Consider the following 72,089-nt stretch of genomic DNA (forward strand, 5'->3'; position numbering starts at 1 on the left):
CGCTGGTAGCGTGAACGAAACTTTTTATTAATTTAAATATTTAAAAAAATAAAAATATGATATAATATTAAAATTTCTATAATCAATAAATTTAAAATTTGATCTTTGTTATTTAAAAAAAAGGTATACAACAAATAAAAAAAGTCTATATATATAAAAATTTAAAAAAATAAAAAAATTATTTTATAAAATATATTAAAAATATAATCATTTATATATTTTTTATTGATTTAAATTAAAAAAATATCATAATAAAATAAAACATCACTTAAGAAAACGTAAAAGCGTATTAAGACAAACTCGAATCATCCATCCTTTAATTTTATTTTCTTCTTCATCTGTACTTTCACTTTTTTTTTTTTTAATAATCAAATTGAGATAGTAGAGATTTAACATTGGAAGGAGCATGTGGCGTTCTACCCTGTGAACATGTTCAGTTTTTTTATGTATATTAAAGCAAGATATAAAATAGTGTTGATCAATGACCATGTTCATCTTAATTAGACACTATATATATATATATCTGTTTTTTTGTGCAATGACCTAGGCTTCCGAATTTCCGCAGGGTGTCTCCCAATTTCAGATAAAATATATCTTAATTATTGATTAATCTTCATAGTACTTTAAGATGCTCCCATTATGGCATTATGGGTATAATAAAACATTTTAGCACCCCTAATAATACTCTGAAATGACAGGTTATTAAATCCATACACACCAACATCAAGAAAGATTATATATATATATACACGCCACTCTTACAGGGTACGGTGGCGGTATTATTTATGACCTTTAATTATATAAGGTCACCATCTAGATCCTAACCCTAGAAAAATTTTAAAAAATATAACTTAGGTTAGTTGTACTGGCTAGATTTTTTTTTTTTTTTTTTGACAAGCACACGTGAATTTCGATCTTGTAAGCATAAATCAATTAATCGAAATTAATTAAAAATAAAATTGATCATCATGCATGATACCTCTTGGTTTCTTAGGTACATGAACTACGATTTTATAATTAAGGTTCATTAGTTAGTTCTGTGCCGCCCTTTAATATATTGTGGTTTGGATAGGAAAATGCACCTCAAAGCATGAAGTGGTAGGACAAAACCTAACAATATAATAAAGGGCATTGATTGGGAAACTCAAGTTTGTCTTTGAATGTTAAGGTTTTTGGGGACTTTCATAGATTGATGCGAGTTTTATATAATAAAAGTCTATAAACCGAAAAAACTGGTCAAATTGCTTAGAGAAATCATATGCTTGCTTTGCAGAGAAATACTGACAACTGTTTTTAATATATATGATGAAAAGGCATGCTGCTTGTTTTTTTTTTTTTACAATATATAAGACCCTCGTCCAGTTAATTATTTTTTATATGATGAATGGAACGGTGTAATACGTTGGTATAAGTTGAAATGGGTGTATTTCACAAGTCTGATGTATAATACAAATCGTTACTTACGATTTGCATAACAAAAGAAATTGTTATTCACGATTTCATAAATCACATTTTTTTTAAATTAAAAATTTAAAATCGTGACTCATAATTTTTTATTTTTTTTTGTCTTATCTAAAATCGTACTTCACAATTTTTATTAACTTCTTTTAATTTTTTGTCTTATTTAAAATCGTTACTCACGATTTCTGTTTATCCCCATATCACTGTATTACACCAAAACATCATAATATTAATGAAAAACACCAATAACAACTCAATATAAAAAAAATAGTCTAAAAATTCTGATACTATGTCATAAAAATATTTTTCTTAAAAATTTAAATTAATAATTTGTATTTTTAATCACAATAACAACAACAACATTATGAAGGTTCTGATCCATCATATAGCAGAATGACGCGACTCTAAGGCTGGACACATCGTCCACCATTACTCTTCCTCTACCAACTGAATCCTTCTCCGCAATAGGATTGCCCACTGACCACAATCCTAACATCTCCGCCTACTACCAAACAAGGGCTGCCGCCGCCGTTGCCCACGCGCCCCTCAATCCACCTTCACCACTGATCCCAACAAACCTTTCAACGTTATCGACGTGTTCAACAACTGGCGCAGACAACCCGATTTGGCTGAGGCCGACGTTGCTATTCGCGCCCTGGCCGCCATCATCAGATCCAGCCAGGCTTCCACCATGATGCAGTTCAAAATCGAGCTCAAGAAGGCCTTTGACTCTCTCAAAGTAATTTCAATTCACTTTCTTTCTTTCAAGAATTGTTGGATTTCTTGAATGAATGTTTCCTTATTAAGTTGCCTTTACTTTACAAGCTTGGGATACGACTTCAATCTCGTTGACTGCTGGCTATGATTTGTTTATGCGTATGTTACGAGGACCTCTGTTTTGTAGTATGAAGATTTTTATTTTCTTTTTTTATCTATTCAATTATTCTATTATAATACGTTGATTTGTTACTGTTGTTATATGATTGTGGTAAATTGAACTACTATTTTTATGTTGATTTGTGAAGGAAATGAAAAAAAAAAAAAGAGAAAAAGAGAAGGGATAATAAAAGAAGGGGATGGAGGCGGGCTTTGGCGGTGGTGGCTCAGGGTGGTAATGGAAGAAGAAGAATAAAAATGTTGAAGAGAGGAGGAGGAGGAGGAAAAGGGAGAAGAGGAAGAATAGGACATTATAGTAAATGTGCGATTTTTTTTACTGTAAACGTCATTGAGGACCTAATTACAAAATTATGATTTATACAGGGATCTAATTACAAACTTTAAAGTGTAGGGACCAATTTACAATTTCAGTAAAAATATAGGGACCAACTGTATAATTTAACCTAAATCTAAAGATGATAAAGTTGCTAAAATAGAGAATTAAGAATTTTTGGAATGGTGTAAAATGATCAATTTATAGTCTCTTGGTTCTTCGCTTTAGTTGGATTCACAAGGTAGCCAGCAAAATGTAAGAATGTGGGTGAGATTTGGTGCAAATTGGAAGAGTACTTTGCCAAAAGAATGACATCTAAGGTGAAGCAACTAAATACCATGACATATCAAATTCATCAAACTACAAAATTTGATGGTTGAATAGATTACTAGAATGAAAATATAACAGATGCTCCCGTTGTTTTCGTTGCACGTTTTCGTTGCATCACTATGCAGTGAAGAAGTTGTAAAAGTTATAACACAAGGGTTAAATGAAGATTATAATACTTTTATTATAGAAAGATCTAATATTAGGTAGTCCATGAAAAGACATTTATAAAGACAAACTCCGTGTTTTCAAACATCACAAAGTAAGGCATAATATATAGGCAACGGTGAAAAAATCCTATTTTGGAAAAACACTCGAATTGATTCTTTGCCTGTCAAATAGAATTTACATTATTATTTAATCTATTGTGTCAACAAAATGGTTGCCTTATTGATATGGGGTGGTGGAATATGTATAAGTGGGAGTAGTCATTGCAGTGGAATAAGTTCCTACTAAATCTGGAGAAAGAACAAATTGAAGATTTAACGAATATTGTTAATCATAAGGCTTTAACTTGTGGGAAGGAAGATAGTTTTAGTGCACTCTTTTTTCTTGGAAGCATAGAAGATGATTTTGGAAATGAAAGATCCCATTTTTAAAGAAATAACAAAATTATGAAAATGAGTTATCTTATAGAGGGGAGTTGATCCTTTCAATTTTTTTGTCAATTGTTTGGTAAAGTATGATATTTTACCATTCAATATATTCTCACATTTTTTTTAGTCCACTTAAAGAATCTAAGGTGAGAAATCACACTTTACTAAACAATTGAGAAAAAATTGAGAGGATCCATTCCCCTTTATAGAGCATAGATGATTAAGCAAAATTATAGAATAGGCTTGTCCACAGTTAATGAAGCAGAAATGGTTATTTGGTATGTACATATTTAAAAATTAAATATCTAAAAAATACTTTATAAATTTAATATCTTAAAGCTAATTAAGATAATATACTCTTTTTTTGCTATTATGACGTGAAAATCATTAAAAAAAATTATGTCAAAAATCACAAGAATTGTGAATAGATTTGCTAAATTTGTGGAATTTTAAAAAACTATGTATGCATAATAACAAAAATAAAGAAGGTGGAGAACTTTGAAGCAAAAATTATAAAATTGTATTTCTCATTCTTTGCTGTATGAATACCTAAGATATATACATGCTAACCTGTACTATAATAAACTTAGCTCATCAAATCTTAACAAATCTTCAAAAATGATTCTAATACTAACAGAATGCTGACTCACCAAACTAACAAATTCTAGAGAAAGTAAAAGAAGAAGATATCAAGACAACCAAAAAAAAGGGATGAAAGAAACATCATTTTATTTGTTGTAATTTGTTGATAGTAGACTGATTGGTAACAATTTTGTTTCCTTCTTTGGTTAATTGTTGCTTGTATTCTGATATGCCCCTACAAGCTAGAGAATAGAATGTGTCAAGAATTCCTAATTTGGACAAATTAAGATGAAAAGATTTTGGAGATAGCAGCTTGGTGAGGATATTGGCCAATTGATTTGAAGAATTGATAGAAAGAAGTTTCATGATGCTAGCTTGTGATTTTTGTCAGACAACGTGACAATCAACCTCGAAGTGTTTAGTATGTTCATGAAAGACAAGATTCGCAATAATATGAAGAGCTCTCCTATTGTCATAATAAAGTACTAGAGGGCGATCACAACAGATGTGAAGATCATGTGGTAAGTTGAGAACCATTGGAGTTCACATGTGGTACTTGCTAAAGCATGTTATTCCGCCTCTGTGGATGAACGAGCAACTGTGGTTTGTGTTTTGGTTTTTCAACTAATCAAGGAATTTTCCAAAAAGAAACAATAGCCGATTAAAAATTAGCGGGTATCTGGACAACCGTCCCAGTCAGAATCACTAAAGTCACAAATTTGTAGTGTAGAATTTCTGGGAAAGAAAAGTCCTTTTCCTGGTTTTCCTTTAAAATAACGAAGAACTCTAAGAGATGCTCTGTGATGATTTTGAGTAGACAATGCCATAAATTGACTGAGTCATTGAGTGACATAGGTGATATCTGATCTTATGGTGGTAAGATATATGAGTCGATCAACCAGACATCAATAAATGAAAGGGTCATGAAGAGGAGGACTATCATCTTAGTACAACTTAGTTACACTAACCATTGGAATAGAGGCAAGTTTGGCCCCTAACAAACTAGTATCATCTAAAAGGTCTAAGCAGTATTTGTGTTGAGACAGAGAAATACCTATCGTGAAATGAGTAACCTCAATTTTCAAAAAATATTTTAATATTCCCAAATTCTTGATTCTGAAATTTTTGTCCAAAATTCGTTTAACATTGGCTATCTCAGTTAAATATTTTTCAGTGAAAACAATATCATTCACATATACTAATCAGAGGTAGACTTCAGTGCCCACAATTTTAATAAAAAGACTATAATCAAATACCGTCTGCTGATATCCATGATAAATTAAGAGGCTAGATAGCTTAATATACCACGTTTTACTTGACTAATGCAAACCATAAATAGATTTGAGAAGCTTACATCATTGGTTGGTACGGATAGAGCTTGACCCAGGTGGTAGAGACATGTACACATCCTTAGTTAAATCACCAAGGAGAAATGTGCTGTTTACGTCCAGTTGTTGTATCGGCTAGTGTTTGAGAGAAGCCAAAGCTAAAACTATTCTAATTATTAGTGATTTGACAACAAGAGAAAACGTTTCTAGAAAAGTCACGCCTTCAATATGAAAGAACCCTTGTGCTACAAGTTTGGCCTTGTAGCGCTCAATAGAGCCATTCGGACGCCTCTTTATCCGGTAGACCATTTTACAGCCAATCGACTTAATGTGGGAAGGACAATCCAATAGAGACCATGTTTGATTTAAATTCAGTGCAGCTAGTTCCTCTTTCAAAGCAATACGCCACTGAGCTTGAGTATTGTCTTTCTTAAATGATCCGAGCTCAGGTTCAATATGCATTGATAATATAAATTTTTTATAAAAAGGAAAAAGAGAAGAGATAAAAAGAACAGATGACAGAGGATATATACAAATTGAAAATGAAGACTTTAAGGAGGTGAGAAAGGAGCAAACGTAATCTGATAGATGGTGGAGAGGATGAGATTGCCGCTGACTTCGGCAGAGAGGAGGGACAGTCAGTGACACTAGTTCAGGATGTGTGGAAGGTTGGGTGATTGGAGGTGATGAAGATGAGTCTGGCTCTAAGGTAAAGGTGTAATTAGTTATGATTGAGAAGAATTAGAGGATGTGGTTTCGAGTTGCATGGGTTGAGAAGATGGTAATGTGAATGATGGAGGTATGGTTGAAGTTAGGATCGGGTCAGTAGGTAGGGATGATGGCTCGATTGGGGGAGAGAGAGATTGCTTGTATTATTTGGCCTGTGAGAAATGGAATTGGACTCACGTGTGTGAGATTCAATTGGTAGAGGAATTATGTATGTTGGTTGGGCTAAAAGAAAGAATGGAGTTGGCAGTTTTTTGCATAAGAAAAGACATTTTCTTGAAATAAAATATTTCTAGAAACATTAATATTTTTGTTTTCTAAAATGTAAACAATGAAATCTTTCATCCCATTTTTGTAGCCAAGAAAAATATCTTTTTGGGCTCGTAGATCAAATTTTGATATGTAGGCTAGCAAAGTAGAAACATAACTCAAACAACCAAAAATTTTGAGATCCTCATAATTTGGGTGCCATTTTAAACAAAGTTTCAATGGTATTTTAAAATTTCAAATATAAGAAGGCACTCTATTAATTAAATATATTGCATGATTTACAACATATGACCAAAAATGAAGTGGAAGATTCGATTGAAACATGAGGGCACGAGCAATATTCAAAATATATTGATGTTTACATTCAATTTGATCATTTTGTTGGGGTGTTTTGACACAACTACTTTAATGAATAATGCCTTTGGAATTAAAGGAATTGTGCATCATAAATTCAAGCCCATTGTCCGAGCATATACTTTTAATTTTGGAGTCAAATTGAGTTTTAATCATGGCAATAAAATTCTTAATATGTTGAGGAACTTCACTCTTAACTTTTAATTAAATCATCCAAGTAAAACGACTAAAATCGTCAACAATAGTTAAAAAATATTTATGATTGTAGATTAAACTTTGTTTAAAAGGCCCTAAATATCCATATGCAATAAATCAAAAATAAAAGTTGCTCTATTAAAACTTGGAGAAAAAGATAATTTTTTTCTTTGAAATATGAACTACATCGCGAGATTCATCATGATGTGTTGGAATAAAAGAAAATTGTTTGTGTTAAATATTAAGACATTGTTCAGAAAGATGCCCTAATCTAAAATGTCATAAGTTGGATGGGATGATTTCAGTGACGGACTCAGAAAATTTATGGTGGGGGGCAAAAATAATACACATTATTATCAAAATATATATTAATTTAAATTTAAAAATATAAAAGTGCACATTAATTATTTGAATACAAAAAAAAACCAAAAATTACATTAGCTGCTAACTTTCTTCGCTTCAAATCTTGAAGGTACTTCTCTTCTTGTTTTCATATTTTGAAAATATTGAATAATTGTTTCATTATCAACTTGATTGAATGTCTCTCTTTCTATATATGTAACCAAACAATCATTCAACCACTCATCTCCCATTCGATTACGAAGTCGACTCTTTATGATATTCATAGCAGAAAATGTTCTCTCAACTGATGTTGTTGCCACAAGTAGAATCAAAGCTAATTTCAACAAAATAAATACCAATGGATAAACAATATGCTTTTTTGTCTCAACTAACTTTTGAGATAGTCCACTGATTCCATTTATATTTGAGAATTGATCATCAAGACGCATATCCAATATAAAATTCTCTAGTTGACTATCAAGTGCCAAAAGTTGAGTAGAAGAGAATTCATGTGGATAAAATTCAGCTAAACGAAGCAACTTCTCCTTATCAAATGCAAAAAATGAGTCACTTAGATTCAAACAAGCTATACAAAGAAGTAGCTCGGTATTTACCTCTGTAAAACGATTGTTAAGCTCTTGAAGTTGTCTATCAATCACTTGATAAAATAATTCAACTTGAAAATGATGCAAGTTTGAGACCTTTTGGATTTTGCGCCTTGATCTTCCTTGTGTTACAAATATATCATTCATATTTGGAGCAAGAATATTGTGACTATCACAAAAATAGTAAAACTTCGTTGAGCAAAGAGGACCAACCATCGTCTCTTATACTTTGCAATCGTTGCTTGGACACTTTAATCAATGTCATAGCATTTATAATGTCTTGATCACTTCTTTGTAGAGCTTGAGACAACTCATTAGTAACTCCTAATATACTTTTCATCAAATGTAAATTGAATACAAATTCAAAAGATTGAATATGATTCAATAATTGGCATGCTTCAGCTCTTTGTTCAGGATTATTTCCATCTTCCTCAATAACTTCAAGAACTTCTACCACGGAAGAAAAAATAGAAATCAAGCTAAGTATTGTACCATAATGTGAGCCCCATCGAGTATCACCTGCCCTTTTCAATGTTGTTTCTTGATTTAAGCCACGCCCACTAGAAACATCTCCATTTTGTAATGCAACAATTGTCTTTTGCATTTGACCTTCACAAAGCATGTCTTTACATTTACAAGAAGCTCCAACAATATTGCACAAACTAGCAAGCAAATTAAAAAGTAGTGCAATTTCAACCTGTTTCTTTGCAACAACCACAAGTGCTAATTGAAGTTGGTGAGCAAAACAATGAACATAAAAAGCACAAGCATTTTCTTTTAAGATCAAACTTTTTAAGCCATTAAATTCTCCCTGCATATTAGTAGCTCCATCGTAACCTTGTCCACGTATTCTTGCTAAACTTAAATTATGCTTTGTTAATAAAGATTCCAAAGCTACTTTTAACGACAACGCATTTGTGCTAGAAACATGGACAAGGCCAAGAAATCGCTCCATTACAATCCCTTCTTTGTTCACATACCGCAAACAAACAGCCATTTGCTCTTTAACAGAAATGTCTCGAGCTTCATCAACTAAAACAACAAATAAATCATCTCCAAGATCATCAATAATAACTTTAGTAGTTTCACTTGCAGCAGCTCTAACAATATCTTTTTGAATTTTAGGTGCTACTAGCTTAAGATTTTCACGAGCATTTTTGAAAACACGATCAATCTCTATATTATGTTGAGCAAGAAAGTCAAGAAGCTCCAAAAAATTACCTTGATTATTTGAATTGTGCGATTCGTCATCACCACGAAAGGCCAATCCTTGTCGCAATAAGAACCTGATGCACTCAATTGTTGCTGTTAAGTGAGTTCGGTAATCTCTTTTAGCTTGGTCTGAATGCTTTTGAAAAACAACTTCAATATGTTGCTTTTGCTTCATGAGTGCTTCGCATTTTCTTCGAGTTTGATTATGAGCACTATCATGATTTTCAACATGTGTTTGTAATCGCTCATTCTTTTTCCAATTTGAAAAGCCCTCTTTTACAAAAGCATCACCACTCGCACCATCAGGTTTCATAAGATAGCAATAGAGACAAAATACAGCATCTTTTGAAATACTATATTCCAACCAATTGCCAAATTCATCAAACCAATAAGCATTAAATCTACGGAGAGAAGTTCCAAAATATGTTTGTGGAAAATCATGTTCTCTTGGTTGACAAGGACCTTTTTGCAAATAAGCTCGTCTAACTTCATCTCTGTCATTTGGATCATAATTTGAAATTTTGGGTCGTTGTCCAGGATCAGCTACCAGACTTTCCACATTGAATTCTAAGAACTTCTTTTTATTAGAAGAGACTAATGGAGTGACTTCAGATTCTAGTGGTATCTTTCTTTTGAAATATTTTTCCATTACTATTTCTAAAAATAAAAATATATATTCTAAATTAGTAAATTGATCAATTCACTTTAAAAATTTATATGCAATCTAATTACATATAATAGAATAGAACGAAAGATAAACAAATAAATAATAAGGATCACTAAATTGAGAATAAAATAAAATATATAAATTCATGAAGAGAATAAAAAATAGATTAATACCTAAACTATAATTGTTTGAATTAAAATTTGCAATTGAAAATATCAAAAAGAGAAACAATAAAATTGAAAGATACATAGACTCATAGAGAGCTATATAAAATAAAATAGAGAATTTAAAATTTACCTTTTGATGAAGAGAAGATGACCACTAGACAAGGAATAGAAAAAGAATATTGAAAATATGAAATTAAGAAAAGGGTTTAAGAGAATAAATGAGTGACGGCTAAGATTTAAAAACAGAAGAAGACTAAATTTAATTAGGTTAACTAATAGTCAAAATCATAAAAAGATAAAATGGGTTTAGACTTTTAATAATTGGGCTTAATTTATTTGTAGTGGGGTCATTTAAAATTTAAAGTGGAGGCATATTTTATATATATATATATATATATATATATATATATATATATATATATTTTGGATTTAAAAATATCAAATGTCACTGGGGGCAAGTGCCCCCCATTCATGAAGGTGGGTCCGTGCCTGGATGATTTGTGTTGAGTGTATGAAATTTATTTGGCTTATGTGGGAAGAAGGTTGAATTTGGATGGCATTTTCAAGAACATCTAATCCATCTCTCATTCTACCTATACCAATCATCTTCAACCTGTTGAATTCTTGAAAGGTGCAAGATAGATGAGAGAAATTAAGTTCACAATTAAGCATTTGAGTGATTTTGGAGACGAAAATTAAATTAAAATAGAAATAATAAAAATAAAGAACATCATGAATAACTAAAGAAAAAAATTTTCAAAATGCCTTTATAATGAGCAATGACACTTGAACCATTAGACATATGAATATTTGACATAAACAAAATTGAGAGCATATGAATATTTCAAAATCCCTGTTTTAGAGCATAAACCTCCTCTTGAAGCTTAGCAATTTGAAGAAGATCAAATTAAGAAAATTGTTCTCTCAAATCTGACCAAACCAAACAAGCAGTGGATAAATATTTGACACTTTGTGTGATAGAATGAGATAAAGAGTAAAATAACCAAGAAAGAACGAGACTATTGTAACATTTCCAGTGCGGATATAGAGAATTATCAGTTGCAGGGAAAGAAATTGATCCAATAAAGATCCCATACTTGTTTTTGGAAATGGCAGCCATAGAGAAAGAGCGACTCCAAGAGTAGTAGCTAATTTCTATTAGGACATGGGTAACAAGAATAGAAGTTAGATTCTCACTGGGGGTGTATGTAGTAAGGGCTGGTGGTGTCAGCAGCAACATTGATGGGAGAGTTCGTCACTAGTGAGGAAGGGGAAGAAAGGAAGGAAGAAGACCACTTATTTGAGATAGATGTTTTGGGCATGAAAAAAGTTGGGTATTGGCAAAGCTTATGTTAAAGCTCTAATACCATAACAAAAATAAAGTAGGTGGAGAACTTTGAGGTAAAAGTTGTAAAATTGTATTTTCATTCTTTGATTTATGAATACCTAAGATATGTATACATGCTAACTTGTACTATAATATACACGGCTCATCAAATCTTATTAATAAATCTTCAAAAATGATTCTAATACTAATAGAATGATGACTCACTCAACTAGCAAATTCTAGAAGAAGTAAAAGAAGAAAATAGCAAGACGACAAAAAAAGAGAGATAAAAGAAACATCATTTCATTTGCTATGCTTTATTAATAGTGGGTTAATTGGTGACAATTTTTTTTTCTTCTTGGGTTGATTGTTGTTTATATTCTGATACATAATTTCTTTAAATTATATTTGATGAATAGAATGAAAGAGACAAAATTTTGAAAGGTTGGAGAAAAAACTGTGAATTACATAATATTTTTTAATTATTTAAAATATTTGAAAATTACATGAACATCTTTAAGGGATACAAACTAAATTGTTTATTTGAGAAGGCAACTCTAAATAGTTGTCTTGTATGGTAAATCAAAACATGGATGAAAGACTTTTCTTTCACAAGTAATATGTTAGATTTCAAATTTTAATCTATGTCAAAATTGATTAAAACATCAATATAAAAGAAATAGGAGATAGAGCATGGGACATGAGGTCCATGTATGTGTCTCCATACTGATCTCTTATGATGACAACGCCAAAGAGAGTGACTTAATACAATCATTTGACATATTTACACTTATTTTGTATGAGATTAAAGTAATAAAATAGAGATCTAGCATACGATTAGTGTTGAAAAACGGGCCAATCCGATCCATCTTGTATTTTTTCCGTCTCGTCCCACCAAAAGCCAGTCATATACCCGCCTAATGGCGGTTTTCCTACAAATAACCTTTTGTTACAAAGAAAAAAATGCAAAAAAATAAACAGAACTACAAACTTAAATTTCTTATGCAACAAAAAAACATAGCAGCGAGATTAAGAAAAAAAAATACAGAAAATATTTAACAACTTGAAAAACATAAAGAGCTTTGTTAAATATTTAACATTGCAGAATTCATGGGAGGCAGATGCAGCCACGGGAGATGGGCGCGGCAAGCATGGTGAGCACAGTAGCATGGTGAGGGCAGCGAGAAAAAGTGCAGATCTAATTTACTTTTAGTCGTCAACACATTATTTTAGTTCGAGGATTTTTATCTCTTTTTTTTCCTGATATGGGTATTAGATTTGGTTTAGGTGCGTTGTTGGGTTAAAAAAAAAAGAGGCGAACACCCATCGAATTTGCCTTTCTTCCGTAGCAAAGTCCATAGGCCGAAACAGCGCGGATTAGATAGGCATTTTTTTAATAGGTTCAAATATCTATACTACTACATTTTGAGGATTTAGTAACATTTTTTTTAACATTTTTTAAAGTGTTAGTAATGGTCATAAAATTAGATATTAAATAACATTTATTTATAAATGTTAGTAAATATATTTAATTTTTACAAAACTTCCTAAAAGTGTTACCTATTGTCAGTTAAAAATCACTACTAAATAAAACAAATCTGATGGGTAAATAGAAACCATTTGCAATCATTCTCACTCCTCCTCACGCTGTGAATACACTGTAAACCCCATCTCGCTCCTCCTCAGACCTTAATCATCTCTTGCTCTACCTTCAGATTCAAATTCTCGATTTCACTCTCCACTGCGCTAAGTATTTTCTCTCTTCATTAATCTTTTTCTATTCACGGAGTTCTTCAATTTCTCAACTATTGCTGATTTCGATCCAGATCTGAATTATCGATGCTCGTTGTTGCTGCCTCTGCTCGCCGCATTAGCTATCGTCATTGTCACCGTAGATGTGCAGTTAGGAAATCCGTTGCTCCTGACTTTGTAGTCATCGTAGAACCGCCTTCGATCTCGGTCACCACCTTCATGCATCGTCTCTGTCCCCGCAAACGCGAACATCGCTGCTGATGACCCCACGAGAAAAGTGGGTTTATTGGACTCGTCGAAAGATGTTCTGATTTCTCATTTATTGTTGCAATCTGCTACTTTCTTCGTAATTGTTTCTAAGAGTAAGTGATTTTCTAGATTTATAGTTAAATTTGATTGCAGTTCTAAAATTGGATACTGAAATCCTGCTTGATCTGACATTGCTGTTGATTCATGTTGTTATTGTTATGGTTGGAATTCAAATTTGAAATCTAAAATTCCTTTCATAGATCATATCTGTGTTACCATGGTAGTAATGTAAGTAATGCAAGAGTGTGATCTATAAACACTTCAGCTCATTTTTAACCTTTTTGCATCAAATTAAGAATAAAAAAACCAACATCATAAACATATAAATGTATTAATTAACAATTAATTAAGAGAGCACCAGTGCAGAGTTTTATTTTATTTTCTAAAAATCTATTTTGATACTTATATCATCATGCTTGTTCTTCTAAAAGCTTAATAGTTGGATAGAGGCATTTTAATGATTTTATAACTAACATGCAGTTTCACAAAGAGTCTATTGGAGTTGAAGCTTAAGCAATGCATATGTTCAGTTTATCTTCTTTGAAGTTTAATTTATATTTAATCTTTTTTCAAGAATGGTAGGCAACAATAATCGAGTTTAAGATTAATTGGTCAAAGAGACTTTGATACTATGTCATGAGTTATCTCTCGAAAAAGTTTATTGGTTTAAGCTGTAAGCTAAAGTCTCAAGAATGAATTTAGTGTGTAATGAAGTTAGTATTGTTTGCATTCAGCCAGTAAACTATCTCCTATTGCATTTGGATTTTCTTTTTTAGTTATTTCATGTCAGTAAAATTTTATATAAGTTATCTTCTTTTTCAAATAGTCCACTTGATATAAGTGCTGCTGAAAGATCACTTGACTTTATGTATGGATGGTAAGTACAAATATTAATATTAATACCCATGCTTTTAAATTATTGATTGGTTCTTAGAATCTAAGTAAAACAGTTATTTGTTATTTTATATAGGTTTATGGAACCTTTGACAACAGGAGATTATCCAGAAAGTATAAAATCTATAGTTGGAAGTAGATTTCCTAAGTTCTCTAAAGAGCAATCTAAGCAACTCATACATTCATATGATTTCATTGGATTGAACTATTATACCACCAACTATGCTTCCAATGCACCTAAGCTATTGCCTGCAAAACCAAATTATGCCACTGATTCTAATGTCAACTTTGCAAGTAATTAAAGACTATATATATATATATATATATATATATATATATATATATATATATATATATATATATATATATATATATATATATATATTAGATTTTATTAATGGTGTGTAAATTGTTTCTATAATAATGTCAGCCGAACACAATGGTGTTCTTATAGGTCCAAGGGTATGTATATGTGTAGCAAAATCAAATTTAATTTTGCATTTCAGTTTATGTGGTTTTTTTTGCAAGGTTACTGATTTATTTTTATATGAAGCTTCTTTGCGGTCGGGGACAAGAATCATTAGTGTTTATTTTTGGTGTGTCATAGTATTCTAACACTTATCAGCGTGAAGATTTGTGTTTCTTGTTGTCTATTACTAGTGTTTAGTTTTTGTCACCATATCTTACTTTGACTGGTGCCACCATATCAGCGGTTATTTGTGGTGTCACTTGGCACTTAATGACATAATACACTCCGTTGAATGAGCAAAATATATACTCAAAGGATCTGAACTTGTTCAAGCTTCTTCTGGTTACTCCCCTAGTCCCCTCCCCTTTATAATTTCATATTATCTTCTTTATTATTGTTATTATTATTAAAAAATCATTACTATATCAGCTAATTTTAGCCAATATTATAGTGAGTTGTTAATTTTAGTAAATATAAAGCCCATTGATCGTAAATTTTTGTTGAATTTAAGTTTTAAATATTTTTTAAATTGAATTTCAAATTTTTTATGATTGCATATGCCCTCCCACCATCATTTTCCATGCTTCAAAGTTTAATGTGGGTCAATTCTTAAGCATTTATTTCTGATTTCTGATTGACACTGCTTCTATATATGGCTCCGAACAGGCTCTGGGAGAAGCCATTGCTGAAACCATTAAACTTGGTCTCACAAGCTCCAGGGATGAACTTTTCATCACTTCTAAGTTATGGTTATCTGATAACCATCCCGATCTTGTTCTTCCTACTCTATGTAAATCACTTCAGTAAGACCTACTTAATTAGTTTAATTAAGTTCAATAATACGAATGAATAACTTATGGACTTGTGGTAATTCATATGCAAGAATCTTGGATTAGAATACTTAGATCTCTACTTAATTCATTGGCCAATGAATGCCAAGCCTGGATTATTTAAAGCCTCTTATCATGATCAAAATGACTTGGTGCCATTTGATTTAAAGGGAGTCTGGACTTCACTGGAACAATGTCACAAATTGGGGCTTGCAAAATCAATTGGAGTCAGCAATTTTTCTATCAACAAACTTCAACATTTCCTTTCTTTCGCTACAATTCTTCTTGCGGTTAGCCAAGTATATATTTTTTTCACAAAATTTTTAATTTATATGTATTCAGATTAACATATTTTGGATCACTATTAATAAATGGAAATACTAAAAACACATAACAGGTTGAGCTAGAGGATACAACATTGTTTATTTTACTAAAAACTTATATATAAATAGTCAATTCTTAATATCATTGGTGAGTTAGGGGATACTACATCAAACCCTTCACATATTTGATGGTAGGCTACCAGTTATAGTTGTGTCATTGAGAACTTTTATGGTAACACTGTTTACACTCACATATTTGGCTTTATTATATTAACATTCCAGAACTTGGAGTGCTTAGCTAGAGGTTAGATGCTGATAACTATAAAACAAATTCAGAGCTGAAAAAGATTCATGAAGAACACGGTTACTCCTATATGGTTTTGTTATGCCAATGTTTATTTTCACAATTTCATGTGCCACACTCTCATTTAGAACTAACTCCTAAACTCAAAACAAATAACTATATGCAAATAAGAATGAATAAAATGCAAAAATATGACTTTATGAAAATTCTTGCTGTATGTTAATGCGTGCCTCTTTTACAGATTGACTTGAAGCACATTTTCTGCAAGATGTTTGTGAGGTCTACCCAGAAAAATTGTCAAACTATGAAGAGAAGATCAAAAGCTTCTTTGAAGAGCATCTTCACACCGACGAAGAGATCCGCTATTGTGTTGCTGGAAGTGGTAGGTACAATTTTACTTTGTTTTTCATTGTTCTCCGTCAATACCTAGTGGTAGGTAAAGAAAGGAGGACTAATCATCTTATTTGCTGGAATTTTTCTGATTGTTAAACTTTTTGTTAGTTGTATTATTGTACATCTCTTAAGAATTAAGGTGATGATTTGCTATTTTTTTGTTTCATGCTTGTTCTGATTTATTTTTTATTTTGTTCCAAAAAATTGCTTGCAGAAGAGTAGCATTATCCTAATATGATCATAGGGTGCGTTTCAATGTTTTAAACTTGTTTATAATAATAAAGAACAAGAAATTCATTTTGTATAACTAAAATTTTCTCACTTATGTGTTTGAAATGTTTAGGGTCTTAGAGAGAAAGTGGCAACAGCACTTAGTGCTCCATCTGCTACAAAACACTGGGAACATCTTCAGTTGTGCTAGCTGAAGTTAAAGATGTACCACATTTAGCTTTTTCTCATCGTTCAGTGTATCTTTGATCTAATTCACAACAAAACTGATTTTTTATATGGAATGTTCATAAAGTTTAAGTGCTATAAGTATTTTTTTTCTCATTTTATTTGCATTACGAAGCAAACTTGTACAATAATTATTGATTAATGAAAGAGGTTATAAAAATTTTATTTTGTGAATTTGCGAATTTAATAAAATATTTTATGTTGTAGTAATTAATTTTAGTATATTTATATTGTGTATAATATAAAATAAAAAATAGTATAATATAACTAAAAAAATGTTACTAAAGATCTTTTGTAACATTTTTTAAGTGTTATAAAAAATACCTATAGTAATATTTTTTTAAGTGTTACATAAAATATCTATTGTAACATTTTTTTAAGTGTTACAGAAAGTTATCTATGGTAACATTTTTCTAAGTGTTACAAAATATATATCTATTGTAACATTTCTTTAAGTGTTACCAAGAAAAGTCTATATATTGAAACATTTCTCATAATATTACTATAGAAGTAATATTTTTACTAAATATTATTAAATCTTTAGAAAAATATTAGTAAAACTCTTTAGTAACATATGGTATATTTAACATTTGTTAAAATATTACTAATATATATAGGTAATATTTTAATATAATTTGATAATTTAAATGTTAGTAAAAGTCAATTATGTAGTAGTGTTAATTCGATTTATTATTATTATTATTGTTATTATTATTATTATTATTATTATTATTATTATTATTTGCAATTTTAGTGTGCCAATATATGGCGATTTGCGGCACATTTGTCACTCCTATATGTTATATAGGTGTGTTACGGCCTGGCCCAAACTCACGCGGGTCAACCCGACCCGAGTTCTAGCCGGCCCAGTACTCCACCCGACCCGGACACGCGTCCCGTACGGCTCGCCCGCAGCCGAAGGACAGCGCCCTTGAGGGTATGGGCCTGACCATTGAAGGGGGCCCACTACTGACATGTATATAAGGGGGAGACTGGCTCTCCCCCCAAGGTACGTCACATTCACACACCATTTCCTCTCCGCCTGCACATATTCTGACTAGGGCGTCGGAGTGTCTTTGCAGGTGGCACCCCCTCCATACGAAGTGCTCGGGACCTCGCTCCCCCAGGACCAGGAAATTACGACCAAACGAGTTTCTCCGCTAACCGAAGCGTTGACCTCAGGATCCTGATCCGAACCGTCCGGTACCCGACCTACCGAACAAGGTGTTTGGCTTGAATTTAAATGTATTTTTTACTTAGATAGATAATATTTGTAAGATTTTTAGTGTTATATTCCTCTTATTTTATTTGAACTTAATATATATTTATAAATAAAATAGGATTCGTATAAATAAAATTTGAATGGTTTTCTTATATATAAAACTCTAATTTCTTGTTGAATCCTTGAATAATTTATAATTATTTTGTTTTTTTGGGTCGAAAACGTCGTTCGAAATAATAATAATAATAATAATAATAATAATAATAATAATACATATATAACTATATACAGTTGAACCCGATTACTACATATGTGATCTGAATTCTTCAATCTTCAGTATCTAGATTCTAGAAGAAGATGGGAAAAATGTTCTCTTCATGATTATTATTATTATTATTATTATTATTATTATTATTATTATTATTATTATTATTATTATTATTATTATTATTATTATTATCATCGTTCTTTTACTTCCCGGCACTCATCTTTTTTCCCATGATTCCTGTCGTGTCTCTTTTCATATTCATAATATGTATTCGGCTTGCACATCATTTTCCATGCTTCTTTAATTTCCATACTGCTATGAAATTTCCACCTTGACCCAAGAAAATTGAAATATAATTAAATTAAATTCTTGAGTCCACCATTACAACTAACTTCTATCCTTTTAGCACTTAGCAGGTTACATCCTAATTGTCAAGAGGATATTATAATCAGGAGCGTGCTATTTCATCAAATTTGTGGTGAATATGCCAATCTCACAAAATAAATATCTTGACGATATCCAATAATCCTTAAAATTATTGGATAAACTAAGGGTATTTTTTTTGGCACCTTATTATCATACGTATACTAGGATAAATTAATAATATTATAGACTTTTATAACTATATAACTATGTATCTTTATCAGTTCACAGATAGATGGTTTATGATTGACATACATATCTGTGTAATATTAAATTAAATAATAAACTTATCAATTAAAATATTTTCTTATTAAAATGTGGTCATAATCAGAGCTTTGGAAGTCAGGATTACTTACATTTTTCCATACTTTAATTTATTTAAATATCTAATTAAAGTATAGGTAATTAATAAATAATATAAAATACTGATAATGATTATTTCCAGTTAAAATATTTAATAATTTTTAAATAAGTGAAATGTTTAGTATATTAATACCTATAGAGAATAATATAAACATATTTCCTTTAATTAAATATTACAAATAATGCATTAAAAGTCGCATTAACAAGTATTAAATAATTTGATAAAAATTATAATCATATCATGAAAATCTCAAGGAATTTAATAATCTACATATTTTATTATAATAATAATTATTTGTCACTTTATAGTAAAAATATTATTTAAGATGTTTTCTGCTTTTTACATATTATGATCGAAAATATAATTAAGAAATGTATAGAACATATTATATATTTATGAAAGCGAAAAATTTTTAGTGAGAAATATTGAAAAGAATAATAAATAAATAAATTCATCTATTAAATCATCAGTAGAAATATATTTCGCTTATTTCCTTATAATACAAAATTATTTTACTAAAATACTATTTTTCTTTATTTTTTCATATAGTTAAAAATTAGTTTAGTAACATCATAATAATATTCTATTAAAGAATATACTATCTTATAGAATTTCATACTTATACATTGTATAATATAAGAATACATATTTTTGAAATTTGGCTGTTTCTTTCCTTAAGAAAAAACATAGGTAACTCAAATATGTTAAACTGATTTTTGTAGTGATGATTTTTTTTTTTGGCTAAAAGATATTAATAAAAATCACTAATACTCTGACATATTAATATTTATATAATATATAATATTATTATATAAACAAAAAAATAAATGTATAACAGATTATTCAAACATAAAAATGATATCATTTATAATTTTTCAAGAAAAACCTGTCAAGAGAATAAATTATTTAGAAGAAGCAAATTAATGGGATAGAATTTATCAACCTATACTTGAATTCTATCCTATGATACATGAATATTGATATGGACACATAGGTACAGAATATATAGAGAATATATAGACACGTAAATTTAAAATTTTTATTAGATATATTGTAATAATATTTTGATATTTTATTAATATTAAAATATAAATTAAAATTTTAATTATTTTTAATATTTTTTATTTTTTTAAATATAATAATTAATAATAAATATTATTTTTAAACTCATTTTAAAAATATATGTTAAAAAATAAAATTAAATATACTGATATATGATGATATTTAAATATATTTAAACGTATTTAATTCTTTTTTATTTTTTAAATACAATTTAAATACAAAAAATACGTATTTTAAATAAATATCATATTTAAAATGGGTTCGTAACACAAATCAGATAATTGTCCATCTTTGATAGATTCTATCTAACTCGCAACGAAACATGTGATGTCAAGTGCTTCTTAGCTGCTCGGGTTTTAACTTGTAGATCATGTGGTAACAAATTAGGTATTCGAAAATAAAAAATTAGCAATGTCATCTTTAAATATAGATATAGCAAGATAAAGACAAATATTTTCAATTTTAAAAATATAAATTTTTTTTTATTTAAGTGGTATGTATATCTCAAGATACAGTATAAACTATTTTATACTTTAAAAATTTAGCCAATATATATTTGTATAGGTTCATAATTAAATTTTTATAAAGAATATATAAAATTTTTAAAATTTTAATATATTTATTAAAATAACTTTTATTAATTATAATTTTGAATATATGCTTTTATCTTTTATGGCACATATTACCTGCATTATGCATTAGCGGTACCTATATGTGGCCCTTTCCATGCCTTCAAAATCATGCAAAGGCAAAGCGCCACGCCTTCCCAGTTCCCACTAGTTCCATTCATCACCGTCGGTGCCTTAACCCTTCACGCATTCCCATCCACCATCTGATCCAACGGTGCTTACGCAAAAGGAACACTAACCCTTAAAATATGACAACACAAAACACTCCAAATCCATGTCCAACAATTCCCTTTATTTAATTTCTTCCCCACTTTCAATCTTTTATTAATTAAGTTCATATTATTTTTCTCCTTTTTTGAAATCTTCTAGGCATATTTCTCTCTCCTGCTCAAGTCTAGTCTAACAAACTGACTTTACAAAGTTGTTCTTTTTTTTTTTTCTCCCCCACAATTAAATTAATTATTCCCCACCTTTGCATTTCTTTTCCCCTTGTTTTGACCATTACTCTCTTATCTCTCTCCTATATAATGTTCTCAAATCCCCATCTCTCTCTCCTCATCCTCTGCTTCGTCCTCTTTCTTCCCTTTAACCTACGTTGCTTCTAAGCACTTCTTTCAATTGAAAAAAAAAAAAAAAAAACACTTGAAGTCTTGAATCATATTTGGTTCAATTTCATTCGCAAGTCGTCTTCTTTTTCTGTTTCTCTTGGCAAATTAAAATGGACAAAATTATTAGTGTGGTACAAAAGAGGCCTAGAGATGAATTAGAAGGGGAAGTAGATTTTGAAGAGTGCTCAAACACAAAGAGGAACAAACAATACAACCACATACTGACAATTCTTGAGTCCGAGGAAGAGGAATCTACACAAGATATCTCTCCTTTGATGACAACCCTCCAACAAGAAATCACTTGTACACCTTCCAACAACAGCCACCAATCTCAAGGAAATGACCAAAATACCCTCCACACAACTAACCCAAATGACCAAAATACCCTCACAAGTATTCATCAGGAGGAGGAGGAGGATGATAAGGAGAGGGTCATGAGACACCTTCTCCAAGCCTCTGATGATGAACTTGGGATTCCAAGTAGCGGTGATGAATATGGGTCAACCCTAGATTTTGGTGAATTTGGATTTAGTAGCAATAACAACGGAGAATATGGAGAGGGTGAAAATAATAATGGATTTTCTTCATTATGTGACAATTTGTGGGAGCTTGAAGATGAGGCAGCTAACTACTATACTTTGTTACAATCTGAACTCTTTCTTTGGGAACAATAGGAACTCAAATTTAGAAAGAGGGAGAAAGGAAAAAAAATTATACTAGTGGGCGGTTATTACATAGAAAATGGTAGCAATTTCTTTGGTTTTTTTTTTTTTTTTCATTTTTTTTAAGCTCTCTTTTGTAAAGATTATGGGATGCTTTTTATTATTATTATTATTATTATTATTATTATTATTATTATTATTATTAGCAATACTACATAATTAACAAATATTATTATTTTTTATCAATATTTAACCAGTAATAATTTATACTTATAAATATAAGAGATTTTACATATAAAAAATATATAATTTATATCTATATTTATTAAAATTTATACACATAAATCAATACAATTTTTATTTATATTTTTTAAAATTTTTATATATAAATTAATAAAATTTATTTATTAAAAATAATTTAATAATTATATAAATTAAATAATAACAAAATATACTAAAATTTGTTACTCTCTAAAAATTTTATTACTATTATTATTATTATTATTATTATTTCCTACCATTAGGTAGTGCCCCTTAAACTTAGCAAGTCAGAATTCTGAGTCTACTTCTTCCACACTTTCACAGTAACAAATTAATTAGTCCATCTCCAAACACGAATTTATCCTAATTTTTATTTATATCTCATTTGTCATAAAAAATAATTTTATATTAATTTTTGCGTCACAAACAATAAATAGGAATTTAAAGTATTTCTCTTCTCTATTAAAAGGAACTAACTTTAGTTTCTGTTGTAATTTTAATTAATTAATTAATTAATTAAAATACTTAAAATTAATATAATTATTTTTTAAAAAAATATTATTTAAATTTATAAAATTAAAAATAATTTACTATTAAAAGATATGAATATTAATAATTTACTATTAAAAGATATGAATTTACTATCCAGACGGCGCCAATGTACAAGATGTCTCTGGTACGGGTTGAGAGATGGATCGAGAACTTGCAGATTGAGGCAGATACCGGATCACTTGCCTAGAGCAATGGAGGGTGGTACCTGCAAAGACACTCCGACGCTCAAGTCAGAATGGATCTAAGAGGTAGAAGGTGTGAGGAATGAATGAATACCTGGAGGGACCTGGGTCCTCTATTTATAAGTGATGGTGAATATCTTATCTTATCTTATTTGGCTAAGATAAGGGAGACGTTTGAATTATCTTATCTTATCTTATCTTATTTGGCTAAGATAAGAGAGACGTTTGAATTCGAAAGTTGGTTAGGAGCTCTAGTGGGCTGGTTCCGGGCCTTCTGGAAGGGCGAAGGGGGTCGGACCCTAGTAACCGAGTTCGGGGACCGTTCTGGGTGTAGGATCCGTGGGCCGGATCTGTAACAATATATAATAATAATACACAATATATAATTTGGGATTACACTAATTTAGTGCAGGGACCCAATTAAAATGAAAAAAAATATAAAAATTTAATTAAAAATTTCGCAAAACTATAGATACCAACAGAATAATTAAACCTTTTAAATTTTAAAAATAAAAATAACCAACTCAACAAAAAATTATTTTGTAAGGTATAAAAGTTAAATTTATTTTTTAATGTAAATAAATTTAATTAATTATAATTTAATATAATAATATAAATAATATTCAATATTAATTATGATATAAATAATTAATATAAATCATTAATTAAATAAAAATTTAATTTTTTAATCTAATTAATTATTATAATTATTAATAAATTAATTATGATTTAATTATTTAATTAATTATTATTTAAATAATTAATATAAATTATTAATTAAATAAAAATATAATTATTTAATATAATTAATTATTATGATTATTATTAAATTAATTATTATTTAATTATTTATTTTTATAATAACTTGCCAAATGACAAGTTATTATGGAACATTATCAATCCTCATTCATCTCAAAAGTTGTGCAAAACTTTTCTCTACCTTCTCTCCAACGGTAAGTTCCTACTTCGGTAGAAATAGGCTTTAACTTGGCTTAGGATTCGGTGGTCCCAGAACCTTTGGACCACTTAATGATCCCATTAGAAAACATATTTTTAGAATTTTTTTAACAATTGTTACATAGTCCTTGAACTAATTTTAATTACAAATTAATCCCATATATTTTATTTAATTATAGAAACTTTTTTATTTTATAAATTATTATTTTATCAATTATCTATTATATTTATTAACAATCAAATACAAAAACAACAACCAATTACATCCTCCATTGATTCTAATAAAGCTTTTGGCCATTCCAATCGATTAAAATATTAAATTTGATCTCGTGACGTTCGTCCATGGCTTCCAAATCGTGTTTCCTTGAAATTCAATCAACAATCGATTGAATGATAACTCAATCGATTGGATTACAGTGTATCACAAAACAATCGATTGAAAGTTGTAAGGTAGAATGGTTTTCGCTTAAACCAATCGATTGTTTATACTTTCCAATCGAATGAATGCCTCAAAACAATCGATTGTTTTTGTTACTCAATCGATTGAATTCACGAAAACAACATGGATTTGCCAAATACAATCGATTGGAAAGTGATGACATTGAAGTTTTAGCCAAATTCAATCGATTGGTAATGTAATCCAATCGATTGGAAGGTGATGAAGTTGAATTTTTTGCCAACTTCAATCGATTGGTAATACTACCCAATCGATTGAAATGTGTCCTGCGCCTATTTCAATCTTGTTATCTTTTTAGAAATTATCTTATTATTCATCTATCTTATCTTTAAAATTCTATCTTCAATTTTTTATGTTTTATTTTGATGTAGATAAACTAATCTTATCTTTTCCTTAATATTAACATTATAAATTGGTGAATAATCCATCACTAATTATTCAATCCCACGTGTATCATTTTCTTTGATTATAAAAAATTTAATTGTTTTTCTTTGGAACATCCATCTACTCGATATCCAATTTTTTTTTTAATTTTTTATCCGTCTATTTAATATCCACTATTTCTTCATCGTTAATCACCGTTGCAGCAATCAGCAAAGGTCCAATCAAGTTTTTCATTGTAGTGTTCAAAAAATAAACCATCGTATGGTTGATCCGACTCCAGATATAAAGATAATAGCATAAGAAGTCACAGATTATAGCATCGGTCCAGGAGTTTTGGAATATGCACAGTTTTTATGAGATATAAAGATAATAGTAGTAATCTAGATAGATTATAATACTTTAGTTATTGCGTATTTATTTGTTAGAGTTAGTGGATGTACTTCTTGCGAATTTTTTCAATGACTTCTTAAATAGATATGTATTGCTTCGTTGCTTTCGCAATTTTGCTCTATTTTTATGCACCGTATAGAGATTTAATTTAAAAACTCATATTTTTATAATGAAGTAATGTCATTTTCATTTATTATTTCAACAACCATCCCATACAAATATTATTTCAAACCGTTCTAGTAAGTGGTTTACTGGTTCAGTGGTTCAACCGAAAAAAACCATCTTAGAATAGAATAATAAATAATCTATAAATAAAAATCCAAAAATATAATTATAGCCTAGTAATTCAAATCACAGATTTCCTTTTAATTCAAATCAGTTTTCCATTAATGATCTCACTTAGCATCCCATGGAGTTCATCTCTGGCTTCAAATATTCTTTCTCTGTCATAGCTATCTACCACAAAGATAAGCCCTTGTGTGTTCCGAAAATAATGCCTCGGTTGAGAACTATTCGATTTTTTTAATTAATTCAAACAAAAATAATGAACAATATGATCACACAGTGATACAAAATTATAATTAAAAAGCTAGATTAATCAAAAAATGATTACAATAGTTGATCACATAGTAGATGCAACTTCTATAAAAGAAGGAACAATCATAACAAATACTATTTATAATTAAAAAGCTAGATTAATCAAATTATGATTACAATATTACATAACATTTGTCCTCCACCTTCAGTTTCACTAATCTTATCCCTCATACTATGATCAAACTGCAAAAATATCACAGATACAACAGTAAATATCAACACTAACAGTGAATCAAAACCAAAAACAAAACAAGAATAAATCATTGAATCAGTAACAAGTGAGAAGCTAAAAATAGCAGCAGCCACCAATTTCTACTAAATATGATAGATTCCATGACAAATAGATCCTACTACGTGAACATGGAGAACCAAATAGATTCAATAAAATGACAAGCCTAACACATCATCTGTACTACGAAAGCATCTCATCACGAGTTCCCTGCTTCTTTTCAGTTCCATTGTCTGAAATCACTTCTTCCTGTACCTACTCCTCAATTTCCTGGCTATCCTCCATTGGACCAACTCTAAAACAAATAAATAGATGTTAACTTAAAGTACCCAAAATTATCTTACAGTTATAAGAAATCATATGCAAACAGCAACAAGAAAATAATCAAAAGCAAACTAATCATCGAAGTTAGAAAGGAAACAGTGAGGCTATACGCTATGCAACAAATTCTCAAAATTAGACAGGTAAACCAGGATCAACCAATGCCAAATTTTATTGAAATAATTTTAACAAGTTCAGCACAATGATTAATAGCAAATAAAAAGGCTAGCACTATCAACTCTCCAATTGCTCAATAACCTCCTTTCCTTCCCAACACATTCAAAGTAATCTCTAGCTCATCCCACAATAAGTTATATCAATTAGAAATTATCAAACCACATTCATTTTCTATGCAAAAACAGTTTTAACATGGAAAGCTTCATTGCAAGAATGCAAGTTGGTGTGCAGGTCCTTGGACAGCAAATCAATACAAATATTCAAGAAAAAGAAATATAATACAGCAACAACACAACAAAGAGTCAAAGAAACATTTAAAACACAGCAACAACACAACACCTATAGGAACATTTAAAACAAAGCAACAAAGAAAGAAATATCTAAGAACACCCAAACGAAGGAAACTTCAATCATAGCTTAAACCAAAATTCACAATCCCTTTAAATTGAAGCAGCAAGCAACTTGAGAACTAAAGCAAGGTTAACAACTAAATCAGTCTAAATTTAACAAAGATTAACTGAGCTAATTTAACTAAATATTCAATGATTCAATCCCAAACAAGAAAATAGTATAATACAGCGCAGGAGCAGAGCTAATCGATGATTTAAATTTCATTTTGAGTAGCACTAACAGAATCCAAAAAAAATTAATGTTCTAGCAGAATCACAAAAAAATCATTGAATCAATGTTCTGAGCAAAGATAATAAAAACAGATCAAAAATAAAAAAGAAAATGAAGCCATTGCCTTCGTGAGCTCGAGGAAGACGCACCAATTGTTGAATGAGGAAGAAGCGTGGAGCCGCAGACGACCGGACGAAGACACGATGGTGTCTGAGCGCAACGGCGGCGTTGAGTGAGACCCTTGCGGCAGTGGGGGAGTAACCTAGGGTTTCTGTTTTGGGGGTGGGGCGCTGTATACCTGTATCTGAATGAGGAAGAGGAGGAGAAGTGGGGAACCTGCGCGACAGAGGCTTCCACGTTTGCACGATGGCTGCGCGATGGAAGGGAAGGAAGGTAGCGATGGCTGCGGCATGATGGAGGGGAAGTGAGGGAGCATGTGGTGGCTAATCGAAGTTCCGACGGCGGCGGTAGCAGACGGTGGCTGGACGGACGACCAGGAGCTCGAAGAGAGGAGCCTGGACTGATTGTGAGAGAGGCACTGAGGGCTGAGGCAGATGCGCGTTCTGGATCTGGATTTGAGTTTGGAATCTCGAAGATGGAGTCTGGGTAGGGTTAATCAGTGTGCAGCACAATGAAACGCCAACGTTTTGTTCCTTTCTCAAATTACCGGCCGGTTCGACGATTTAATTGCGGTTTTGGAAATTGACGGTTTTAACATTTGTCCGAATCATTTTTTATAACGGTTCACAGTTCAACCGGTTCGACCCAACCAACCGGTTCTCATCCGATTTAACGGTTATCCAGCGGTTTTATCTCCAACGGTTATTACAGGAGGATCGGACCGCGTGCTTAACCTGTTCGTGGTTAAACCTGTTCGACCGGTCTGTCCAGGCCGATTTTCAGAACCCTGAAAATTAGGGATTTTGCTAGTGAGAGTGAGACTGAGAGTGAGCAAAAAGGGAGAGGGGCACTTTACCCGTTATCGCTAACCGGTATTTATTTGACAATTATTACATCTAGAAAGCATAAGCAGGACTATTGGAAGAATGTATAAAATCTCATTAATATAGTGAGAAAAAAAATACAAATACAGAACTGATTTTCTACCCAAAAATATTAAAGTTTATGGAGGTTGATAATTATCACTATCTAACTCAGCTGTCGCTTCGGTACACATGTCGCCATCGTCCGAACCGTTAGCTTCATTTTCTATAACGTTGTTGTCAATGTCCTTTTGCCAAGGACATGTTGTCTTCTTATGTCCTTCCATTTGACAAACACTACAATGTTGCCGCTTCTTCTTCTTAGATGGTTGTCCTGAGCCTCCAGTGGTTTGATGCACATACGGATTGCTACTTCTAGCTACACCTGACTGAGGTTGATTAGTGCCTTCGTCTGCAGCCTTGTAAGATGAGTACAATCTCATAATTATGTCACGTGTCTCTTCATATCTCTCTGGTACTTTAGCAGCAATAGCAGCCAATTGTTTAGAAAATTCCACCAAGGCACTTTGACAACTAATAACAATAGCATCCCTGGTGAACCCACTTGGATCATTGAGTGCTGATTTAACCTTTTTTGTCCATCTATCCAATACCAATGACCGGGGAATCTCACAGATGTCTCTGTCAACCAGAACTTTCACAATATGTTCGCAGGGAATACCAAATGACTCCATTCTTAAACAAGTACACATGAAGATAATTTCTTCTTGACGAAAATCAATGGTCCACATAAAATCGGGCCTCCCATGCTTACACACAATGTATTTTATGCAATCATCGGTATTATCTATGTTTAGCACCCGCATTGATCCAGCTCTAGAGAGAAATGGCCGAAAGAAAAGAAATATCTCATGAGTGTATAACTCAGCAGCATATCTCTCTAGCAGCTCTATACAAGTTTCCATGACGGGCACCCCACGTGTAGATTCATAATCAGCATTAAATTCTTTAAAGCGCATGTGTGCAACACACCTTTGAAAATGCTCTACAAAACTTGTCAAATCATACCGCGACCCCACATACCTTCCCACAACTGAGTGTAAACCTTCACATCTTGATGTAGTTCTAAAGCCAGTAAAGAATTTTCCTCTTAGATATGCAGTAGCCCACATATGACCAAATATCTGTGAGATGCTAATCCCTGACTTTAGCATGTTCATCATTTGCATAATATCTGCCTCTGACATTTTTCTGTGGGCAGGCAACATAGCACTGAATTGTGTATCCAATAGATCATTGTTGTGTTCGTCAGAGAAATAAAAGATATGCCACCTTCCACTTTCTGGTACAAATTTAACATCCATTCGGGCTTCACATCCGGTTCTTGTTTCCAATCTAGGCTCCTTCTTCCTTTTTTCCATCGTGTAATATTTCTCCATCCTGAATCCTTGCCTATGACATACAAACTTTTGTTTGTAAATCTCGCCAGTACTATTCTTGAAGGTCTTGCTCTTCCTTGCACTAAAACCCTTCTACTTTGAGTACTTCATATAAAAACCAAATGCAAGCTGCAAAGTAGAAAAGTGGTATTTGCCAATTTCCTCTGCAAAATTCTCACTAAATTTCAAAGTTGTAATGTCTTGCACGGAGTCAACCGCATAAGCGGCTTCAAGGATATCTTCTAACATATCAGATTCAGAAAAAAACACTCTCTCAGTAAATTCATCTCTGAAATCTTGTTCGAATTCATTCTGTTCATCCACCATATCTTAGTCACTTACTAGCTCTTCTTGTTGGTTAAAGTCATCGTCCTCCTGGTATTGCTCATTCATCTCAGTGTCCGTAAATATACCTGACATCTTAAAAATGTCCAATGAAAAAAATTATTTAATACACACAAAGTCATATATTTTTATTTGTGGTAAAAGTTAAAAATTAAAAGTAAATAATATTTAAACTTTTTTGTTTAACAAAATTAAAATAAAGCACAAAAATAAGAATAAATTTGTATAGGAGTACATTCATTATGTTATAATTTTAATAATTAATGTAAATTTTAAAAAATTGAATAAATTTATATTTATTGTGATTACATTCAAAAGTGAATTATATGTATTCTTATAATCAAGAAATATACTTAACTTCTTTTATAATAAGTAAGTTTTTCAATAATTTAATGTATTAAAAAAATCTCATCTTTTTATTTATCCTACAAAATAAAAATTCATATTAATAGTTTTGAATAAGACAATTAAAATAAAATATAAAAATAAAGCTTGAATAAAAAAATACAAATTTTTTAATCTCAAAATATAAAATAGTTAAAAAATAAAAAAATTATTTAAATATGATTTTTTAAGACACTCTATAACTTAGATGAATAAATATTATTTTTAAAATGAATCATGATATATTGATACAAAACTTATTGTATGTAAATTTTTTTAAAAATTAATAAACCTTTCTCGTTAATAACAATATTGGAACTTAAATTTAAACGCTAATTGATATTATATATTGTATAGGTACTTAGAGTATATTAGAAAAGTACGTTAATAATTTGAAGAGAAAAATTATTAGTGTAAATTTATTTTTTTAAAAAATTAATCCTTATTGAACTATTCTACTTTTATTCCTTCAAAACATATCTTAATAAAAATATTTGTAACAATAATTTACATCCAATAAGAATATCTTAACGAGCAGTTACATCATTCTGTCATGGGGTAAAATAGGGGTAAAATAGGAAAAAAATAATCGACACCCAACCCTCTGTATTCCTAATATAAATTGTTATAGATAAGTATAGTTTCTTAAAATTTTGGGTTGTCCGGGCCACTACTCGCCCCTTCTAGGTCCGTCCCTGATTGCTAGCTAATTAATTAATAATAAAAAATAATAACATCTATTTACTTTTTAGTATTTCTCAATTTCTATGAATTAATAAAAGATAAAAAAATATTTTTTTCTTACACAATCAATTTCACGAATAAAGTATCGAAATGAATAATTACAAAATTAGAGATTCTATTCACTGACCTCGATTTTGTAATCAAAACGATGGTTTATTTTTTGAACACTACAATGAAAAACTTGATTGGACCTTTGCTGATTGCTGCAACGGTGATTAACGATGAAGAAATAGTGGATATTAAATAGACGGATAAAAAATTAAAAAAAAAATTGGATATTGAGTAGATGGATGTTCCAAAGAAAAACAATTAAATTTTTTATAATAAAAGAAAATGATACACAATTTCAATGGTGGGATTGAATAATTAGTGATGGATTATTCACCAATTTATAATGTTAATATTAAGGAAAAGATAAGATTAGTTTATCTACATCAAAATAAAACATCAAAAATTGAAGATAGAATTTTAAAGATAAGATAGATGAATAATAAGATAATTTCTAAAAAGATAACAATATTGAAATAGGCGCAGGATACATTTCAATCGATTGGGTAGCATTACCAATCGATTGAAGTTGGCAAAAAATTCAACTTCATCAACTTCCAATCGATTGAATTACATTACCAATCGATTGAATTTGGCTAAAACTTCAATGTCATCACTTTTCAATCGATTGTATTTGGCAAATCCATGTTGTTTTTGTGAATTCAATCAATTGAGTAACAAAAACAAATGATTGTTTTGAGGCATTCATTCGATTGGAAAGTATAAACAATCGATTAGTTTAAGCGAAAACCATTATACCTTACAACTTTCAATCGATTGTTTTGTGATACACTGTAATCCAATCGATTGAGTTATCATTCAATCAATTGTTTTGATAAACCAATCGATTGAATTTCAAGGAAACACGATTTGGAAGCCATGGACGAACGTCACGAGATCAAATTTAATATTTTAATCGATTGAAATGGCCAAAAGTTTTATTAGAATCCATGGAGGATATAATTGGTTGTTGTTTTTGTATTTGATTGTTAATAAATATAATAGATAATTCATAAAATAATAATTTATAAAATAAAAAATAGTTTCTATAATTAAATAAAATATACGGAGTTAATTTGTAATTAAAATTAGTTTAAAGACTATGTAGCAATTGTTAAAAAAACTCTAAAAATATGTTTTCTAATGGGACCATTAAGTGGTCCAAAGGTTATGGGACCACCAAATTCTAAGCCCTTTAACTTCTTGTCCGTTGGAATTGTTTTTAGAAACTCACATTTATTAAAAGATTAAAACATGCAATGACCATATGTAATTAAGAGTTATTCAATTATTTTAATTAAATTTTTAATATATAATTTTTATTTATAAATACTTCTGATAATATATGTTACAAATATCAAATACTTTTTGATATATAATTTTATCCTCATCTTAGCTTATATGTCTCTTTTAATTTGAATATATAAAATTTTATTGAAAATCACATTTGGATGCAACCTCATCCACATCATTACTATATATCTGTCTTTCCATTTATTATTATTATTATTGTTGTTATTATTATGATGTTAGGTTTTTTATTTTATGCATGATTAATGCCAACTTTGATCAAATTTTCGTGGTTAGTTTAGATAAATGATGAAGCATAAAAAAAATTTTAAATATACTTTGCCAGTTTAAATGTAGCGAATTCTTGATTAACGTGGTTTCTATCTTTTCATTTCTAGTTAATACTAAATTTTCACTTATTATAAAATTCCGACTCAACTAAGCAAATTAGAATAAAAGTATTTTTAAATTATTTAAATTAAACAATATATCCAAACATGATTTAATGAAATGGTTAAACAGTAACGAAAATGGAATCATCCCTACAAATTAAAGAAAAGTTCAAAAGATGTGTTATCTTATTTCAACGTAAAAACTGGAGGACAATACGATAATGTTTGTTTTTAGAGATCAGAATTGGAATGAAGAGATTGAGATTTAATATTGTATCTGGTGATTAGAAATTTAGAATATAAAATTTTAGTTCTTTCACTATTTTTAAAATATAAAGATACAAGAGATTGAAATTTTTGAGAACAAAAATTGAAACTTTAACAATATTTTTTTAACAACTAAGAATATTTTAGTAAATATTCTTATTTTATATTTATAATCTTGAATTAAATAGGATATTATAATATAACTCAATCCTGTATATTTTATACAAAATATAATATAGAGGCTTAGTTTAATTTCAGTCTCTTTTTCAAATACAATCTAGGAGTGTTGTATTAATTAATTGTATATATGAAGAAAAATCTTCCTATATAAAATTTCATATTTAAAGGTTTCTTTTAAGATGATTTAATTATATTATTTAAGAATGTCGCGGTGGATGAAAAATTTTTTTGGACTTCCTTGCATAATGTAACACCCTATTTTTCAGTACGTCATGATCATGTCATAATCGTATCAAAAGTGAGGTGTAGGTCCCTGACCTTTTGTCCCGCAAACATTTTCGTCCCTGACCATTGAAAAATACTTTTAAGTCCCTGACCTTCACAAAATTTGGACGGATCAGTCCCTGACGGAAACATTTGGATGAATCAGTCCCTGACGGAGGCATTTGAACGGAGGGACTGATCCGTCCAAGTTTTGTGAAGGTCAGGAACTTAAAAGTATTTTTCAATGGTCAGGGACGAAAATGTCCGCGGGATAAAAGGTCAGGGACCTATTTGTCCTTTTCTCTTTTCTTATTTACTATTTAATATTGAGCCTTTAGTTCGATATCGCGTTTCAATTCTTAAAAAATTTTCAAAAAATTATTTTTAGTAATTAAAATCACATATCAAAGATCTTCAAATAATAATAATAATCACATAATTATTAATAATAATAGATGCTATACAATTAAATTCAATATAAAACTCGAATACAATACCTATCCCTCTGAATAAAATAAAAAAAGCTAAAGCAACAAGGGCGAGGAAACTCTATAAAAACAACAGGAATCACAAGTAAATCTAGGGTTAAGTACTGTTTTCATCCCTAAGGTCTGGGGCGAAAATCAAATTCGTCCCCGACCTTTTTTTGTTATTAAAATCATCCCCAACGTTACAAAACATTATAAAATCGTCCTTTACTACTTCAATTTTATTATCTTGACCAAATTACCCTTTATAATTAATAAAAATAATATTAAAAAAAAAACAAAAAACCCTCCCCCCACCCCATCCCCATCCCCATCCCTATCCCCATCCCCGATGTTTCTTCCTTTCCCATCCCCTTCCTTCTGCTCTTTTTGGATTCCCCCTTCCTCCCCCTCCCCTTCCCCCACCTAAAAAACTCCAATTCTTCTTCTCTTCTTCAACAACAGCAACAACTAAATCTAACAGCAACGATTCTTCTTCTCTTCTTATGCTCTTTTCGAACTCTCCCTTCCTCCCCCTCCCCTACCCAAAAGACTCCAATTCTTCTTCTCTCTTTTAGCAACAGCAACAACTAAATCTAGCAACAACAATTCTTCTTCTCTTCTTCACCAGCAACAACAACAAATCCAGCAAATTCAACAATAACAAATTCGGCAGCAACAACAACCACAAAATAAATCACTAAAAATTTAAATTTGACAACAATTCAACAATCATCAATTGCACTTCAAATCCAAAATCAGCAACCACAGAAATTAAAAAGAATTAAAAAAATGTTTATGTTCTTCAAAAAAAAAGGAAGAACGAAGAAAATGAGGAACGAAGATGAATCCAAAACCCCCTAAAACAGCCAAACACCACCAACCCACGCTCTCTCTGCTAATGGAGAACATGCATTACGTCTTCCGAGACTTCACCAACACTCTCCAATCCTACGACTCTGAGCTCCGAACCGATCTTGGAAAGGGCTTCCACGTCGATAAGATCATCAACTTCTCTTCTCCGCTTCTTCGTCGTTCACGCCTTGCAAGCCAATCGCAGGGACAGAGTCACCGACTTCTTCACTGTCCATGGCAGTGACCTCTTGCAACGCTCACAGGATTGGACTCGCTGGTTCGGTGTGTTTTGCTATCGACGGAGACGGCGATGTGGGATTGGGCGGTGAGGTTGTGGACCTCATCGGGGAGAAGAAGGTAGAAAAAGAGGCGGGGCAGAGATGGTACGGTGGTGGAAAGAGAGAGAAGAAGAATTGGGGTTGTGGTTGGGAGGGGGATTCGAGAAAACGGGTAGGAGGAAGGGTAAGAAGAAGGGGATGAGAGGGATGAGAGGGAAGAAACTGAAGAGATGCAGGATTTGAGTTCGGGTGGGGGGGTGGGGAGGGGACTGGGGAGGGTGTTGTTTTATTTTTTTAATATTATTTTTATTAATTATAAAGGGTAATTTTGTCAAAATAATAAAATTGAAGTAGTAAAGGATGATTTTATAACGTTTTGCAACATTGGGGATGATTTTAATAACAAAAAAGGGTTGGGGACGAATTTGATTTTTGCCCCAGACCTTAGGGACGAAAACAATACTTAACCCGTAAATCTACTAATCGTCCGCAATTTCAAACTGAGTCTTCGAACCTGTGTCATTGAAAGGGTAGAAGATTTTGGGGTGAGAATAAACCACACGTTCTCAGTAAGGAATGGAAATGCAATAAAAGTAATGATTAAGATGCAAGTAATTAACTTTACTTAATAAAACTATTTTTATCAAGCCTTTGAAAATACTTTTTAATTTTATTTTAGATAATTAATTACTTTTCTTTAAATTTTTAAAACTCAACATATTTCAATCACAAAACTTGTCATACCAACTATCTCTTAGCCACCTAATTAATTTTTAGTCACAACAACAGTTATTAATCACCTCAATGTGTTCACAAATCAATAGCACAAGTAAGGGATTTAATTCAACACACGAACAAGTCGCAATAAGACACACAACACAATCATAAAGAGGTAATACAATCAAACACAACCAAATGCATATGAGCAAACAATATGATGCATGTTTGTTCCTAGCGTAGTTAGACACCTTCGCATCACGGTTACCCGTCTCAGTTTGGCCCAAGGTTGTCAAACTCGCGAGTCTAAGTAAACTCGTGGAGCTGACCTAGACTTGACTCACAAGTTAACTCACAGACTCGTACGAGTTCACCTGTTATGAAGTTTATATATATCATACATAATGTATATTTACTCAATTCTAACCCTTCAAAATTAATAATATCAATCTTAAAGCACATAATAAATTAAAATAATAGCATACATTATAACAAATACTTTAAAATACACATTTAAATTCTCTATAATTATTCTTATACAAATACAACATAGAACACACAAAATTAAAAATTCTAAATCTGTAATACTAAATCTTTAATTGAACATTGAACAATATCAAATAATCAAATTAACTCTAATCAAAATAAGTAATTACTAATCAACCATGAATGGATGAACCATCTGGCCATCTAAAATAAACGATAAGCAATAGGCTAAAATTAGAAGCAATAAAATTTAAAAAGCAAAAAAAAAAAAAAACTAAATCAAGAACAAAGAAAGGGCAAAAGGCATATAAAAAATAGATGATACAGAAGAAAAGAAGGGGCAAAGTCTCAGGAACAACAGATCGAAGACAAGGGTGCATTAGGCAGCGGTGGTGAGGATGCAGCAGCAGCACGAAACAACGGCGACAAATAGTCATGGATTTCATGACGGTGCAAACCAGAACAGAGATAGGACTGTAGGAGAAGTAGTCAAACTTGTGAATGGTGATAGCATGATGGAGTTGCGGATAGTGGAAATATGAAGAAATACAAAGCAAAGGGAAACATAAGTAAAATTTACAAAGACAATGGCACAAATCAGAGCAGAGGTAACAGACGCAGGCAAATAATGGCAGCTCGATGGGGAACGACGACTGCGGTAGAACATGGAGAAAGTGAGTCTTGAGAGAAACGACGCAGATGAGTGAATTGTGAGTGAGTTTTCTTCATTCTTTGGGAGTGTTATCGTAACCCTAATAAAAAAGTGTTTTTTTGTTTGTTTCAAAATGACGCTTTTTTGAGCAAAAATGAAGAAAAATACAAACTCGCTAACTCGGTCCTAGACTCACGAGTTTGTCCGAGTTTGACCGAGTTTAGCCGAGTTTAATCATGATAAAGTCTATGCTCGAGTCAACTCGATTCTATATCTAAACTCGTAAACTCATACGAGTTTACGAGTTAACTCGAGAGTTTGACAACAATGGTTAGGCCTCATCATAATAATATCTTAATGTATATCACAGTAAGAAACAATGCTATCAGTTAGGCGAACATTCCCGCATTTGCAATCTCAGGCTATCAGTTAGGCGGACCCTTTCGCATTAGCAATTCGGCACAAGACCCATTCACATTTCATTTTCATGAATCATAATCTATTTCAATTATTTATTTCACTCACGACTTTTCATTTTCTTTCTTTTCATTTTACCTCCACATCATCAATTACATACTCATACCTCTGCATCCCCATATTATTAAACGTATCTCCGCATCACCGCTTAACTATACATACTTCTGCATCACCTTATTTATTATTCACTTATCATTGCCTCAAGTTTCTAGGCTGCCAAACTTCTTTATCGTTTAATAAAAATCCCTTTCCTTAATAAACCGAACTCAAATTATTACTTAAAACAAACTCCCTTCTCAAAAGATAGGATTTAAAACATTATGCTTTTCTTAATAAATCGAATTGAAAATAAAACTCTTTTTGTAATAAATAGAAATAAAATAATATTCTTAAATTATATTTGCTTTTAAATAACACTTTAAATAAAATTTTAGAGTTTTATAAAAATTTCGACAACATTTCCTCTAAAAGTCAGACTATGCCACCCTTCCAGGGTCCCTACCAAACCATTTTCAACTCTAAAAAATCATTGATAAATCCAACAAACCATATCCATAATCAAAATATTTATAAATCTGAAAGCTAACCAGGTTCAACATCAAAATCATTTTTAACTCTTTATTCGTTACCAATAAATTAAATCAAAATTTTCTCAAACTCTTTCCAATGGTTTTAAACCCAAGTCATTCTTTACCTTAGAAGTATAAATCAAACTTTTCAATATTAAATCCTTTTCTCGATATGTGTAAATATGAAAACCTAATTTTTTCTCAACATAGAAACATTTCTCAAAATAAGCTTATAAGTCGAATTTTCAAATCAAAATCACCTTTTTGTATATTTTTATAAAAACTTGGACACAACTTCCTTTTTAACATTCGACTTCACCACCCTTACAGGCTCCTTCATTCTCTCGATAATTCACTAATCCGATCCCACAAATATCAATACAGCATGATTCTTAATAATCAACCTACTTTAACTCTATTTAATAACCAACAGCTCACTTCGATATTCAATACCACAATATCCAAATCGAATTAGCATATTCAACAAACAACAATTTCCAAATCATTACAACAGTACTCACTATTATGTCAAATAAATCTCAAATTGACAACCACAATTCAACAAGTTCTCATTAATTAGTAATACTAAACTCTCGTAAATTATTTGCAATTAATCAATAAGCCTTTTGGGCATTTTTAAATTAAAAAACTATTGATTTAAAAAAAAACCGTACCTCGATATTACAATTGCATAATTTAATGCAACAATCCCTGCTTAGTCTAAACTGGCAGCAGCAGCGACGATTTCAACGCAATCCCGCAGCAACAACATTTAGTAGTTCCAAATAAGGGCAACAGCGCCGAGTAATGACAATAATGACTCTGGTAAATTAAACGGATCAAAACTAGCTGCGTAAATAAAATGGCACAGAGAAGAATCAAGGCGATCTTACCAATGATCTTACCAAAATGAAAAGTGGTGTCTAACACCCTAATTAGCCTAAGCTTTACCTCGCGTTGTAAAGCGAAGGTTAATCAGAGATTACGACAGTTCTAAGCTCATACAAAATATATATATATAGAAGGAATAGTATATTCTGGAAGCCCGATGAAGCATATAGCTCAACAACAGAATTTGAAAAGTGCAAAACGTACTAACAAAGATTCTAACTTAAAGCACAAGATATAGATAAGGTGGATCAAAATATACTAGTGTAATATCATAAGAATCTAGTCACAGCTCGCAGAGTTTAAGTCGGCTATCCATATACAGACCAAAAGAACCAGACAGTAAAAACAACTTATATAAGTTTTGTTCTCTCAAATATAAGTCTCTAGGCAAAACAAAATACAAAAGTGAGAGACATATATAAAATAACCCAAAATGACTCAAAAGAAGTGCCCGGATCCTCCGCTTCTGTCACCAACCAGACAACTCACCGAGGTGGGTTGCGACCTGCATCTGAAAAATACAACAGAAATATGGTATGAGAATCGGAGGTTCTCAGTATGGTAACAGTGCCCAGTGATGTAGGATGTAAGGCCCCGGGACGCCAAAGGCAATCCTAGAACTTCATATCCATCACAGATTCAACTTAAATCAATTCTAAAACCATAAAGCATAATTACATAAATCTTGACATACTTAAACAGGGTAGTCTATCTTAGGGGATTTCTATTCTAACTAAACACCGCTTTCCCACAACCTTCACCAACTTAACATCCATGCGATCCCATCGCCACCGCCTTCCGAACCTCCTCAATCCCAGTAGAAAGCACAATTAATAACAATGCAATTAATTCACAAGTAAAAGCATACAAGGCAAGTAGATCAAATAAGCAAATAGGCATGTTATTCAATTAGGCATATAATTACAAGTCGGCAAAGCAAACAAACAGATAGAAAATGCATATGATGAATGTCTATCCTATTGGCTCGTGATATCACTTGTTGGTCCATAAATGCCAACCCGACACACACTTTCGGTGTCGCCTTTTCTGCCACTTCCGAGGATATAGCTCCTGGCACGCTTCTATTCTGAGGATATAGTTTCTGGCACACTATTATTCCGAGGATATAGTGACTGGCACACTTGCATGCTCAATCCGAGGATATAGTGCCTGGCACACTCTCGCGGCAGAGAAGGAAAACAACAACAACATATAATTCATCACAAATCATTCCAAGGATATAGTGCCTAGCACACTATCATTACAAGGATATAGTGTATGGCTCACTATCCACATCCACAAGTCCATCAACCTCAATTCATCATCATTTCTCATCTCAAATCACTTCTAATTATCAACTCTCAATATTCCAAGGATATAGTGCTTGGCACACTCTCAGCATCCATAAGGATCATCCATTTCCTTTTTGAGTTCTCAACTCATGACATCCATCATCAGTGTCTCAATTTATTATCTGCAATCACACCGTTCACTACTCTTCTCCTCTCTCAACCAAACTCATCTTTGGTACACCCGAAACCGAAGTCTCCGTTTGCTAACTTTTCAAAATGACATCAATCTAATCTCTAAAGTTCTTTCCAGAGTTCTCATACCCAAAATTAAGCCCAAAAGTCTAAAAAATAGTGTCACAGAAGCTTACAATCTTGTTGGAAAGGTGAAATAGTTGAAAACAAATTTTAAATTTGAGAAATAGGGCGTGTGCGTACGCACAGGGGTGTGCATACGCACAGGTACCAAAATTCACAATGTCTGTTCACTCGCACAACCTGTGCTAGCGTCCCCAACATACTGACCTTCCCAATGTGTGCGTCCGCACATGTTAAAATTCTTCTTTAGATATGTGCACGCACAACCTGTGCTAGCACTGGAAACAGAACGCATTTCCCTGCCTGTGTCCGCACAGGTCAAAATTTTTGCAAGGTGTGGGTCCGCACAAGGGTGTGCGCTCGCACATATCAGAAATCATGAAATTCTGCAACCTTGCAGAATTTCAGATTTTTAACACAAACTTTGAATGATCATAACTTCCTCCACAAAATTCCAAATTTTACAAACTTTATATCGATTTAAAGGGTTTTCAAAGATCTTTAATTCTAAACAAAGTTCACCCATTTTTGAAAACCAAGACAAAAGTTATAATCAGAAAAATTTCACCAAAAACCAACTTTTACCCAAAATCATAATTTCCATAATTCCTTTATAAAACACAACCAAGACCAAACCAAACCATTCCAAACTCCAATTCTCATCAAAATCAACACCCTATGACATATTACATGAAGCTTACCACATATTTCTTCACTTTACTTCATCCTCAATTGCAACATTATTATATTATATATAATCCAACCTCATTAGCATTTTTCCAACTTCATTACCAATCAATCAACATCAATATCACATTTATCAACACAATTCACTCCTCCACTCCATAAATCATTCATCCTCATCACATCACTATCAATCATCAATACCAACTCAAAAATCATCAGTTCATCAAACTTCATCATACAATAACATCCAACAATTCATCAACCATTCAAATCCAATCATATCCTATGGGTCACTAGCCTAAGTGTCCATGAATATTATATACTACATAGAGGAAACTGAAATTATACCTTGGCCGATCCCCAATATGCACCAAAACCCCAAATTGAGCCCAAGACAAGCTTTCAAACACAATCTATGCCACCAAGAACCTCCAACAAGTATCAACAAGCTCCAAACATCACCATAAACAAGCTATATATACATAAACCATCATAAATCAATCTAGGGCTCATTATAATTGAAATTTCACAAGAATTTCAATGCCTCTTACCTTACCCAACAGTTTTGGAAGCCAAAACCAACATCAATCAAAGGCTAGGGTGTACCTAAACACCCAAAAATCATAAAACCTCACTTAGCCAAAACCCTAAAAACTCGAAACTTTGAGGAGAAGAATAGAAAAGATTTCTTGGTTACCTCTCCAGTTTCTTGTATGGGTTTTGTAGAGATCTTCACAAAGAACGCGTGGCCACAAACGGTGCGGCGATCGGAGCTCTATAGCTCAAGATATGAGTTTGGGAAGAAGATGATGAATAGTGCCAAAAGAGGGTTTCTTCTCCCTCTCTTCATTTCAGCGTGAGTGTGGGTGTGTTTGAGTGTTGTTGCTGATTTGGTTCATTAAATGAACCTTTTATATGTTGGGCTTGGGCCCAACTTGAGCCCGGTCTAAACCGTTAGCATTTTTAGCCCGTTTGGCCCAACTTTGGGCCAAACCTTTAAAATTAACGCCCGATTTTTAACTTCTAATATTTTTCTAAGGTTTTTGACTATTTCCACTTTTTCTCATGCGGTACCAGGCAGACTTGAACCGGTTCAACCGGTTTGACTGCCAGTTTGAGATTTTTCATGGTTTTTTGCAGAAAACACATTTTCTGACTCGAAAGGACCTACAGGATCCAAAAATCATATTTAAATCCCCAAATTCTCATCCTAACTTTTTGGAATTTAATTTGGGCATTTAATTGATTTTATCCGTAAAAAATCCGGTTCTTACATCCTCCCTCCTTAAAAAGATTTTCGCCCTCAAAAATTCGAATTACTCGATGTGATATATATATATATATATATATATATATATATATATATATATATATATATATATATATATATATATATATATATATCTCCACGAAGCATCCTACTTACAATGTTGCCAACCCAACAAGTTGTCAAAGTATCTTGTCCACCATCATCCTACCGTATCGATGTTCTCTCTCGCCAACTCCTCCATGGAATAGTTCACTTGGATAGGCAGAAAATGAGTGGATTGGGTTAAGCGATCCACGATCACCCAAACCGCATCAAATCCCGACCTAGTCCTCAGCTAATCGGTCGCAAAATCCATCGCGATTTCTTCCCACTTCCACTGAGGAATCTCAAGAGGTTGTAGCATTCCTGACGGATTCTGATGCTCTATCTACACCTTCTGACACGTCAAACACTTGGATACTACTGTAGCTACATCACCTTTTATCTCAGGCCACCAGAACATCTTCTTTAAGTCATACTACATCTTCACACTTCCGGGATGAATAGGAAATCCACTGTAGTGAACCGTCGACAATAAGTCTTGCCTCAACCTCCGACATCCGGTATGCAAATTCTCCCCTTATATGTCCGCAATCCTTCACCATTCTTAGTGAATTCTCCAAGCCTCTTCTCACCAAATGGTTGGAACAATTACTGAAACTTCTGCTCATCTTGCTGAGCCCTTTGTATCTCTGATTTAAACGTGCTTGAAATTTTAACTGGTTCAAACAAGTCCTTCCGGCAACTTCACCAATGTCCAGCTTAAGATCCACAACTTATCCACTAGCTCTTCTCCCTTGATTCTCATCCAAGCTATTGTCAAGGACTTCCGACTCAAAGCCCCTTCTACTACATTCGCCTTTCCAGGGTGATAACTCAACTCAAAATCATAATCTTTAAGCAATTTCATCCACCTTCTCTAGCGCATATTAAGCTCTTTCTGATCAAAGATGTACTTGAGACTCTTATGATCAGAAAAGACGCTAAAATTTACTCCGTACAAGTGGTGTCTCCAAATCTTCAATGCAAACACAATCGCCACTAATTCCAGGTTATGAGTTGGGTAATTCACCTCATGCGGTCTCAACTGACGTAATGCGTAAGCCACCACATTCCAATGTTGCATCAACACGCAACCCAAACCCTTCAAGAAAGCATCACAGTATACTTCAAATGGTTCATGCGATTCTAGCAAGATTTAAAACAGGTGCTGAAGTTAACTTCTGCTTCAAAGTTTGAAAACTCTCTCGCCTTCTGCTGCGTTACTCTGATTATCGTTGTTAAGAATCTGAAATTCTTTCCTTTAAACCAAATACCGATTTTGTAATACTGTTCAAAACCTTTAAAACAAGTTCCATATAAATGAGTTCATTTATTAAAACTTTTTCAAAAGAGTCAAAAATGATTTATCTGTAAATCAATCATTTTAAAGCATGATTTTCCTAATTCATTGAAACCCGTAAATCAAAACCTTTCCACTTGAATCCCTTTTTGATAAGTGAAATTACAAACCCAAAATCACAAGTTAACAAAATCATACAACTCACTTTCCCGTTTTAAATCGTATCATTTGATCAAAAGTTCCCATCCAAGTTTCAAAACCAAATCATTTAAACCAAAAGCTCCAAACCAAATTTAAAAATCATTCTAAATCTTAAAAACGCAAAAAAACATAGTTAAAAATCGCAAAGGCGTCAGTCAGTACTTCCGTTGTCATTAGTGCTGAACTGCACCCATCATCCATGCAAGAAACCGCCAAGACTTCTAGTCATACCTGTAAACCATTCCGGCACGTCCACTCTGATCGTTTTTCATTACTACTCCGAAATCCTCGACTACCTCCACTAGAATCCTTCTTTCCCATGGTTTACCCCCAACTCAACTCTAAGCCCTTGTAATCCTAACGGCGACTTTGCATAGATAGAACTAGGTTACCTCAGATCCAAGCAATATAGAATATTCAAAGCACACACTTACCTCTCGTCGGAGGATCCGACCTCGTCGCATCACGTGCATCCAAGGCAAACACACGGTCTGACTGTTGATTCTGACCCATGTTCTAGTTTTTCTTACGACGGCAGTTCTTGGCTAGGTGTCCAGGTAGTCCACAAACATAACACAGGCGACTCCCTTTCATATAGTGAAACTGGGCATTGTTGTCCCTCCTAGAATTCCCTTGACTTAGCAGATACTGGGGAGCGTGTCCATCTCTCTTGAAGTTCTGTCTCTTTGGTCCAAGGTAATCGACATGTTCCCTACTAGGGTTGCTTCTATGAGTGTCCCTTGATGAGGCTACCATCTTTGCATATTCTTTAACCACTCTTGCCTTGTTCACCAGATCGGAGAAAATCTGAATCTCCATAGGAGCCACAACAGTCATGATGTCATCCTTCAAGCCCCTTTGGTATGTGAGGCACTTCCAGCTTTCATAGGCCTCCAGAGCATCCTGACACGCCCTAGAGAACCTACAGAGTTCCTCAAATTTGTTGGTGTAGTCCGCCACAGATAGGGAACCTTGCTTCAGCTACATCAGTTCCATCTCCTTTGCTTCTCTTGCAGACTCGGAAAAATACTTCTTGTAGAAGGCCGTTTGGAACACCTCCCATGGAATGTCGGCGTTCTGAAGTTGTAGCAAGCGACACTCTGCTTACCACCAGGGCTGGGCCTCTCCCGCTAGCTGATAAGTGGCAAACTCGACATATTGATTGAGGGGAACATGCTACGCCTGTAAAGCACGCTCCATAGCATAAAACCAGTGATCTGCTTCAGTAGGATTTGTTGAACCCCTGAAACTGGGCGGATAAACCTTGAGAAACATAGCTAAGGTCATCGGAGAACCTCCTACAATATCACCATTTTCTCCCGCATAGTCATTCGCATTTTCTTTGCCATTTCCGTTTCTGTTTCCGGCCGGTTGGCCTAACCTCTGCACAGCTTGCAGAGTCGCAGCAGCATTAGCCTCCATGGTATTTGCTAAGTTCGCCATCGCCACCATGAATTCGGCATGGTTGTTAGCCGGTTGCTCGTTCCTACTCTCTCGTGAATGCGTATGACCTCGTCCGCGAGTAGCCATTTGGGTTCCTTTCTACACCAAACAATCGATATCAAGGTGGTCAGTCTCAATACCAAAAGTCTAGTGCTTCAATTATCCCAAACAGACACTCACAAACAAGCATGATATGCAATATCAAGTAGATAACATAATAGCATCAAAGAAAAAGACACACAGAGTATGCAATGAAGCACAATCAGTCGATCCCTCAGGCTCACGAGGATAAACCGCTCTGATACCACTAAATGTAACACCGTAATTAGCCTAAGCTTTACCTCGCGTCGTAAAGCGAAGGTTAATTAGTGATTACGACAGTTCTAAGCTCATATATATATATATATATACAGAGAGAGAGATAGAGAGAGAAGGAATAGTATAATCTAAAAGTCTGATGAAGGATATAGCTCAACAACAGGATTTGAAAAGCGCAAAACATACTAACGAAGATTCAAACTTAAAGCACAAGATATAGATAAGGTGGATCAAAATATACTAGTGTAACATCATAAGAATCTAGCCACGGCTCGCGGAGTTTAAGTCGGCTAGCTATATACAGACCAAAAGAACCAGACAGTAAAAACAGCGTATACAAGTTTTTTTCTCTCAAATATAAGCCTCTAGGCAAAACAAAATAAAAAAGTGAGAGACATATACAAAATAACTCAAAATGACTCAAAAGAAGTGCCCGAATCCTCCGCTTTTGTCACCAACCAGATAACTCACCGAGGTGGGTTGCAACCTGCATCTGAAAAACACAACAGAAATATGGTATGAGAACTGGAGGTTTTCAGTATGGTAACAGTGCCCAGTGATGTAGGATGTAAGACCTCGGGACGCCAAAGGCAATCCTAGAACTTCATATCCATCACAGATTCAACTTAAAGCAATTCTAAAACCATAAAGCATAATTACATAAACCTTGACATACTTAAACAGGGTAGTCTATCTTAGGGGATTTCTATTCTAACTAAACACCGCTGTCCCACAGCTTTCACTAACCTAACCTCCATGCGATCCCATCACCACTACCTTCTGAACCTCCTCAATCCTAGTAGAAAGCACAATTAATAACAATGCAATTAATTCACAAGTAAAAGCATACAAGGCAAGTAGATCAAATAAGCAAATAGGCATGTTATTCAATTAGGTATACAATTACAAGTCGACAAAGCAAACAAATAGATAGAAAATACATATGATGAATGTCTATCCTATTGGCTCGTGATATCACTTGTTGGTCCATAAATGCCAACCTGACACACCCTTTTGGGTGTCACCTTTTCTGCCACTTCCGAGGATATAGCGCCTGGCACGCTTTCGTTCCGAGGATATAGTGACTGGCACACTTGCATGCTCAATCCGAGGATATAGTGCCTGTCACACTCTCGCGGCAGAGAAGGAAAACAACAACAACATATAATTCATCACAAATCATTCCAAGGATATAGTGCCTAGCACACTATCATTACAAGGATATAGTGTATGGCTCACTATCCACATCCACAAGTCCATCAACCTCAATTCATCATCATTTCTCATCTCAAATCTCTTCTAATTATCAACTCTCAATATTCCAAGGATATAGTGCTTGGCACACTCTCAGCATCCATAAGGATCATCCATTTCCTTTTTGAGTTCTCAACTCATGACATCCATCATCAGTGTCTCAATTTATTATCTGCAATCACACCGTTCACTACTCTTCTCCTCTCTCAACCAAACTCATCTTTGGTACACCCGAAACCGAAGTCTCCGTTTGCTAACTTTTCAAAATGACATCAATCTAATCTCTAAAGTTCTTTCCCGAGTTTTCATACCCAAAATTAAGCCCAAAATTCTAAAAAATGGTTTCACAGAAGCTTACAATCTTGTTGGGAAGGTGAAATAGTTGAAAACAAATTTTAAATTTGAGAAACTGGGCGTGTGCGTGCGCATGCCCAGGAAGTTTCAAAACGTGTGCGTAGCACAGGGGTGTACGTACGCACAGGTACCAAAATTCACAATGTCTGTTCACTCGCACAACCTGTGCTAGCGCCCCCAACAGACTGACCTTCCCAACGTCTGCGTCCGCACAGGTTGAAATTCTTCTTTAGATATGTGCGCGCACAAGCTATGCTCGCGCTGCAAACAGAACGCATTTCTCTGCCTGTGCGTGCACCCAGGCGTGTGCGTCCGCACAGGTCAAAATTTTCGCAGGGTGTGCGTTCATGATAAACCACTATTTTATGGTTTATCTTGTGCTCAATTGAGTGATTTTTATCAACTCTTTACCCACTTATTCATACTATTTACATGGTTTTACATTTTCCTTCCTAATTTTGTGCTATGATTGAAAACATGTTTCCTGGGCCTTTAAATTGCTAATATTAATCCTCTCTTATTACCATTAGATGCCTTGATATGTGTGTTAAGTGATTTCAGAGTTTATAGGGCAGGAATGGCTTAGAGGATGGAAAGGAAGCATGCAAAAATGGAAGGAATACAAGAAGTTGAAGGAACTGCAAAGCTGTCAGCCTGACCTCTTCATACTCAAACGGCTATAACTTTAGCTACAGAGGTCCAAATGATGCGGTTCTAGTTGCGTTGGAAAGGTAACGTCCGGGGCTTCGATTTGATATATAATTTGCCATAATTTCCCTGACGATAAGTAACGCGAACGCGTGATCTACGCGGATGTGTCGCAGTGGCAAAAAAACCCAGCGTGTTTGAATTCGAAACCAGCGAATTTTGGGTTGTTTCTAACCCAGTTCTCGACCCAGAAAACACAGATTAGAGGCTATAAAGTGGGAGAATGCATCCATTCACAATCATCAGCTCATAATTCACAATTATTAGGATTTAGATGTAGTTTTAGAGAGAGAGGTTCTCTCCTCTCTCTTAGGATTAGGATTTAGGATTTTTATTATGTTTAAACTATGATCTCTTCATTCCAGGTTCTATGTTCCTTCAATATTTATTTTCTACTTTTAATTACTCTAATACTTTTTATTTGTATTTGATTTATGTTGCCCAATTGACTTATGAACATTTCCATGTTAGAGTTGAATTTATGTTTAGACATAATTTGATGTGTTTCAGATTTATGAATGCTTTTAATTTAATTTAGAATTTTTCCTTTTGGCTTTGGTTGAGTCATTGGAGACACTTGAGTTATCAAACTCATTGTTGATTGAAAATTGGAATTCTTCAAGAATTAATTTGATTTCCAATAACTCTAGCCTTTCCCAAGGAAAGATTAGGACCTGAGGAATCAAAATTAATTCATCCACTTAACTTACCTTCATAGTTAGAGGTTAACAAAGTGGGAGAAAAATCCAATTCTCATCACAATTGATAAGGATAACTAGGATAGGACTTCCAGTTCTTATACCTTGCCAAGAGATTTTATTATTGTTAATTTATTTTACTTGTCATTTAAATTATCTGTTCCTGACTTTCAAAACCCCCCAATTTGCAAGACTCATAACCAATAATAAGAACACCTCCCTGCAATTCCTTGAGAAGATGACCCAAGGTTAAATACTTCGGTTATCAATTTCAAAGGGGTTTGTTACTTGTGACAACTAAAATGTTTGTATGAAAGAAATTTTGTTGGTTTAGAAGCTATACCTGCAACGAGGTTTTATCTGCAAATTTCTAGACCACGCAAAAGTTCTCTCATAAGTCCGATATCAGAAATCATGAAATTATGCAACCTTGCAGAATTTCAGATTTTTAACACCAACTTTGAATGATCATAACTTCCTCCACAAAATTCCAAATTTCACAAACTTTATATCGATTTAAAGGGTTTTCAAAGATCCTTAATTCTAAACAAATTTCACCCAATTTTGATAACCGAGGCAAAAGTTATGCTCATACAAAGTTCACCAAAAACCAACTTTTACCCAAAATCACAATTTCCACAATTCCTTTATAAAACACAACCAAGACCAAACTAAACCATTCCAAACTCCAATTCTCATCAAAATCAACATCCTATGACATATTACACCAAGCTTACCATATATTTTTTCACTTTACCTCATCCTCAATTGCAACATTATTATATTACATATAATCAAACCTCACTAGCATTTTTCCAACTTCATTACCAATCAATCAACATCAATATCACATTTATCAACACAATTCACTCATCCACTCCACAAATCATTCATCTTCATCACATCACTATCAATCATCAATACCAACTCAAAAATCATTATTTCATCAAACCTCATCATACAATAACATCCAACAATTCATCAACCATTCAAATCCAATCCTATCCTATGGGTCACTAGTCTAAGTGTCCATGAATATTATATACTAAATAGAAGAAATCGAAACCATATCTTGGCTGATCCCCAATATGCACCAAAACCCCAAATTGAGCCCAAGACAAGCTTTCAAACACAATCTATGCCACCAAGAACCTCCAACAAGCATCAACAAGCTCCAAATATCACCATAAACAAGCTATATACATAAACTATCATAAATCAACCTAGGGCTCATTATAATTGAAATTTCACAAGAGTTTCAATGCCTCTTACCTTGCCCAATAGTTTTGGAAGCCAAAACCAACATCAATCAAAAGCTAGAGTGTACCTAAACACCCAAAAATCACAAAACCTCACTTAGCCAAAACCCTAAAAACTCGAAACTTTGAGGAGAAGAATAGAAAAGATTTCGTGGTTATCTCTCCAGTTTCTTATATGGGTTTTGTAGAGCTCTTCACAAGAAACGCGTGGCCGCAAACGGTGTGGCGATCGGAGCTCTATAGCTCAAGATATGAGCTTGGGAAGAAGATGATGAATAGTGCCGAAAGAGGGTTTCTTCTTCCTCTCTTCATTTCAGCATGAGTGTGGGTGTGTTTGAGTGTTGTTGCTGATTTGGTTCATTAAATGAACCTTTTATATGTTGGGCTTGGGTCCGGTCCAACCCGTCAACATTTTTAGCCCGTTTGGTCCAACTTTGGGTCAAACCTTTAAAATTAACGCCCGATTTTTGACTTCTAATATTTTTCTAAGGTTTTTCACTGTTTTCACTTTTTCTCATGTGGTACCGGGTAGACTTGAACCGGTTCAACCGGTTCATAATTTTTCACGGTTTTTCGCAGAAAAAACATTTTCTGACTCGGAAAAACCTACTGAATCCAAAAATCATATTTAAATCCCCAAATTCTCATCCTAACTTTTTGGAATTTAATTTGGCATTTAATTGATTTTATCCGTGAAAAACCCGGTTCTTACATGGTGGCTACAGCGTCTCCCACTACAATTAATCAGCAGCAAGGACATAACCTGGTTCATCACCAACAACGACCGTAACTGCGAGCTCCGGAACATCAATAGTAACAGCAGCAACATCGGAGGTCTCCATCGCCCCTTCTTCCTTTCCTTGCTCGGATTCCTCCCTGCGGTGAACCCAACAGCAGCAGCAACGTGCCCTAGCAATAGCAGTGGTAACAACCCCCTTCAATTTCAGGCTCCCCGGCGGTTTGGCTTCGCGAGTGGCGGCTTCGATTGACGGCAGCGGCTCCAGAAGCTTCGACAAGGCACGCCAAAGGTAGCAATGGAGTAGAACAGCGACAAAACCCAGCCTCCATCCTTTGTCACTCATCGAGCGCTCTCTCCTCTCTGCCTCGGCTTGATGACAATGATAGTTTTGCGGCGGATCTTCGTCGACGAGGCATGGCAGCGCAGGACGCAGCTTGATGGCGGCGATTTGTGGTGAGGGCGACGGCGAAATGGCGAGGCGACGAGGAAGCATTCAGCCTCTCTCTCTCTCTCTCTCTCTCTCTCTCTCTCCTGAACTCTGCGCATCTCTCTCTCTCTTCCCTTCATCAGCGACGCGACGGCCTTGGCAACACGGTGGTGGTGCACGACAGTAGTGGTGTGACGGCATGGTACCCTCCCTCTCTCGGATCTCTTCTCCGTGCTCTCCCTTCCCTCTTTCCCAATCGGTTCTTTCCACTCCTCCCTTCCCTTTCTTTCTTTTTTTTTTCTTTTGTTTGCTGAGATATATGGGAAAGGGGATGGCGGTGGGTGAGTGAATAGTGAGGAAGAGGTGAGCGTGGCTCACTAACAGGTGAACAGGTGGGGGGTACGTGTGGGTGAATTGGGTAATAGGGTTAGGGTTGGTGAAATTAGGGTTTAAAATTGGGGATTTAGGGTTTGAATAGAGTTTTAATTTAAAACCAGATTTAATCTAATATAAAAAATTTTAAGAATACTACTTATTTTTAAATTATCAATTATTTTTAATTAAATACTTCTAATTTAAAATTATAGATAAATAAATAAATTATTTATTTATAAAATAAAGTTCGAAACTAAATATTTAAAATATAAAATTTTTGTAATTTCTCAATTACTAGAACTTTAAATTATAATTAAGAAATTACTCGATTTATATGTAAAAATCTCCGAAAATAAGATTTTGATTAAATAGAGTAAATTGTAAAATAATTTATTATTTAATTTTCGAAAATTCGGAGTCTTACACGTAGAAAAAGATGAGTATTGATGATAAATATCTACTATACTCTGAAAAAGGTAATGTAGTAGATTTAGAGAAAAGTTCTGAAGATATACAGTAAAGATATATATGTTAGTGTAAGAGTTAAAACTAAATTTCAATACATAAACCCATGTTCTTTTAAAAAATTATAGCAAAAAAAGTATCAAAATAATAAAAAGAGATGTGGTTTGTGAAATAATAGAGAAGAAGAAAAAAAAGATCTAAAAATTCTACATCAAATTAAATAGATTGCAGATACAAAGATATAATAAGTAGACTTGTTTTTTTATTTGAGTCATGCTCATCTACTATATATCCATATACTCATACTACTTAGGGATGTCAAAATAATTTGAATTCGCTGGGTCAATTCCTTAAAATCATAAAAAAAGACTAGTTAGGGTGACATTTTAACCTGCTAATCTGCACTGTTGAATTCTAAATTTCGGCAGGGTGGTTGTCAACTATTTTTTGCATATTGCTCATTTGCTCTTCTTTTCTTCTTTTGTCTTTGAATCACAACTATTGAGCCATAGCATAGGTCTCTCTCTCTCTCTCTCTCTTTCTCTCTCTCTCTCTCAAGCTTTTATTTGTAATAAGTAAGTGTCATTTGATAATTTCTATGAATGAAAGTCTGTTCTTAAAAAAAAAAAAAACTATTCTTATTTGTCTTAGCAGGCTATTGTTGTATGTTGTTCGTATTTTATTTTATTTTTTGTGTTATGCAATATTTCTGGATTCCATTTTTTCTTTTTCGGTCTTAGCTTGCAGAAGAAATTGATCTTCGAGCTGAGGTTCATCACATATATGATTATTTATAAAAATTGATTGGTTAAAAATAACAAAGTAACAAATACCACAAATTCAACCATCTAAAGAATGGTAGAAAAAAAATTCATTTCTTATATTAAAAGAAAAAAGTTAATATAAGTATAAAATTTCCTTGCTCAAAATTAATAAAATTTGAGCTAATAACTAAAAATGTTAATTAAAATGTGTTGCAGTTGTAGTTAGTTAATACTTATCAAATTGATGTTTGCGTTTTTATTGGCTGCAAATTGGTGTTAGCAGGTAGATCTTCAAGAGGAGCGAGTCAGCAACAAGGGTTCTACATTAAATCATAAAGCGCAGCCATCTGTTATTACTTATTATTATAACTGATAAAGTGAAAACTATATTTGTAAAGCATTATGATGATGTTTCATTTATGAAGATGATGTTATGACTAATCTTAGGTTTAATTTTCTATTTTTATCCATATTTCTAAGTAAAAAAAAATGCAATTTTGCAAAGAATAAAACAAGCGGTTGAGGAAAAAATTTAACAATATAAAACAATGAATAATAAGGCAATTTAACAATAATGAGATTTTAAATTTTTATTTATTTTGGCACTTTATTATGAAAATTTACTTTTAATGACATTTTTAAAATTATGAAAATTTAAACCGCCTTTTTGAATAACTCAAAAACTTTTATTTTGATCATATACCCAATTAAAATAACAGTTTAAAATCATACTTTGAACCAATTTAAAAATGGTCATTTAACTTCGATAAAAATTGTGATTTGAGATAGCAGTTTTATGATGGAAGAATCAATTAAAGTGTTTCAGAATTTGAATTGAAGTAGGATATAATAACAATATAAGTAAACAGAAGAATGTTTTTGAAAAATTTTGGTTTATATGATTGAATTGTAAAGAAAAAAAGAAGAGGTATGTATGGAACTATGTATATCCTGTACAATCTCTCTGCACTTTTGGTATCAATTATCACCTGGAAAGAATAAAGAGTAGAGAAATTAGAAGAATTAAGATGAGAGAATAATGATCAAGGAAGAAGGAGGATGCTTACACTCTCATGCCTTTCTCATAGCGTAATCCTTTATCTTTGTAGGTAATTTCTTAGTCTTTATGCTCTTCTTTATTACGACCAATTCCGGATCTGTTGCCACGTCATTCCCATTTATAACAGAATTGTTTTCCCCTTTTGTGCTAAGCTTTTCAAGATTCACCCTTGTGTTAATTGTTTTTGCATCATTACCCTCCTCTTCGAAAACAACCTTATCCTCAATGTTGAAATTAGGAAAATTCTGTTAGAATTGTTTGGTATCTTTCTAAATTGTCTCTAAACTCTAAATATGGTCCCATTGAATCAACACTTGGTGCACCTGGTCATGTCCTCTAAGGAGATTTCATTGAGCCAAAACAACTTGTGGATGTAGAAGTGGGCCATTTTCAGTGAAATCTATAGTTAGTGGCAAATAATGCACACTTGAATTACCCCTGAATTTCTCAAGAACCGACACATGAAATACATTATGTATTTTAAAGTTGTCTGGAATTTGCAATTTGTAAGCTACTTGCCCCATCCTGGCTAGCACCTTAAAAGGGCTAAAATACCTCAATCCAATTTATGTTTTTTTCAAAAACCAACAGAATGTTGCCTGTATGATTGTAGTCTAAGTAGCACTTCATCACCTGGCTTAAATTGAAGATCTCTTTGCTTCTTATCTGCTTGTAGCTTCATATGGTTTTGTGTGTTAAGTAGGTTGGCCTTCAGTTATGCTAAAATCGAATCTCTATCTTGGAGAAGAAGTTGTAGTTCTAGTGGATCAGCGAAAGTCGGCTCGTATCTAGCTATACTTGGAGGGCCCTGCCATATAGAGCCTTAAAAGGTGTCATGCCAATGCTTCAATGATGAGTAGTATTATACCAGATTTGGGAAGATAAAAAATAAAGCAACGAAGGTACATTTTCACACATCGATTCACCACCTCAATCTGCGCATCAGTCGTTGGGTGATATGCTGAACTCATGGCTAATCTAGTGCCCTGTTGTTTGAACAATTGCTGCCAAAAAGCACTAATGAACACTTTGTCCTAGTCATAAACAATAGACTTAGGCATTCCATGAAGGCTCACCACATTAATAACAAAACTCTCAGCAGCACTATTACTTGAGAAATCTGATTTCACGGCAATAAGGTGAGCATACTTGGTAAGTGATGCATGAGCATCTTGTACTCTTTTTCTTAGCATTTTCTAGTTATTTTTAGTTAGATTTTATTTAATTTTAATCAATTTTAGTGCAAAAATCCTCTTTGGATGCTACTTTGAGTTATTTTAGTGTTTTTATGAATTTAAGTGAAATTCGGAGCAATTTGATAGAGTTTGGAGCAAAAAAATATAACAAAGTTGGCAGCCCCCCAGGGAGCTAAACACCCAGCCAACGTTTAGCGCCAGCAGCGTATGCAGGCTTACTCCATCTAGAGCGTTAAACACCCACTATGGCGTTTAATGCCAGCAAGCAGTCTGAATTCCCTTTTCTTTGGGCTTCTCAAGTGGATTTAGCATTTATTAGTTATATTTTATTTTCCTTTTGTAATTTTTATTTACAAATAATATCTTTTAGTCTTAGGATTTATTATTTTATATTATTTTCGTATCAAATTAGGTTAGTATAAAAGGGAAAAGATCTCTTGTGATTCAGATCCTCTCTCTTCTGCACGTTTTCAGAACCCTAGTTTCTTTGTAAGCCATGAGCAACTAAACTTCTCGGTTAAGGTTAGGATCTCTGTTTATTTCTATGGATTAAGATTATTATTCTTCTATCTTAATTAATGTATTGATTCAATTCTAAGGATTGTTTTTGTTCTTAATCTTATGAATTTGGGTTGAACGAGAGTATGACCCTTATTCTACATCAATTCTTGTGATTCTCGAGAGAGGTATCTGATTCTTGACCATCTTATACCCTTTTTTCTAGAATTTTCTAGTTGTTTTTAGTAAGATTTTATTTAGTTTTACTTGATTTTAGTGTAAAAATCCTCTTTGGATGCTACTTTGAATTGTTTTAGTGTTTTTATGATTTTAGGTGAAATTTGGAGCAATTTGGCAAAATTTTGGAGCAAAAAGAAGAAATGCTGCAGCACCCTCCCTGGGCGCTAAACGCCTAGCTGGCGTTTAGCGCCAGCAGGAGACCCAGGCATGAACAACTCTACTCTCTATGGGGCGTTATACGCCCATCTCTGGCGTGAAATGCCAAGAGCAGGCCGAAGACACCTTCTCTTTGGGCTTCCAATTGGATTTAGCATTTCTCAAATTTATTTTAATTTCCTTTTGTAATCTTTATTTACAAACAATATTTTTTAGGTCTAGCATTTATTACTAGGTTAGTATTTAAGGTATAAGATGCACCCTTTCTGGGCATCAAGCATCATTAGACGACAATTGTGTTTTCTCTGTAAGTATGAGCAACTAATCATCTCCTGGTTAAGGTTAGGAGCTCTGTTTATTTCTATGAATTGGAACTATCATTCTTCTATTTTAATTTATGTTTGATTCAATTCTAAGAATTGTTTTCGTTCTTAATCGTTTGAACTGGGTGGAATGAGAGTATGACCCTTTTCTACATGAGTTCTTGTGATTCTCGAGAGAGTTATCTCGCTTGGACTACAGCTTGAAAACAAATTCCTCTTGAACTGCTAATTGCATGAACTAATTTGGATATGTGACATATAATCCTGTTAGTCTTGGGTAATTAGTATTTTTGTGGTGCTAAACTAGTTTTCTGAACTTCACCCTCTGATCGGAGTTAGTGACCATGAGAGTGGCGGTTGATGAAGGTTAGATGAGGCTAAATTACTAAGAGATTAGGGTTTAGACATTTATGGTTTGTCATAGAATGAATCATTCATTGTTAAAATAGTTGGCAAGATATTTTAATCTGAAAAAAGTAAACATTTCCAAGACCTTAACTGTTTTCTCATATTGTTTTCACATCAGACTGTTTATTGTATTCTTTATTTTATTGCTTATTGTTTTTATGCGAATTGCATTCACCAAACCCCTATTTAATTCACCTGACTAAGTCCACAAGACAACCATTGCTTGCTCAGTCCAACAATCCTCGTGGGATCGACCCTCACTCACCTGAGATATTACTTGGATGACCCGGTGCACTTGCCAGTTAAGCTGTGCGAAATCCTAATTCGTGCACTAAGTTTTTTGCACTGTTGCCAGGGATTGTTTGTGATTGACAACTACCAGTTATCTTGTTGCTTAGATTAGGTAATTTTATTAGTTTTTGTTTATTTATTTTTATTTTTAATTTTTTATTTCTATTTTGTTTATTTTTCTTAATTTTTTATTTTTTATCTTATCTATTTTTCTTTAATTTCAGATTTTAAGTTTGGTGTCCCTTAGTATTTTCTCTTTATTTTCAAAAGTTTAGTAATTTTTTTTGCTCTTTTTTTTCTAGTTTTCAAAAAAAAAATTTTAGTTATTTTCTTATCCTTATTTTTTATTTTTTGGCTTAATAGTTTGCTTTATTTTGTTTTATATTATTTCTTTTAGGTATCTCGCTAGGAGCTCTCTATACTATGATATAGAGACTCCCACTTTTCTTTGTTTCTTATTTGTTTATGAGCAGGAATAGAGACAAGGAATCCCTTCTTGAGTTTGATCCTGAACCTGAGAAGACCTTGAGGTAACGTTTATAACAAACCAGAGCTTACAAAGCCAGAGAAAATCTCAGGGAGATTTTTGAGAAGGAAGCTGAAGAACCCACCATGGAAGCTAATGGTGGAAACGCTGGGGAGCAAGCAGGGAAGGTGCTTGGCTCGTACACTGCACTAATGCCTGACTTCTATGGGCGCAGTTTAGCTGTACCAGCTATTGGTGCTAATAATTTCGAGCTGAAACTCAACTGGTTACTCTTGTACAGCAAAATTTCCAGTATCATGGACTCTCCCAGGAGGACTCCAATAAATTCATCTCTGACTTTCTGCAGATCTGTGACACTGTAAAGACAAATAGAGTGAACCCTGAGATTTACAAGCTCATGCTCTTCCCTTTTGCTGTAAGGGACAGAGCAAGGCAATGGCTTGACTCACAGTCCAAGGAAAGTCTGGACACGTGGGACAAGGTGGTCACAAGATTTCTGACCAAATTTTTCCACCTCAGAAGCTGACTAAGCTTATGGTGGATGTCCAGACCTTCAGACAGAAAGATGGAGAGTCCATTTATGAAGCTTGCGAGAGATTCAAGCAGATGATCAGGAGGTGCCCTCCGGACATATTTTCTGACTGGACCAAGATGCAGATATTTTATGATGGCCTCTCTGAGATGGCCAATAGGTCATTGGATCACTCAGCTGGTGGCTCTCTACATATGAAGAAGACACCCGAAGAGGCAGACGAGCTTATTGAGATGGTTGCCAACAACCAGTATCTTTACACTTCTGAGAGGAACCCTGTGAACACTGGGATTACTCAGAAGAAAGGTGTCATGGAGGTGGACATAAAAGACGCCATTTTGACTCAAAACAAGCTCATTCCCATCAGATAAGCATGATCTCTCAGCATTTGACTGGGATGCAGGTTTCAGCTGTCAACACTCAAGATGCATCTTATGACATGGTTGGAAGCTACACCCAAGGGGATGTTTGTGACATTGCTCAACCCACCATGGAAAAAGTTAATTACATGGAAAAATCATCTATAATTCCCAATAATGATCTCTATGTGAACACTTTTAATCTATGACATGGTTGGAAGCTACACCCAAGGGGACATTTGTGACATTGCTCAGCCCACCATGGAAAAAGTTAATTACATGGAAAAATCATCTATAATTCCCAATAATGATCTCTATGTGAACACTTTTAATCAGGGATGGAGGAATCACCCTAACTTTGGATGGAAAGAGCAGCAGCAGAAGCCCCAACAAAGCTTCATCAATAATCAGGGTGGAACCAATCAAAATAGGTTCAATAGCAGGCAGTTCCAACCCTCTCAGCAGCAGCAAGAGTCCTCTCAGAAACACAGTTTCTCTGACTTAGCCACAATAGTCTCTAACCTCTCCAAGACCACTCACAGCTTCATACAAGAGACTAGATCTTCAATTCGGAACTTGAAAGTGAAAGTGGGTCAGTTGAGGAAGAGGATACCTGAGAGACCTTCCAACACTCTTCCAAGCAACATAGAAGTGAATCCAAGGGAAGAGTGCAAGGCCCTCACCATGGACAAGGAGGCCGTGCCTAAAGAGGAGCATGTTGCTGAGGATTTAAAGGAGAAAAATGCTCAAGAAGAGACTGACAGTACAATAGTACATGCCCCAGTGGTGATGAAGGAGCCTGAAGTACAACACCTTCAGAACGCGCAAGAGTAGAAGGATGAGAAACTCACTCAATTCTTGGAAGTCTTTAAAAAGTTACAAATAAATATTTCTTTTTCTGAGGTGTTAGAGAAGAAGACTCCCTATATGGCCTATCTGAAAAGTGTATTCTCTGAGAAGAAGGCCTTGAGGGGAGATTAAAATTGTGGTGCTAACCAAAGAGTGTAGTGCACTAGTGCAGAAGAAGCTGCCTCAAAAGTTGCCAGATCCCGGAAGCTTCCTGATTCCCTATACCATAGGGACCAACACATTTGAGAAGGCACTATGTTACCTTGGATCAAGCATAAATTTGATGCCTCTCTCTGTGATGAAGAAGCTGATGATCCAAGAGGTGGAGCCCACAAGTAGGGCTGAAAGTGAGTCAAGCCAGCTCATGAGCCAGCTCGAGCTTGACTCATTAATAGCTCGATAAGCTGAACTCGTGAGCTAGTGAGGCGAGCTTGAGCTTGGATTTGAACTCATAAATTAAATAAGCTGAGTTTGAGCTTGGATAAGCTCAGCTTATTCGCTCGTGAGCTGGCTCGATTATATATATAATATTAAAAGTATAGATTAAATGCATATAGGATATGCGTATTAATAATTTAATATATATATATATATATATATATAATAGTAATATATAATTTAACATATGTTCTTACTTGTTTAAAATTTTATAGTCATTTTTTATATATAATATTAATATAGGACATAAATAAAAAATTTATAATTGATAGATAGACAATATACTAAATTTATTTTTTTAATATATATATATATATATATATATATATATATATATATATAAAAGTTATAATTTATTGATATAGAATTATAGATTATGTTTCTATTATTTGAGCCAGCTCGTGAGCTCGAGCCAGCTCGTGAGCTTTCGTTGAGCTGAGCTTTAGCTTACGAAATGGGCTCAATTGTTCATGAGCCGAGCCGTGAGCCAAGCTTAATTTTCGTGAGTCGAGCTTGAGCTTGGTCTAGCTCGACTCACTTCCAGCCCTACCTACAAGGATTTCATTAGAGATGGCGGACAAGTCCCTAAAACGGACATATGGATTGGTGGAGAACGTTCTAGTAAAGGTTAAAGACCTTTACCTCCCTGCAGACTTCGTGATACTTGACACGGAAAAAGAAAAGGAGAAGGACAACTCCATCATCCTAGGAATGCCATTCCTAGCAACTGGGAGAGCCTTGATTGATGTGGAGAGAGGAGAATTAGTCCTGAGGATGCATGAGGACCATATGCTATTCAAGATCTTTAAACCTCCTCCACTCTTTGACAAAAAAGGTACTAACATGCAGAGCTCAGTCTTTAAGCCTTCTCACTTGGTGGAAAGCCATACCATCCTCTCTGACATCAAATCTAAATTTGGTGTTGAGCATTCACCACCCACCAAAGATGGAGGAGGCCCCAAGAAGAAAGTACCCAAGGGTTGGAGAAATAAGAAGATTTCTACTGAAGACTTTTCACCTGGCATGAGAGTAGTCTTCACTCAGAGTCCAGTCATACCACATACTATGAACAGAATCCTGTCTTTAAAAAATATTGAGCTGATTCATGAGAGTACATGAAAGAAGTTCACCATGAGGGGTGAAGATCTGAGCCCCTATGATCCCCCTCCTTAGAGGAGCTCTAAACGCCAGGGATGCTTCAAAATTTTTTTTTTACCCCGTGTTGGCATTAAATGCCAGACCAGCGTTTAACGCCTAGAGGGGGGTAGCGAGCATGGAAGGAAGGCTTTCTAACCATGGTTAAACCCCAACCTCAACCACTTTTTACCAATTCAAATTTTATCCATTCTCTCTCCTCTTTCACCCACTTTTCTATCCACATTCATCCTTCTCATCACCCATCACTTCCCTTGATTCTCTTAACCCACCTCTCACTTCACCTAATCTACTCTCATCTATCTCATCAATCTCTCCTCCCAACAACCCAAATTCAAATTTAACTTTCTCCTCCACCACACCCCATAACCTGTAACTGAATCCAGTCTGAGAACATATCAGGAGTACACTTCTTGAGAATTATTTTGTACCTCTCCCGGGCTTCATAAAGAGACTCACTCTCTCTCTGCCTGAAGGTATAAATATCCTTCCTCAACTTAGTCAACTTCTGAGGTAGAAAAAACTTGGTTAAAAATCTATTAACCAACTTGTCCTATGTATCCAAGCTCTCCCTGGGCTGTATATCAAGTCACTACTTGGCTCTGTCCCGTACAGCAAACAGAAAGAAACATAACCTATAGACATCTGGATGAACTCCATTGATTTTCACAGTGTCAGAAATCTACAGGAAATTAGAGATAAATAAGTTTGGGTCTTCCTGCAGGAGTCCATGAAACTGACAATTCTGTTGCACTAGAGAGATGAGCTGAAGCTTCAACTCAAAGTTATTAGCAGCCACAGGAGGTACAATAATGTTATTGCCATAGAAATTGGGGCTAGAAGCAGTGTATGAGCTCTGTTTCCTTCTTGGTTGCTCAGGCACATTAGGAGCATTGAGAACATGAGGATTAACAACATTATTGTTGTTGTTTGCCATAGTAGCTCTTTCAACTTCCTTCTCAAAATTATCATTGAGATTCTCAGTGGTTTTGTAAGCTCTTGCCTGCTGTAAACACCTTCTCAAGGTTCTCTCAATCTCAGGATCAAAGTCAAGAAGAGGTTCTTTGTTCCTGTTCTTACTCATAAACGAACAAAAAACAAAAAACAAAAAATGGAAATCTCTACGTCAGAGTGAAGAGAATTTTCAGTGAGGTAACTTGAGTAAAAGAAAAAAAATAAATCAAATAAAAAATACAAAATTTTCAAAAATAAATGAAAGAAATAAGCCAACAAATTCGAAACTTAATTAAAGAAAAATAAGCTAATGAGTTCGAAAATTTTAAAGGAAAAAATAAATGGAGAAAATAAATTAAAGAAACTAGGGGGACACCAAACTTAATTTCAGAAATTAAGGAAAATAAATTTTTAAATACTTTAAAGCTAATTTTTGAAAATTCAAGTAAAAAAATTAAACAAAATTAAAGCAAAAATGTTTAATCTAAACAATCAAACAACGAGTAGTTGTTAATCACAGTCAATCCCCGGCAATGGTGCCAAAAACTTGGTCGCGAATTTTCAAAACCACAAACTAACCAGCAAGTACATTGGGTCGTACCAAGAAATACATCAGGTGAGTGAGGGTCGATCCCACGAGGATTGATGGACCAAACAATAATAATTGAGTGATTCACTTAGTCAGATAAGCAGAAAATAGTATTTTGGGTTTAAATTACATTAACCAGAAATTCAGAGAATTCAAGAAAGCAAGCAGTAATTTTGGGGTGAAAGGTATGTGAGAAAACAGTTAAGGTTTATGAGATATTTATTTTTCCGGATTAATGGTTCTTACCAAATACTTTAATCATGCAAGATTCAATTCATGACAAACTTTAATTGACTAAACCCTAATTTCTTAGGGATCTAGTGTCCTCTAACCTAATCAACTGCCAATTTCTTGGTCACTTAATTAGATTAAAGGGTTAAGATCAAATCTAGTTTATTAGCCACTAAAACCCTAGTTACCAAAATATAAGAGGATTATATATCACGTATCCCGTTAAGTCTAGGTAGTTAGTGATTTGGGAGGAATTTACTTTCAAGCTGTTATTCAGGTGAGTTAACTTTTACAAGAATCAACAAGAATTCATGTAGAACAAGAGTTATCTTCCAATACACTCAAACTCATAAGATGAAGAACGAAAGTAATCCTTGAATTTAAATCAATACAATAATTAAAATAGAGTGACAATAGTATTAATCCATAGAATAAACAGAGCTCCTAACCTTAACGGACGAGGTTTAGTTGCTCATGGTTTAGAGAAAAACTAGGGGTCAAAAGTGTGTAGAGTGCAGAATAAGGTAGTAGAAAGAGAAGGATCCCGAAAGGCTAAATCTTCTTCCTTTTATATCTAACCTAATTTGATTTGAAAATAAAATAGAATAATAAATTCTAAATCTAAAAGATTGTGTTTTGAAATAATAATAACCAAAAGAAAATAAAATAAATTAATTATTAATAAAACATCTAAGCCAACGAAGCCTTCTTTGAAAAATCATATTCGCGCTACTGGCGCTAAACGCCAGCCGCTAAGGCAGAGAGGTTTCTGGTCTTGCTCTCTTTCTGGAGCTAAACGCCAGGTTCGACATTTAGCGCCGATAGTGTGAGATTTTGGGCACGCTTTACAAGGTCTTCCGCGCTAAACGCCAGGTCGTGGCGTTTAGCGCCAGCTTGGCAGCCTCAAATTTTTTCCTTTTTCTTTTGCTCAAATTTTGCCAAACTTGCCCAGATTTTTTCTGAAATAAATAAAACCACAATGCGCCTCAAAGTAGCATCTGAATAGGCTTCAAGCACTAAAATCTCAATAAAACTCAATAAATTTACATAAAAAATAATAAAAAAATATAGAAAAGATGCTCACATATCAAATATATAACTTAATAGATGCGTCTAAAGTAACTAAGATTGATTGTTGGCAATGTCAACTAATTAAGAAGAGACAACAAGGACATTGTTATAGTGAGTCAATCGAAAAAACTTCAATAATGCATTGATATTCTCTATCTCTCGTATTTAGCCTTATAATAGTCATTATTGTTTTTGTGTGAGGATGATGGATTTTGTGTGGATATCACAACGTCAATTTTTCAATATTGAATCTACTAAAAATAGAAAAAGTAAATAGCCACTTTGCAGCAATTTTTTATTTTTCACTTATAGAAGAAAAAAGGAGAATTGTCGATAAATATGAGATTAAGAAGGTTGTTTAAATAATTTATGTTAAATACGATGATGGAATTGAAGGGGTTACATATCTTCAAAATATTTTTTCAAAAACAGAACTATATTGACTCTTATTTTTCATTGGTTTGAATATTCGAATAAATAAGTTGTTCTGATTTACTTCAACACAAACTAATAGATAAGGTTGGTTTTCCAAGGATATCATTAAGAAATATTGACCAATCTAATAGTCATTGTAATAATATAAAGCTGCAAATTAGGAAGCTTAAAAATGATATAAAGTTTTGATATGTGATAATATTGGTCATATTACTTTAATTTTACGAATAAATATGGCATCAATAAATAAAACTGTCTCAATTAAATTTTATCAATGACAATTTTTTATAATAATATTTTTGGTAAAGTACTCTTTTAATTGTTAATGTTTGAGCTAAATCCTAATTTTCGTCCCTAACGCTTGAAAAGTCCTATTGTTATCCTAAACGTTTTATTTCATCCTATTTTAGCCTTTTACAAATATCCTTTTTTCTCTATTATTATTATTATTATTATTATTATTATTATTATTATTATTATTATTATTATTATTATTATTCCGTCACTTTTATTCTTAAATTACTACAACCACCATTATGGCAACTATAATTATGATTTTCAATTTGCTGCTATTTAAAAAAAATATAATAGAAGAAATGATCTTTTTGAAAAAAAAAATTGATCAAATAATTAAAATAGAATGAAATAAAATATTTGGGATAAAAATAGGATATTTTAAATATTAAGATCAAAATTTGGACTTAATTTAAATATTAAGAACTAAAACAATACTTTATCTTAATATCTTTTGTCATGACAATAAAAAATATCTCAAAAATTTTTATTCTAAAATTTAGTTGCACTTAAACAAATTAATTTTTATATATGATTAACTATATATAATATTTTCAAGAATTAAGAATATAAGTGACTAAAAATTTTGTTTATTAATTATGAGAAGATATTTGCTACGTCTAGTAATAATAATATATATTTTACATAGAAGTCTTTAAAAAAATAGAATCTTTAAATATTTTAAATTAATTTTAAATTATGTTAATTTTGTTAATAAATAGTTTGTTCAGCTTTAAACATATATAAAATATTTATTTTTATTTTGAATATTTTTGTAGTAAAAATAATTAAACTTTTTAAATAGTTTGTTACTCTCTCTCCATGTCACCGCTAATAAATCTTCAGCCCTCCATTGCTTCTTCAGTTTTATTTTTGTGAGCTAATTATTGTTTTTGCTTGATTAATTTTCTTGACTCTTGATTGTTGTTAACAAGCGTATCGATTGTTCTTGATTGTTGTTAACAGATTGTGGTGGTACCTTATGTGTGGTTATGATTATGATTTGTCATGAGAGGTGTTTTTTTAGTTGAAAATTTGTTATTGTTTTGTTTTTGTTAGTGAAACATGCTGTATTTGTCAATTATATATATTTTGATTTTTTTGTTATAAACTTAAATATTTATATATGTTTGTAAATTTTTAATAACAAATTATAAATAAATTATTATATAAAATTATAAAATTTTAAATTTTATTAATTTAAAAATTATTATATTTAAATATTTTAATTTTATATTTAAATGTTAATATATTTATTTTATATTTAATTAAATTGATTCCATCATAATTCCATTCGAATTAGACTATTAAATTATTGAACCAATTATTCTACGGATTCATTGGCCGGCTCTCGCAAACTTGAAAAGAAAAAAAAAACTGGCCGTTTCGAGTTTTTGGGAACCCGTTTATAATTGGGCCTACTGTTTCATTAATGGGGCGAACGATATAGAGGCTAACGACGAATAACCCATATTACGCTATGTTCTACGCTCTTCCACTCCGAATCCAATGTCTACTTCGCGGTCCGAGTAGCGCTTAGCTATTGCCTACTTCGCTACTTAGCTTCCTAATTTCTACAAACAAAAAATCATGAAAAACAAAAAATGCAAGCGTTTCGAAGATTCGCAACCTCTATCTACTTGTCGAAACCGAAGCAATTAAACGCAGCGTCGTTCACGGTTGCCGCCAAACCCTATCTCAAACTTTCCGACGAGGTTCCCGCGACCAGGTTCTGGTCGTCGGGGCGCGATTCCGGCAACGGCGAAGATGAATGGAACGAGGCGTGGGAGTCAGCGTGGCTTCCGGAGGATCTCACGCCCAAGTCTCGCGCGCCATGGGAGACCGACGTTAACTTTGGTTCCCCCTCCACGTCCTTGCCGGAGTCTTCCTCCACCGCCGTTTCCGACGGGGTTGCGGTGGCGGAGATCGAAACTCATGCTGACGCGGAGACGAAGGCGTTCGTGGAGGAGATGAACGAGAATTGGGAGGTTAGGAGAAAGAAGGGATCGAAGGAGAAAGAGAAGGTGCAAAATGGTGCCGTTTATAGCGTGGAGAATATGAAGAAGGATTACCGGTTGAGGAAGCAAAGGGTGCACGCTGGGCTGTGGGTTAAGGAGATTGAGAAGCTCGAGGAGGCTAAGTTGGGGGATCACATCGGCAGCGGCGGCGGCGATGACATTCAGAGATTGCTTGACAGCTGCTCGGAGTATGCCTCTCTCTCTCTCTCTCTCTTGTAATTTCGGTGTTGAAAATTGGAATTGCATTTCTATTTTTACTTTTATTTTATTATTTTCAAATAAGAATAAAGGGACAATTAGGTCTCAAAGATTTTGCCTTCCTGACTAATTAGTTTCTAAAAAAAAAAAAATATATCACTTTGGCCCTCCAGAAAAGCAAACCGCAGACATGTGATGATCTTCTATCAATTTATCAACTTACCGGTGATCTTTATATGAACGGTTAATTACTTTGACGTGCCTATTTATATAGATAACAATTTTTAGAGTTAAACTTCACTTGTTTTGATAGCGATAAATAGAGAGATAAAGGGTATATGAAATTGAAAAGATAATAAATATTTCACTGTCCAAAACTACGTCATCTTCATGTTCACGTGTCAGTAACAAGACATGCACCACTATAAATAATGAAATATATGGACAATTTCATTTTGTTTTACACTATTTATTGACAGAAGGATATATATGTTCACTGTTTGCTATTTTGCAGAATCTAATTGGTACTTTTTTTTTTCAAGGACTAATTAGTCCAAGTTCAACATCTTCAAAGATCTAATTGTTACTTTATTCTTCAAATAATGAAGGTTTTGTAACGTTAATGCATGGTGTGGATGGTCCCTTAATTGGATTATGAGTAAGTATTCAGAGTTGGTCAGTTGAAGTTAGGGCTGGCAATGGGTAGGGTAGGGTAGGGTCCCTACTCTAATCCTATCGTGGGTTGAAAATTTTATTAAAACTCTACCCTATTCTACCCGCGGGTTGAGAATCTCTCAATCCTAACCCTACCCGCAGAAATATCAAATTTTTTCAAAGTAAATATAAAATTCAATAATTTCGAATTTTATACATATTAATAACATAAAAAAATAAAAAATTAATGCTCTAAATTACTAAATTAACTAACTAGTTTAGTGGTTGTTCACTTAGTGTAAGTCATTAAATAAGGGAGGTTGTGTATTTAACTTTCACTTATTTCACACTATATACCTAATTTTTAAAAAATATGTGTTATATATGAGGTGCGGGTAGGGTAGGGTATACTCTAAACCCGTACCCTACCCTACCTGCAGGAATACCAGGACCGTACCCTACCCTACCCTACCCGCAGTGGGTCGGGTAGCCTACCCTACCCGAACGAGTTGGACCGGGTTGGGTACCCGCGGGTAGGGTATGAATTGCCAACCCTAGTTGAAGTTGCCTCGTACTGATGAGTGAGGAGAATTTTAGATGGGATTGGACCATGTTAGTGAAGTTTAGGCTTCCTGGTTTTATGAGATAAACATAAATTTTATGTTGCAGGGAAGAGTTGTCTTAGTTTAGGATCAGGTATGGCTTTGAGATCAATGAGGTACTTACTATAATTTACATTTTGAGAAATGTGAGAGGCCAACACTTTTTATCAATATTAGGTAACACTTTATTTTTATACTATTAAGATTTAGGGTTTAGGATTTTGAATTTAGTGTAAAAATACTTTTATTGGCCAAGTGTTGGTAAAATATGATAAATTTGTTAGTCATATAGTATTGCTCTTACATTTTTATAATAATTCATCAATGTGAAATCTCAAGAATTGAACTAAAGTCGGCTTTGTGAGGCACTGAGGCCTTAATGTCTTTATGTTATTGGTGACTGCACACCATCTTATGAGGCATTATAGCTACTTTGATAGAGTAGGGCATGTCAAATTTGTGTTGAATGTGGTCTCGTCAATGGGAATGTTAATGCATATGTTGCTTTGACAAGTTGCCATTCAACATGGTTGTCTATCTAAATAAAATTAATAAATTATAAAACGATAGTTTCTCATGTTAAATATAAACATGGCACCATGTATAATTTTTGAAAATTCTTAGCAAGGATTCAGGAGTGTTTGATAATATCTCATTTTATCAATTAATCCTAGTTTATTCCATTTTCTACTGTTAATGACCAGCTCTCCCGATAACTTAATCTTTTTGCTAATGCCTGTGATTCATTTCTAATTATTCTGTGACAACCCCATGTTATAATAGATAATTAGGCTTGAAGTTTGGACAAAGTATAGCTCAGTGTAGTGCTTTTCTATGTGATGAAATTCCATTTTTTATTTAGCTAAATGGTGTTGTAAGAATCAATCCTCCGATTAGTTTTATATATCCTAACATGCACCTTCTCTTTTAAGTTCACGATCCCCCCGGCCCCCAAAACAAAACAAATCTGCTTCCTCTTCCTTTCCTAATTCATGTATGCTATAGCAACTTCAATAATTTCAAATACATATACAATAGTGCTGTACTATTTCTGTGTGTTGCACTTAATGCTCTAAACACTTATAGCATCTTCGACTCTGGCAACAATGATCTGAACAACACAGAAGTTCCAACTTCTGAGTTCAAAAACATGCCTGATGGGTGGGAAACAATATCTAAATCTCAAGATGGAAACATATGGGAGATGTCCCAGAGAGAAGAGGATATACTTCTCCAGGAATTTGAGCGTCGAATTGCTTATAGCAAGTTTCAGGTGTGTCTATAAATATATTCAAATTATGCATTTCGAGTGCCGAAACAAGGCACTAACACCATTTTCACAAACAATAAAGTTCATGGATACATTCTGGTTTTCTATAATGTCAGTCAGTTATATCTTCAAATTTCTTCCTCAGTCCTTATTTGCAGCACTTATTATTCACAATCTTGTGAATCTGGAATGCAGATCGCTAGTTTTATCAAGACTCATATATTTAGTCGGAGGAGACCAATTGATGGGTGGAAATATATGATAGAGGTGGTGGGACCAAATGCTAAGAAAGGGAAGGGTAGTGTCTCTAGGGTTCCCAGTCTAGCTGATCCCTCTACTCAACCGTTCAAGAAGACCCTTGTTGACAAGAGTTACATTCCCCTTGAGAGAAGGTAGTATCATGTATTCTCTTTCACTGTCTATAGGTATTATCATTTAATATTGGCAGATAAGAGGACAGTTATAGCAACTTACCAATACAACAGATATGCTTCATGAGTACATGGTTAAATGCTCAAAACCCTTCATGAAGTTATGCATTTTCGGTTTAAGTTGTCCTACTCTGCGGATTATTGGTAATGCATCCAATCTATTGCATGTTTGTCTGGCAATGTTTGCGTCCTATCCTTGTGTTGGTAAAGTTATCCTATTATCCGTCAATAGATAAATGTTTAATATAATAAGTTAATAAACTTGCAAGGAAAAAGATAGTTTGTTTTAGAAAATGGTTTGCAGATTAAGGTATTTGAATTGAATAAGATATTTATAAAGTACCAAATGGGATTTTATGGAGTGATATTCATGAGAAATGGCATATTACTGCTGTTTTTTGAGATGGGAATTGACAAAAGAAAGGGTTTTCAAGTAGTTGTAGATATGCTTTGTGAGAATCATTGATACTAGTAAAAACAATAAAAAGTATATGGGTAACAGAGAAGTGAAAAAAGAAGGAAGGGAATAGAGATTAGAGAAGAATAGAGATTAGAGAACTGCACTTACAAGCAGTTAAAATTTTTTAAGTGACAATAATTCTTGTAATGCATACGAAGGAGTCCTGCTAAGGAGCCAATGGAATATTTGTACAATGGGTTATGAGTTAAAAATGAACATTACCCATACTATTCAGAATAACCATCCGGGTAAGAGCTCTAATACTATGTCATGAAACCGCTCATTCCAAAGTTTAAGCTGATAAGAAAATGTAACACTAGTGGTTATATCTCTAATACTGAATTAGACATTCCTAAACCCCCATTGTACACATTGTACAAATATTCCATTGGCTCCCTATACTTCCTCTTAAGCAAAAGGAGTAATCGGGTGTCACCGTCAGCAACGAAACGCTACCTATGTTCATTGTATAACCTTCACATCGAGCCCATTATAACCATCATGTGACAACTTAATCATTACACATTAAGACCTTCAAGACCTTCGAAGCGTCGTATTTGTTTGCCTAAAAGGCTTGACTAGTTGCGTTTAAACATTGGTTCCTGCTTACAAGGTTTTGCCGAGGGGTTATAGGCACTGATACGGTTACAAACTTCTCATCGTTACAACTTACAAGCACTTGTGCAACTTCATATGCTTTAATGTTCATTGTCTAACCTTCACATGATGCCTCTTAATTTCACACGAAGATCGTCAAATTAGCCTACTTGTTTACCTAATAAGCACTTACCTAGTTTCATTTGAACACTGATCCCTGGGTACATGGATTTGTGAAGGGTTAGAAGCACTAAATCACATAGTTACAAGTTCGGCTTCATGGTTACATGCACTTGTGTAAGTTTATGTGCCTTAGCGTCCATTGTGTAACTTCTACATCATGTCTCCTTAAAATCATCATGTGATAACCTCAATCGTGCCACATTAAGACCCTCGAAATGTCATATTTTTTTGCCTAAAAGGAACTTGACTAGTTATGCTTAAACATTGGTCGCTGGTTACAAGCTTTTTCCCATCGTTATAGGCACTGCAAGTTCATGGAATTTAACGTTCATGTACACTATATGGATGAATGCAGGAAAAGAAATCAGTATTATTAAGTCTCGTATCTTGTAAACTGCGAGCAGAGGTAGTAATACATTAACATTGTTAGGAAATGCAAATCTAAAGGAGTGACAGTGCTCAACCAATGGGTCTTTATAATTACAATTACATTTATAAATAAAACTAAAAAAATCAATTATTATGAAAATAAGAAGGTAAAATTTTATATAGTTCATTAATTATGACCAGATCAGTAAGTTGAACTAGTAACGTAATGACTTGATAATCTCACCAGTTCAATCACCGATTCAATTTTAATATCTATGATTTTAAGAACATGCCTTCTTGCTTATTTCCCTCTATGAAGTTGGCATTTGTATGTGATTGATTTTTTATGAACAAGTAACAATCATATTTCAACAAAATTTTCAGCTATTGAAAACCAACATGGAAAATGTTGAAACAAATAATTCTATGCTAGCGGGTAGCGGCATCTTTAGGATCTGATGCTGCCTGTGCTATTATGCACATAAAGGTCCCTCCAAGAGAATATTGTCCATAACACATGGCTTCAAACTCCGTTCAGACACATGACCCACCATGTGAGGTTATAGTTTCTGAATGCTATTATAATAGTAGAGAGTGAATACCCTCCTCTCTGCTTATATGATGGCATTCTGGCTTG

General features: G+C 33.3%; 5 protein-coding genes across 27 annotated transcripts; 3 read left to right on the forward strand and 2 right to left on the reverse strand.

The window, feature by feature from the left end:
* Window positions 1–7,486: 7,486 nt before the first annotated feature.
* LOC140179205 (uncharacterized) lies at window positions 7,487–8,143 on the reverse strand. Its single transcript, XM_072217868.1, has one exon. It carries the CDS (start codon window positions 8,141–8,143, stop codon window positions 7,487–7,489), a length of 657 nt encoding a protein of 218 aa, XP_072073969.1.
* A 25-nt stretch (window positions 8,144–8,168) lies between these two features.
* LOC112748355 (uncharacterized) lies at window positions 8,169–9,857 on the reverse strand. Its single transcript, XM_025796584.1, has one exon. It carries the CDS (start codon window positions 9,855–9,857, stop codon window positions 8,169–8,171), a length of 1,689 nt encoding a protein of 562 aa, XP_025652369.1.
* A 3,115-nt stretch (window positions 9,858–12,972) lies between these two features.
* Window positions 12,973–18,482, forward strand: LOC112750224 (bifunctional protein STORR). Of its 23 annotated transcripts, none has more exons than XR_011871939.1 (8): window positions 12,974–13,119; window positions 13,196–13,483; window positions 15,460–15,583; window positions 15,794–15,922; window positions 16,492–16,632; window positions 16,858–16,888; window positions 16,987–17,078; window positions 17,908–18,482. XR_011871939.1 is itself a non-coding variant. In XM_072216183.1 (5 exons), the coding sequence occupies exons 1-4, from the start codon at window positions 15,446–15,448 to the stop codon at window positions 17,062–17,064; spliced, it is 486 nt and encodes a 161-aa protein (XP_072072284.1). In that variant the 5' UTR covers window positions 15,250–15,445; the 3' UTR covers window positions 17,065–17,078; window positions 17,908–18,482. The 23 variants fall into 23 exon arrangements, 3 of the variants coding, with proteins under 3 accessions (XP_025654620.1, XP_072072284.1, XP_025654622.1); XR_011871946.1 differs by having other exon boundaries at window positions 15,794–15,913; XR_003175484.3 differs by lacking the exon at window positions 17,908–18,482 and having other exon boundaries at window positions 12,973–13,119; window positions 16,987–17,273.
* A 3,120-nt stretch (window positions 18,483–21,602) lies between these two features.
* Window positions 21,603–22,527, forward strand: LOC112750225 (uncharacterized). The gene has a single exon (XM_025798840.3). The coding sequence runs from the start codon at window positions 21,786–21,788 to the stop codon at window positions 22,347–22,349; it is 564 nt and encodes a 187-aa protein (XP_025654625.1). The 5' UTR covers window positions 21,603–21,785; the 3' UTR covers window positions 22,350–22,527.
* Window positions 22,528–66,066: 43,539 nt separating this feature from the next.
* LOC112750226 (protein GAMETE CELL DEFECTIVE 1, mitochondrial) lies at window positions 66,067–70,023 on the forward strand. Its single transcript, XM_025798841.3, has 3 exons — window positions 66,067–66,876; window positions 69,229–69,415; window positions 69,608–70,023. Exons 1-3 carry the CDS (start codon window positions 66,275–66,277, stop codon window positions 69,806–69,808), a joined length of 990 nt encoding a protein of 329 aa, XP_025654626.1. The 5' UTR covers window positions 66,067–66,274; the 3' UTR covers window positions 69,809–70,023.
* The last annotated feature ends 2,066 nt before the right edge of the window (window positions 70,024–72,089 follow it).

This window comes from Arachis hypogaea, chromosome 15, assembly GCF_003086295.3.
Source record: "Arachis hypogaea cultivar Tifrunner chromosome 15, arahy.Tifrunner.gnm2.J5K5, whole genome shotgun sequence".
Lineage (NCBI taxonomy): Eukaryota > Viridiplantae > Streptophyta > Magnoliopsida > Fabales > Fabaceae > Arachis > Arachis hypogaea.

Excerpts from the sequence above, each read along its gene's own strand:
- LOC140179205 (XM_072217868.1), bottom strand. The coding sequence starts at position 8,143 with ATGAATGATATATTTGTAACACAAGGAAGATCAAGGCGCAAAATCCAA.
- LOC112748355 (XM_025796584.1), bottom strand. The coding sequence starts at position 9,857 with ATGGAAAAATATTTCAAAAGAAAGATACCACTAGAATCTGAAGTCACT.
- LOC112750224 (XM_025798835.3), top strand. The coding sequence starts at position 15,446 with ATGGCTCCGAACAGGCTCTGGGAGAAGCCATTGCTGAAACCATTAAAC. Across the intron at positions 15,914-16,491 it reads TCGCTACAATTCTTCTTGCG|ATTGACTTGAAGCACATTTT; the intron begins GTTAGCCAAGTA and ends CCTCTTTTACAG. Across the intron at positions 16,633-17,907 it reads CTATTGTGTTGCTGGAAGTG|GTGTGTTACGGCCTGGCCCA; the intron begins GTAGGTACAATT and ends TATGTTATATAG.
- LOC112750225 (XM_025798840.3), top strand. The coding sequence starts at position 21,786 with ATGGACAAAATTATTAGTGTGGTACAAAAGAGGCCTAGAGATGAATTA.
- LOC112750226 (XM_025798841.3), top strand. The coding sequence starts at position 66,275 with ATGCAAGCGTTTCGAAGATTCGCAACCTCTATCTACTTGTCGAAACCG. Across the intron at positions 66,877-69,228 it reads TTGCTTGACAGCTGCTCGGA|CATCTTCGACTCTGGCAACA; the intron begins GTATGCCTCTCT and ends AAACACTTATAG. Across the intron at positions 69,416-69,607 it reads TTGCTTATAGCAAGTTTCAG|ATCGCTAGTTTTATCAAGAC; the intron begins GTGTGTCTATAA and ends TCTGGAATGCAG.